The sequence below is a fragment of the Rhipicephalus sanguineus genome, chromosome 9 (assembly GCF_013339695.2).
Source record: "Rhipicephalus sanguineus isolate Rsan-2018 chromosome 9, BIME_Rsan_1.4, whole genome shotgun sequence".
Lineage (NCBI taxonomy): Eukaryota > Metazoa > Arthropoda > Arachnida > Ixodida > Ixodidae > Rhipicephalus > Rhipicephalus sanguineus.
In genome coordinates, this window is record NC_051184.2 from 118,192,424 (window position 1) to 118,264,512 (window position 72,089).

At 46.4% G+C, this 72,089-nt stretch overlaps 1 protein-coding gene across 1 annotated transcript; it reads right to left on the minus strand.

Annotated features, from left to right (window-relative positions):
* Positions 1-16,199: 16,199 nt before the first annotated feature.
* LOC119406065 (E3 ubiquitin-protein ligase RNF170) lies at positions 16,200-44,619 on the minus strand. The gene is made up of 5 exons (XM_037672915.2): positions 44,406-44,619; positions 41,692-41,879; positions 34,224-34,297; positions 27,519-27,650; positions 16,200-17,698 (listed from the first exon to the last, which is right to left on the minus strand). Exons 1-5 carry the CDS (start codon positions 44,510-44,512, stop codon positions 17,420-17,422), a joined length of 780 nt encoding a protein of 259 aa, XP_037528843.1. The 5' UTR covers positions 44,513-44,619; the 3' UTR covers positions 16,200-17,419.
* Positions 44,620-72,089: the final 27,470 nt, after the last annotated feature.

Below are 72,089 nucleotides of genomic sequence, written 5' to 3' on the forward strand. Positions count from 1 at the left end.
TGATCACAGAGACCGTCATCAAGGGAAAGGACGTATTCACTAAAAAAAAGTAATAACATCCGCGACCTGGAGATCACCTACAGACACACGCACACACACACACACACGAGCGCAGACATACACGAGCCTTTTAACGCGGTAGCGTTAAGGCCCGAACACACGTACGCGTTGCAGCGCGTCAACGCGTGACTTTTTGACGCGGCGCCGCGCCCTCTCCCTATGGAGAGGGAGAGCGCGCAGCTTCGCGTAGCCGCGCGCCCTCTCTCCCCATAGGGTGAGGGCGCGGCGCCGCGTCAAAAAGTCACGCGTTGACGCGCTGCAACGCGTACGTGTGTTCGGGCCTTTAGAGAGCTCGTGTCGCAGAAATTCCGCTGTCGGCGTCGGCACCGTTGGTTGTGAGCGAAAAATCATCCGTGAGCGAAAAATCGAGAAAGTAGCAAATAAAATAAACGATCAAACCTTCGGTCCCAATGAGGATCGAACCCAGGCCGTTCGCGTGGCAAGCAGGTGTCTTACCACAAAGCCGCGATGTTGCTTGCGGCTACTTCGGACAAAAACACTACATAAATGCCATGTAGTAGAAGGAGTCTCCTTAACGCATTTTGTTCGGCAGGTGTCACGACGAAAACGAGCCCATACGGTAGGCGCATTCGCGAGGCCATCAAACTACGTCGAAAAACGCCGGGATAGTGCAGCCATCGCCGCTAAATACACACACGAACTTTCAAACAGCTCTAAAAATGGACAACTATGTCCACCTAGAGGAAAACATATCAAGCCAACGCAGCAAACGCTAGATAATGTGCTGCCATCTGTGAGGCATTGTGAGAAATATGTCTCGACTTTTCATGGCATCCGAGAGGGCCGGCGCGTGGCGTATATCTTGGAGGCCATGCGACTCTTGCTTTAGATCGAAAGCCTGTAAAATTCGCGCGCGTGCGTGCGTGTGTGAGTGTAACAATACACATTAATAAGTATGCACTTAGTGGTTGAAGTGCGCACTAGGGGCCGGATTTCGCTATCGCGTTCAACTCTTAAAGGCGAAGCTTAAGGGTCCCCCAATTTTTTTCTTAAGATGCCGCAACTCGCCGAACAACTTTTTCTAAACTGTATTCAGTAAAGCCACAATTTACAAAGAGCAGATGAATTGCAGTACTCGAAGAACCATGTACAGAATAGGTTAAATCACTGTTTGTCCTCAATCATGCTCTAGCATAACGCCTCAGATAACGCTAGCGTTTCTATGAGCCTTAGTGCCTGCCTGACGTCGTTCCCACTTAATACTAGGCAGAATAAAATCACCGACAAGAAAACTTTCTTATGCTCTAAAAGAGGCATGCATTCTTTTAGCTTCATCTTGTAGTCTAGTGTTGCATCTGGTGGTCTGAAACATGCAAATAATACAAACAAGTGCCCCCCACATGCAACGTAATGCCTAGGCACTCGACGTCAGCATTTGTATGAAATAGCCTTCATTCTTTCGGTTCCTTTGTAAGAACAGCGGCACTTCTGAACGTATGGCCTTTCTGTGCCTGAACGTGTGTCATGCTGTGTCCTGCTTCTTTGCGCCACCATAGCAATCAAAAGTATGCCATACCAACAAGCCCGCTTTGTAACTTTTATCGACTGTGCCCTTTATCCCTTCGGGAAGTTTCATAACAGGGTGGGAATACTAGGTGATTTGGTAACTGCTCATGTAACCATGTGTCTCCTTAAAGGCCAACTCCGGCGATTTTTTGGCCATGTCAAAGTAATGGTGCTTTTATGTTCCTGAGACGCTCCTGTTACGGGCCCGATAGCAGAAATACTCAGCAAATTGGAGAATAATTTTAAATAAGCAAAAAAGCGCAATACCGAAACCGAAACCCAATCGAGTGTACTGTCTACGTGTGACGTAGACGTTGTTACGAACGAACCGGAAGTCGTGCAAGGCATGCCGGTGACGCCGGCGCGGAGTATGAAAACATTGACAGCCGGGACGACCAGCGAAGTGCCGGCCAAACCAACGCTGTCTGTCGCCTTGTGCACAGCAGACGCTCGCTGTAGCGGCCGAAGCGCCGAAGTTAGTGGTGCCCACTGACCTCCATTAAAAAGGCTGGACGGTGCGAGGCGGGCGCTTGTGAAGCCACCGGAAGGTCCCCTGTTTGTCCCGGAAGCTGGCGTCTTCTAATCGCGCAATTCAAATATTCTCGGGTGACAGCTGTTGTTATGATCATTTTTATTTTTTATCTTTTCAAACTTCGCGATTACGCCTCACTTTAAACGCCGACGAACGCTACACGAAAGATGAGAGACGCCGTGCCGACACCGTCCGAATATGGCGGAGTGCTGCAACGTACAAAATGCGTAAAAAGTAATGCAACTTTGAGGTACTTACGCGTGAAATGTCTTCCCTGACTACTTTTCCGGTCGATTCGTACAGTTTACTGCTCTACAGGCAGGTATTTCTTTAAAAAAAGAAGAGAAAAGCTCTCTTCCGGGACAAAAACGGCGGCTTCCGGTGGCTTCACTCCCGCGTGCTCGATGCGCCATCCAGCTCCTCCTAGTGGAGATCAGTGGTGGTGCCCTCGGCTGCGTCACTTCCACCGCCTTCCTAATACTGACGTCACAGACGCAATGTTGCCAATAATTGTGGGAAGCCAGGAGGGCGTTTGCAGACAATCTTTAAAATTCATTTGCAAACAACCTGCGTATGTCTCAAGCCTGTAATTTGGCATAAATGACGGAAACGTGCAAAGGAACGTACCCAGCGAATTTCATTGAGATCCATCGACCTCGAAAAATCGCCGGAGTTGGCCTTTAAACATGAAGCAATCCAATTTCGATTGAATCTGCCTTATTGTTAAGAATGCGTGCATTTATATGCTGACGACATGCAAGTGCTCTTTTTTTATGGTGAACCCACATTACTATGAGGAAAGCGATTGGCGTTATCTGCGAACGGAAAACTTGGATCGCTACTTTGGAGATTGTGGGCTTGCCAACCTAAACTACCGACAGCGCCGGGTGCTATGGGTACGAATAAAAAATAGTGGTGACTTCTAGCATCGACGCTTTGATCTTAAATGGGCAGATGACGACAGCGTCCGCTAAAGATCCTACTTGTTCCTTATGATCGGAGGCTTTGGACGAACATCTAAGCAGTGCATCTGTGCTAGTAGAGTAGACATCAAGCGGTGCTTGTTTTGAGTCAGGTGGAGAGATGAATACCGGAGTTCCTTGTGGAATAGTAGTGGACAGTATGAATGCCTGAGTTTCTTATTTACCTGAGTTCTTTGCGGAAACATGTAGTTGGTTACAACCTAAGATTAAATACAAGTTCCACCTGCAAAACTTTGGTGCGTTTGTCAATCATCCATATAGAGAGTGTTGCAAGTTTGTTTCCTGTCTAGCCATAACTACATTTTCTATGCTAAGGCAAATACGACGCATATCGAAAACTAAAGGTTCGTCGTTCCTACCTAAAATATATCTGGCTGATGATCACTGATGTCAGAATCTCTGGCGAAATTTAAGAGAACTTTGAAAATTTCGACTTAAGACCAGTGACAAGAACGTGCGTCTGTATGGGTACGCCAAACATATGAAACCCACGAAGATGTGCTCGACGTCACGAAAATGAGCGAATGTGATTGGATGAAACATCTATGAAAATTATTATACCATATGGTGAAGTAGCGCGCCTTTGACGGGGACAAAAGGGACAAGAACACGACACTCGCTACTCCATGAAAATTCTCCCTGGGAGGGGTAGTGACGGCAGCGGGTGGAGCTTGTACTTATTCTTAGGCTGTGACCGGCTGTGGCTGCCCTACTTATTCAGCTCAATTCAAGTGCACATTCTGCCAGCATCTTTCATTTCCTTTGAAAATGTTTTCACTTACGGGTGCTAGTTAGCCCCGGGACGCATCGTGGAAATACACAATAATGATCGATCGGCAAGTGCCCCCTTGGTGTAATTATATCTGCGGAAAACATCGCAAGACAAACCACGGTGGGCAGCAAACCATACGAAAGCAAGCGAACCCGAAAGTTTCCTTGGGCGAGCTTACGACGCAGGCGCAATGTTGCCAGTTTGGCGTGAGAAGTCGAAACTTGCTCGGGAGAACTTTATTACCGATCCAGTTGGTGTGTAATTGTTAGCTTTTGCCGTAGTTTTCATAAACTGCGTCCGACGTTTATAGCGCCGCATCTTCCGGCACCATATGTACTATTGGCTACACATAGGATGCAAACCAAGATGTTCAGTTACATGTAGACGTTCAGCGCCTGGTACTGTAATTTTGTGGTATATCGTGTCACATACAGCTCTTCATGTTGAGATGGGTTCGAGCCCCGTCAAGCTGGTATAATGGCTTTATCTACCACCCATTATGTTTAAAAGTAAGAATGAAATAACTTGCTTTGTAAAATAGTCATTTGCTAATTACTTTCTGTTTGTTCATTTCAGTATTCTGGACCCAGATAATCATGATATATTGCTGGATCACTGAGCAGCATCTAATAAACATTTGTTCCAGGACGCCTTCTAGTGTTGCATTGTTTCAAAGTTAAAATAAAGTTTGCTTAATTATTTCAAACAAAATTTATATATTTCTTTTATCGTCTCCCTGGACGGCAGTAAATTGTGCAGATGCCATGCGACGCAAGCGAATTTAGGTGAGCTCGCAGTCAGAGCATGGCGACATAAAAAATTTTCGGAGTGGGGCTGTGTGCTAGAAGGCGGCAGACGGAGCTTGCGGCCCATTGAGTCGCAGAGTCGGGCTTCCCTGCGGAGCAGTGATCTGCGTTCTCTGAGATCGAAACGGTGGTTTTTCTGTGCGCGTCAACTTATGGCCAAAGAGTACGACGACGTCTTGTTCTAAATGGCGATGTGCGGTCCATCGATAGGAAGATGAGTTGCGAATGCTAGAAGTGACGTGGCAATGTGATTATCAAATAATAGGTGCAGTTCACGGTTTAAAATATCGATAAGATCGCTCCGCGTATCGATAAGATTACTCCGAGACAAATCGATATGATTGCTCCGCGTATCGTATATGTTCTACCCGCGAGTAAAAGCTGGCGAGCGCTGGCCAGGAACACGGTTGAAGCAGAGATGAAACAAGCTGGCCATCTCCATCGCACGGAGGGCACATGCGAAAACATCAGTCCGCGCGCGAGGCCTGCTGTCGATTGCTTTTCAAGCAGAAACGCCCCGGCGCCCGTCTTTCGCTGGGCGAAGGAGCATGAAGGGACGCTAGGGGAGGGGGGGATGCGTGGCTGGAGTAGCAACTGTGAACATTCACTAAAAGGGCGCGGTCGGGATCGCTGGCGCGCGAGCTATCTCGGCAGACATCAGCAAACCGTTCGTATACCCTTCTAGGCGCTGTGATTTCACCGCTTCGTGCTCTGGCCACTGATACGACAAACTGCACAAAAAACCACTTCTTGGGAACGGCCATATTCCAATACACTAGCGTTTTGTAGGGTTACGCGAGATCGAAACAAAATTTAGCTGCTAGCCATAGCTCGTATAACATTACGACACGTTGCCATCGCATTCACAGATTCGCTTTTTCGTTGAAAGAGATGTTTTTTCGCAATTCGAGGGACAAATTTCTCTCCTCACCAAATCTCGAATCCACTCCCCTCCTTCCTCGCGCCACGCCGCTGCCGATCCGATGAACCCCGCGCCGTTCACGCGCCGCTGGCGGAGGTGGAAACACCGGTGCGCCGCCGCCGGTGATTTTGGGTTCGGCGCATAGGTCTAGCGGAATGACAGTGATAGTCAACCCAATGGACAACGAATATCCTGACGACGTCCGAAGAAGAGCCTAACGTCCGCGTCCCAGAACGGCGGTTCACGGGGCGTGCAGCGGACGTCGCGTTTTGGATGTCCAAAAAAGGTCTTCCGACAGACGCCCAAGAATATATAGCACGTGGACGTTTTCAATAATCCAGGCGTGGATATCAAGAGGACGTCGACAGGAGATGGCCGTGCGGACATTTCAAAGCTGTTTGGATGCAAACCGCTACACGCTAGTTCATCTGACAATGCGTGAAACTGATTTTGGAACATATGGAAACCGCCGTTAATTTTTATCTTTCGGAAAATATGTGATTGAGGAAATAATTCATGGATAATTGTGCGAGCATGTATGCATTGCATTCGTGGCATTTCTCGCGATTATTTACGTGCTTAGGAGAAAGGTGAATGGGTGACGCACATACGTAAACGTGACTGCAGTTTCTTCCCACGAAACACAAAACCTCTAAAAAACGTCTTAGTTTACGAGAAGACCAAAAATATATGCATTTTTTTAATATATAGCATTAATTCGCCCCTCAAATGTGCTTGCATACTCTTTATTAGCATTTTCAACAGCTACGGCATACCCAGAGTCTATTTTGCCAAAGAAGTTCATAACGCCTAGTTCGAGACATTTTTCAGACATTTTGTCTGAAAGTACGAGTGCACAACGACTATCTCAATGATTCTTCGAATGTTTTCTCGAGAAGGGCCAATATACAAAAACGGCATGTCAAAAGAGCGGTTACCGTCGGTTTTACTCAAACAAATGACGCAGACAACCACACCCCCAAAATAATTTGTTTCACAACGATGCCTCTAACAGCACGCTCGCACAGCAGCGACTGACAACAGTAGTAAAACCGGCAAAACGCAGGCACGCACGCAGCGCACCCGGCGCACCATGCGGCGCACCGTGCAATCAGCTTCGGCGGCACTCATGTTGAAACGTGTCCTTCGCGATCGTGCTGTGCACCGGCGACTGCGGAGACGCCGTTGGCGTCGTCGCGTCGTTTTGCGTTGGCAGCAGCTCGGCTGTCATCGTTTCGCATTTTGTGTAGCGTGCCAGCTTTTCTGTACGGTTCACTGGCTGTTATCTGGCATGAAGTAACTGTGCTCATGCCATTTGCCGCATATTTTCCATCAGTGATTCGTGAAACCAGCTCTACTGTGTGTTTTCGCCGACGGTCCGTTACAACAATGGCCTGATCTGCTCGCCACCTTCGTTGCAGCTAGCAAGCAGCTATTCGGATAACCTACTTCTTTTGACAGTTCTTTGCTGGTGGTTGAACCTTGGTTGAACGCGAAACTATATACGGAGGACGCGCCGTTGCGAATCGTAAGCCAGACTTACTGGCCCTATTCCAGGTCGGTCATCTTGTTCTTCTGCGGGTTACAGCTCGTGTGTGGGTGGGTGTATGCGTGCGAGCGAGCGAGCGTTTGCTTGCTTACAACCATGCCGGCCTGTCGCTGACAAATAGTGCAACGATTCTACAACAGGTGCCTCGATCGGTTTGTGAGTAGTTATGATTGTCGTTAATAAATACATGACAGCATTTGTGCACATCTGTAATTGGAAATCTGGGCAGGGTTCTATTTGGTGTCGCAGAAGTCTGTTGCCAGACTCGGGGGTCAATGTTGCCAGACTGCCGCCAGATTTGGCGGATAAATTTGCCCCTGCAGTTTCAGCTTTTCCGTAAGGCTTCTGTGTCATCCGCGGTGCATTTCGAAAGTGCCTGTGCGACATCGGCCGTTTTAACGAGCGGAACGAACGGACCCCGCGTGCTGCAGAAGTCGGGACGCGTTTTTTCGCTGCGTGCACCGTACAATTAAGATATCTGACTCGAAGTAGGGAATCCAGGGAGAGCGCGACCAGGCGCTGGCGCGTCTGACGCTTGCGCGACGCCACGTGACCTGAAGCGCGTGACGTCGAAGCTCTATAGCGTCGACGTCACGTGGCGTCGCGCCAGCGCCTGGTCGCGCTCTCCCTCAAGTCGCCCGCTCCAAATATGGGCATTTCAGCGCGAGAAATGACCAAATATGGGCACTGCGATTTGAAGGGGAGCGCGAAGCTCTATAGCGTGCCTAGTGCGCGTCACGCGTCGACGGAACGCGCGTCGAAATGCTCATATTTGGGCAATTCACCCGTCGAAATGCCCTTATTTGGTGCGTTCTGTCTCGGCCGCCCTCCCCCGCCTTTCACATAGCGAGCCTTATAAAATGCCGTAACGTTAGCAATGCAATTAACATTGTCCCCAGTCAGGAAGCGGTTCGTCATGGCCACGCCACGTATGGACCCCAGCATTCTCGAGATCGCCGACATCATCAGATACCCTGCCGCAGAAGAGGCCTTTCTTCGTGAATTTGGACTGGTGCCGACGCCATCTGCTCGACCCCAGGCAACCGGCCACCGGCTTCCGAGTACTGGGGGATATGCAAGGACCTCGGCTTTAATCCAGGCGAGCCAGGATGCGACGGAGAAGTCGTCACTTACAATCGCCGATGCAAGAAAGGGATCAGGCCGAGCTTCAAGTGCAATCGGTGCAAAAAGCAGCTGTCTCAGCTCCGCGGGACGGACGCCCTGCACGGTAGGCAGGGGCAAGGCTCCTTTTTTGCTTGTCGAGACGTACTTGGACGTCCGAACGTAAAAATCGCTCGAAGAGAGGTGATATGGCTGACCTACGCAATGATTAAAGGGTTCTCGTCGAGGAACACGAAGGAACTCATAGAGAAGGAGTTCAAGATGAGTAACACCACGCGGACCGACTGGAGAAATTATGTCAGAGAAGTGGCTCTCGCAGAGCTTCTCGAACAGCCGCCGATGGGAGGAGTAGGACAGGTGGTCCAAATAGACGAGTGCCTGATGAGGGGACGACGCAAGGCGAACCGAGGCCGCCTTCTGACTGGCGACAATGTTCCCCCCAGGCGCCGCAACAACTACGGTGGTGTGTCAGATAAGGGCCCGTGGATTTTCGGCATGCTGTGCGTGTCCACGAAGGAGCTAAGGCTGTTCGAGGTCGACAAAGAGACGCGGCCACCCTTGGTCCTCTGATCGCAAAGAACGTTTCTTCCCGGCACGACGGTGTTCAGTGACGAGTGGGCCGCATACCGGTGCATACCCGGCCCTCGTGAATGCCAACGGGACGCCGCTAAACCTCGACAGGCACACCGTGAACCACAGCGTCAACTTCATCGACCCTGCAACAGGCGCCAACACGCAACGCATCGAAAGCGAGTGGCAGAAAGCAAAACGACGACTCGTTCGCAACGGCAACAAAACGACTCCCGCTCTGATGCGTTCTCACCTCGCCTGGCTGTGGTGGAGGTCCGTGAACGCACGTCCCAACGTGAAGGACAAGTTCCTTCGGCTCATCGAGGCCATCGCACGCCGGTATCCCCTTTGAAGACGATAGTGCGACAAATGCAGATTGATCAACCTGCTGTGTGCGTTTTTTTTGTTTTGTTTTCATTCGTTTTTGTTACTTTTTGATAGCGCTCTTTCAAGCCCGGAGAAAATAAACATGCATTAATTGGAATTTTGGTTATTTGTGGTTATTGTGGGTGGAACCCCTCTTCCATGTAGGGCCCCCCATTTACAGTTCCACGAGTCGCGTGCCTCCCACCACAAGCTCAGACCTAGCAGTGTCGTCCAGCAGCGGCGATAAAGCCGCCTACGGGCGTAGCGAGCACTGATATATGCGACGTGCATCAATTCTCCAGCCGTGGTATGTATGTTTCATACTCGTCGAGCGATGCGATCGGAAGTGTGAGCGTCGTTGGGCATGGTCGACACGGCACGCACAGTTACGGAGATAATCTGTACTTCGGGGACACGAGTCCGATGTATTGCAACACGGCGCACACGCGTGTCCGGGCTTCGGCGATTAATTCAGTTTCCCCTACGCGTACGTGGACTCAAACGAGTCGTTGCGCCTGGATTCCCTACTTCGAGTCAGATATCTTAATTGTACGGCGCACGCAGCGAAAAAACGCGTCCCGACTTCTGCAGCACGCGGGGTCCGTTCGTTCCGCTCGTTAAAACGGCCGATGTCGCACAGGCACTTTCGAAATGCACCGCGGATGACACAGAAGCCTTACGGGAAAGCTGAAACCGCAGGGGCAAATTTATCCGCCAGATCTGGCGGCAGTCTGGCAACATTGACCCCCGAGTCTGGCAACAGACTTCTGCGACACCAAATAGAACCCTGCCGAAATCTGTCTTTAGAATGACTTGATGCTCGATTATTTGTTGTAAATTATACCTAGCTTACTTGCTTCTTCTTGTATGCAGCTTTTCTTCACCGCTGTTTGTACAAGACATGAGGCCCGAGACCACGCCAGCTTGTGTGAAAGCCAGCGCAGTTTCTTTGACGGGACCTGGAGTGCATTCATGCAGAACTTGAATTTATGTTGCTGCTGCGTCAATCAGCTTCACCTTGTGCAGTCACCTTCTGTCGTATTTTGTGCCACATTCGGTGCGCTTTATTCATTAATAAAGCCGCTTTTACAAGATCATTGGATAATTTATTGTTTCTGATAAGCATGATTATTTGTGCGCCATACACTAAACGTCATTTATGAAGTACGTGTTCATCCTTTGCATGTTCAGATTTATTATTTGTTCAGTAGTAAACCGATGTGAATTATACATGGAAATTGGATATAAGTGGTGTGTAGAAGAAAAGTAAGGACACAAAGAAGCGCTGTTTGTGTCCTTACTTTATTGTCTGCGTCTCGATTTTGGAGCTGTATTTACAATCAGCCCATTGGTGCCCCGCTGGATATAGTGAGGCTTTTGGTCATTATCACGTCCAGAGCTGTACTTTCTGTGGATTTTTGGGCACCTTCAGGATATCATATCCTGAAGGTGCCCAAAAATCCACAGAAAGTACAGCTCTGCACGTGATAATGACCAAAAGCCTCACTGTGTCCAGCATATGGGTCATTCCACGGACGTTTTCTGGACGTCGGGTAAGATTTTTACTGAATTTGCATACGTCCAAGCACGTCCGAATATCCGGTTTTGACGCCCGGTGGGATTAACTCGGGATGTTCAATTCCTTTGCGCCATATAGTCCTGCGGACGTCCCGTTGAACGTCCCACGGTATTTGTCGTGCATCCGCCGGATGTACGTAATGTCCAGTAAAGTGGTCCGATAGACGTCCCAAAGTTATTGGTTGCCCATTGGGAACCGGTATGCCAGCGCACAATCACGGTGGTACAAAATGAAGGCCTTCTCGGTTATCACTGAGCGGGATCCCCATAAGTGAGAAAAAATTGGAGGACGCTTGAGCTTCGCCTTCAAGAGCAGAGCGCGACAGCGTAATAATAGGGCCCCGTGCGCATCGCTTTCAACCATGGGCGTCAGCAGGGGGGTGCAAAAGGGGCACTCGCCCCCCACCCAAGCTACACCAGCACTCTCCCCCTACCCCAGCCGCGATGCAACACGGGCTTGCACCCACCCAAGACAAAGTGCTGCCGACACTCATGCCTTCCACCGTGCCGCAAAGAATGGAAAGTTTGTGCGCCTACGTAACATAGGCTGTTATAAACAATCCTAGAATGCCTACTGCAAGTACATTTGCGAAGTGCCCACGGCGCCATAATTCTTCCTTTTGCGAATCGGCGAAGTACCGCGACGCGTCAGTATGGTGCCACGCTCACCTGCATACTTTGTAATGGGTGGGCAGCTTTAAGAGCACGCACTCATTGCGCAATTCACACGTTGTGACGCCTGGTGCGATTCTAAGATTCTGCCAGGCCACATTACATGCGTTCAGAAGACTCCTCCACTGCATGGCATTCTTATAGCGTTTTTTTTTTTTTCACCGAAGCAGTTTTAAGCAGTGGCGTCGCTCCGTGGTAGAACACTTGCCTGCCACGCACAAGGCCAGGGTTCGATTCTCACGCGGAACGAAAAATTTATTATTTAGTTATTTGCATCTATCTCTAATTTTTGTTCACGAACAATGCCAATTTCGCTCACAACCAACGACGCCGATACCAACACCGGAACGTCGGCGAAACGAGCTCTTTAACGCTGTCGCGTTAATACGCTGTGGCCACTTGTTTTTGGGATGCCACAGAATAGAAAAAAGCTATCCTCCACATGCTAAAGAAAAGGGCTAATTTGACGCGGTTTTTATCACGAACTGTTTTAGTGTGTGCAGTGCTTGCTACTAGCACAATTTTTGGATTTAAACTGCTGAATGATTTTTCAGAGCTCCTCCCACTTACCTCCGGCACTATTTTACTCCATAAAGTCATGCGGGTGCTCTATGATATAACCAGCTCGCAAGACTTCGATTTATAGATAATGCACGGTGACGGCTGCTGCTAAATGCTTGGGACATGATGCATGCAAGATGTCCCAATGCAAGATGTCCCAAAACAGAAATTGTGGCAGTCATGAAGAAAGCTGCCACAATGATGGTTGTTCTTCCACTTCCACAGGGGCCATACCAGTGGGCCAAGTGCATACTGTACTTTCAGAGCCATATGTAGTAACTCTGCGAGTACGAAATTTTCCAAGCACATACAATTATGCACGACGCGCCGACCCATCTCCACAATAAATTATGCACGAGTGAACACCGGATGTGATTATCTGAGAGCTTTGAGAGAAGGGGAGGAGACGTGACGGCACTCCATACACGTGTTGACTGCCACTATTTAGCATAGACTGCAACTTATCTTGGTTGTAGCCTCCGAGGTTGTTCAAGGCTGCTTCTACTGTTCCACGACTCTTCAAGGCCACGTTTTGGAGCAGCTTTTCTCATTTGTAGCATGGTTGTAGCAGCTTTAACGGAATGTTGTAGATTGGAGCAATTATATCAGCATTCCCATCACCGCGGTAGCCATTTCATGCTTACATCTACACTTGATTGAGGGAGAAGCAGCCATTCTAACAGCAAAGCTGTTTAAGCTGGCCGTAAAAAATGTGGTGTATAAATTTGTACAAAAGACTATCATAATCATGAACGGATATGTGCCACAGAAATTGGGCAAATCACACTATTCACCGCTGGTCCACTAAAAATGAAGAAGGCAACAGGCGGGCAGCAAACACCAATAAAGATTTCTAGACAGACGTAACCAGTACTTGAGAAAAGCTTCAATAAACTGTCGGGATTAATCCAGTAGTAAATACCGTGGCCGCACCGTTTTAGCTTTGCTGAAGCATCTGTAGGGAGTGCTTGAGCGGTATGTACGAGAGAATACTAGGGAACGGGAAAGGCAACAACGCCCGCGAGAAGACCCCGAAGCAATGGAAGTCCCATGTGAATGACGACGCACCCGTGGATCTATGGGAGGTGCGAACACTCGGTTTCAACACGAGCTTCTGTCTCTGGTGTTTGGACATCCGTGTCGTGTCTGTAACTGCATGTGGTTTAACTCTAACCTCTCTGCACTGAGAAGCAACCTAGAAACACCCTAGTATATCACTTAGCTAAAGCCAACAACATCCCATAAGCAGGGTGTGCGAATATTCGAAATTTCGAATATTTTTCGAATAGTGTTTGCTATTCGATTCGATTCGCACTGAAATTTTACTATTCGAACTTCCCAAAAACAAATACAGTCAACGTCCGATTGAAAGTGACCCCTACAGATTTTCAATATGCTTCACCTCATCACACCCCCGTACTTCGGCAAAGCTGCCTTTCAAGCTCCGTTACGGTCTAACAGCCAAAACGCAGTCGTCGTCAGATTCGAAGTGACCCCTACAAATTTTCAATGTGCTTCACCTCATTACATTCTCGTATAACGGCAAAGCTGCCTTTCAAGCTCCGTTACGGTCGAACTTGGCCAAGACGCAGTCAACGTCCGATTCGAAGTGGTCCCTAGATTTTCAATATGCTTCACCTCATCACACCTCCGTACTGCGGCAAAGCTGCCTTTCAAGCTCCGCTATGGTCGCAAATGGATTAACTCAAGAAAACGCTGGTTCCAACATGGAGATAAAAGATGTGGCAGAGGTGGGGGCTCAATTAGTGCTGTTTTGGACCTGAAATTTGGGCAGGAAGTTCGAAAAATCAAACGCCGAAGCTTTTTAGCATCCGAAATTTCAGATGTTCTTATATATCGACGTCTACGAGGCAGATTTGGAACTCCGGACTTGAAGGGAGCACACCCTTGTCCGCCACATCAGTTGGACTTACACAGAAGTTGAAGGAGGAGGAGAGGCTGAGGAAATGGCATCTTTGCCTATCACGTGTAAAGTGTTGTCGGCAACACTTTGGTTGTATCAAATCATGTACATAAATAGAATTCGGCCTCTACATTGCCTCATTCTTGATAAGACAACTATGAAACACCACCCTGTGCCAGCGCTTCATCAATCTAGCAAAAAGAAACACTTTTATGTTGCTATCCCATAAGAACATACTTAGGGATTCTCTGCAACATCTTTCTGTAATTTCACTTCAAGTATTGAAAAAATGTTTGAGAAATATTTGAAAATTATTCGATTCAATTCGCACTGAACCTTTATTATTCGTATTCGCTTTGCACCCAAAATTTTGCTATTCGCACAGCTCTACCCATAAGCCACCAGATTAGACTTCTGAATTGCCCAGTTTCGCTGTTTCAAGCCTTGCGCGACTTGAAGAGATCATTTTGTCACCCAGCGTTCACTTTCACCATGACTTGCGCAATTAAAGTGAATGCTGGGTGACAGATATTCACGAAAGAAAGAAGGCCGCGCCTAGGGTACTTTGGAGTCACATAAAAGCGGTAGGTAGGAAGTCTGTCACAGTGCAACAACATATCGTAGCTGAAAGAGGAAATCAATTGGAAGAGTATGAAGCACTAAGTTACATCCTAAAGGTAACAGCCGATTCATCCAAACAGGTCGTCCAGGGGACTTCCCTGGTGAGTAAAGGCATGAAGGAGAGTGCAACCGAGGAAGAGCTAGTACTTGAGAATTTCAACTGGAAGAAGGCGGAAGGAAAAATTCCATAGAGCACTGCCCTGGGTTTTAGATGGGGTTCCCGACAGCCTCATTAATGAACTAGGCCATAACACTAAAGAAGCACTGTTGAAAGCCGTAGAAATATGCTTACAGGACAGGCAAATACCGGACAGTTGGCAAAAAAGTAGAATGAACTTAATCTATAAAGGCAAGGGAAAAAGGATAATATTCGCTCATATAGACTGCTAACCATTACATCGGTACTATACAGGTTGGCGATGCAGGCACTAAACATAAAAATAGAAACGTGGGCAGAACATAACGATATTCTGCGAGAACTTCAGAGTGGATTTAGAATTGGCAGGTGGTTAGAGAATAACCTATTTGTTCTTACTCAGTGTACAGAAATATGTAAAACAGAGAACAGGCCTTGTACGTGGCTTTTCTTAGACATCACTCGGCCTTATGACAACGTTAATCTGGAAATTTTGTGGAATATACTGAAAGAAGTGGGCACAGGCGGCGACTCTGAACAGCTTTTGAGGGAGATATACCAAGAAAATACAGTTTGCATAGAATGGGAAGGAATATGTAGCAAAGAGAACGTTGATATTAGCAAGGAGCTGAGACAGGAATGTTCTTTGTCCCCGCTGTTATTCATGCTGTACATGGCGAGTATGGAAAAAGCTCTAGAAGGTAGCAACATTGGTTTTAATCTGTCACACAAACAGGGCGGCGTGATGATTGAACAGCAGCTTCCAGTTTATTTTATGCTGACGATATCTTATTTGCGGACAGTCGAGATGATATACAGCAGCTGGCGGATATATGCGGAAGGGAAGGGGAAGCTCTTGAACTAGGATTTAATGTAACAAAATGTGGATTGATGGTATTCAATGATCCTTGTGATCAGGTGGTGTTAATACAGGGCCAAGAAATACCGAGGGTGAGTGAATACAAGTACCTCGGAGTATGGATAAGTGAGGGTGACAGGTACATGGAGGTACAGGAAAAAGCCTCAGCAGCAAAAGGAAAGAGGAATGCTGCAATAATGAAGCACAGAGCGTTGTGGGGATTCAATAGGCACGAGGTGCTTCGAGGTCTGTGGAAAGGTGTAATGGTTCGGGGGCTTACTTTTGGGAACTCAGTGGTGTGCATGAGGGCAGAGGTGCAATCGGGAATGGATGTAAATCAAAGGACTGTGGGACGCCTCGCGTTGGGTGCTCACGGGAAGACTACAAATGAGGCTGTAAAGGGCGATATGGGATGTGCAGGTATTGAGGCGAGCGAAGCTCAGAGCAAAATAAGGTTTGAAGAGAGGCTAAGAAATAGGAAGGAGAGTAGACGGGCAGAGAAGGTGTTCCGATATTTGTATAGAAAGAGCGTTGACTCACAGTGGAGAAAAAGAACTAGGAAACTCACCAGCAAGTATATGGCTGGCAGTGCAGGGGATATGGCAACAAAGAGTGAAAAGTCATAGAGTGGGAGGAAAGTCAGGCAGGCGAAGAGGATTTATTGGATAGCAGCGATGAAAAAAGAAAAAACGGCTCTGAGTAACTACCAAAAAGGCAAAAACGAAATAAGGAGGGAGGCATTTTATGGTCATTCGAGGGGAGCTACTTTACTGTTCGAAGCAAGGTCGGGTTGCCCTAGAACGCGTAGTTATAAAGAGAGATTCAGTAAAGAAGAACAATGTACATGCTGCGGGGAAGCTAAGGAAACGATGGAGCATGTTCTGATTGAATGTGGCGATATCCACCCAGGCATATGTTTGGGCATGAACCCACATGAAGCCTTGGTCTTTAGGGACAATAAATGGAAAGCTGAACACATCCGTGATAGAAATGAGTAAGAGACAGAGTATTGGTGGCACAAAAGAGAGAAAGGGTAAAAATAAGGTCATTTTGCTTTAAGGGGCTGGGCTGTAAATTTGTTTTTGTTTTCTATAATAAGATTGATTTAATCGAAGTAGACAATGCATTAGGCCAACTTAAAAAAAGAAGTTCAGTTTCTTCTTTTTCTTTTTGTCGAGCCTGGTGGCGCACATGTCATCACCCCCGTTATAGAAGGGGCACTCATAGCATCCATCCATCCAGTTAGAAGTACAAGGTGTCTATACTTGACACAGGAATGTTATGAACATGGGCAGGTAGCACACAGGCAATAATTCTGGTGCCAAGGTTTCCACAGCAGCTCACATTTTGCAGTCTGCAATGCAGTGAAGCACAACGACCTGCTGCACACCATTATGAGGATGCTCAATTTATCCTGAATAACAAACAGTAGTTTATTTCGTAACAAACAGCAGGTGCCATGTTAATTAAGTGTACCTTTGCAGAATGCGGAGCCTATCACCGCTGTAAGACAGAATGCCCTACTTGATCAACGATACCCTGTCCCAGCTAACCTGGATCGCACAAAGCCTTTCTAGTGGTCGTGACTGGCACCACTCAAATGCCAGTGTACGCTGCTCAATGCTGCCTAACAGGAGAGCCGGGCGCGGTGCGCAAATACCGAGCAGTCTCCTGCAGCATTGCGTAACTTAAAATGTGTGCAGCATCATTTTCGATTATAACAAGTGAGATCCCTGCAAACGTTAGGGTGCGCCATACATGGTTGATAAAAGATGTCCAGGATGGTTTGATTGGAAAGTAAAGCACGCATAGTCACGTGCACACAGAGAACGCATCACAGTACGCCTCCGCGGTCCGATTCAAGTAGTGTCCTCTTGCCACCGAGCAGCCAGGAACCGCCGATAGATGACAGTCACATAGATGGCAAGAAGCAGCACCACAAACAGGTCGTCCAGCAGACCGAGGATGCCAAAGATGGCCTCCGGAATCATGTCCAGCGGCGAGATGAGGTACATGACGGCGGCCACAAAGCAGAGCACAATGCGCAATCGAAACATGTACATAATGCCACCCACGGAGAAGAACTCGGAGCCCGCATGGCGCAGCAGCGTCGGTAGGTCCCGGAGGTGGTCCAGCCACTGGGGAGAAAGCAACGACAAGCTCACTTTGGCAACTGCTCTATTTTAGACATGCTTGGTAGAGCTCAATGTGGGGTTCAAAATGACACCCCCCCCCTCCAGCAAACAGAACTGAAAGCCGGGCTGTCGTAAAATCCTGAGCAAGCTCCCCCACTCCCTGTGGTGAAGAATAATATTAACTGGACAAGATTTGGAGGAGGGGCCCTTGCTTGGTCGCGGACCAAGATTAAAAAATTCAAGATGGCAGCTGAAGAGCCTTAGAAGAATGCACACTTGTGTTTCTACTGAATTGCTTTATTGAATATGCATGCATTTTTTACTGTTTTTATTGAACCGGAGGGAATCCTCTTGCAAAATTTCATGTGCTATGACAAGGGCTGAAGGCATTCTTCAATTGTACTGACAATTTGTGACAACTCAGAATGCAACCTCGAGGCACCACACTGTAAAAGCACTATGAAAGCATGCACATATCTAAAGAGTCTCAGAATTTGGGTTCCTAGGAACCACTGCTGCAGGATTCTGGAGCAGAGAAGAGGTTGACAAAAAAATGACAAGAGGGGATGGGGGGCACTTGCTCAGCCAAATGCGCATATTTCAAGTCTCCCAAAAAGGGGAAGAGGGCACCTGCTTAGGTAAGGGCGCTTGCTCGGGATTTTATGGTAGTTGGCCTTGATTGATCATCTAATAATGTAACCAGGCCAAGAAACTACATGTAGACAAAGAAGCACATGCGCATGACACTGACAAACACCGTACTGAGTGAGCATGTAAATGTGGACTGAAAAAAACAGAACAGGCTAGTCCATCTTCCTACTGATTGTGTCTGAAGATGTCAGCATTTTAGCTTGGCAAGATGAATGGCTCTGTGATTCAATTCACACTGTACTGCTAATGTGATGTGCTTCTATCGTCAAGTTTTTCTTGTCATGGTGGCCTTGAAGGTTATCGTGACGGGAAATAGCAAGCGCTGGCCAGTCATTGGTTGTGACCAAAGCTGGCGCGCCTTGCAGCAATTGGTCGGTGCTAGTTATTTCCTGCCATGGATTTTTCCGACCAGACAAGTATTGGTCTAACCCAGGATAAAATTACTGTGTTACTAGACACTGGCTTACATATATACTTGAATATATTTCGTTATATTGATGAATACCTGGTCTTGAGGGAAGCGTGTAACAAGAACAACACAGTGGCATACACCTTGAAGGTGCTACGAGAGGACACATTCTCAGTTTTACAATTCAGCTACCAAAGCATAAAAACCTTCAGTTTTAAAACGAAAGTGTTTTATGCCGGGGTCCACCAAGACTTCAGTGATGTATTTCCGTCATTTCCATGACGGAAATACGTCATTTCAAAAACGTCATTTTGACGTCATTTCAAAATACGTCAAATACGAAAAAATGCTAATGATCAGATGGCAAAGAAAAAAACGTTCCATTAGCGGGAGTCCAACCCATGACCTCCCGGTCCGCGACAACAGATGCCGGGCGTGCTACCCACTGCGCCACGGTCACATACTTCGGAGGCTCTACAAACATGCCTTTTATATCTCACACTTTCCTCTCACAGTGGTCTTGCTCGGCGGATTGGTGTCGCCGTCTGGGAGCAGTAAAGTGAAGTAATGCATTATGGCCATGGCCCCGGCAATTAGCTCCTGCAACTCGTTGTTGCTGCATGTCCATCCCATTCGGCGCGTTTCTAATAGGAGAAAGTGCAATTTTGTCAATGCTTTAACACACTGCGAGGTGGTGACCTTAGCCCAAACCTCGGCTGCGCTCATAGCATCCATCCATATTAAAAATAGCTCAGCGACGTGCGCCTGCATCGCGTACTTGCTTACGCTCGCCCCGAGAAAAATCGCGGCCGCGCTAGAGGGGAGACACGACGCGCGTTGCGTTTCCTTCTAGTCCTGCCGTAGTGTTCAATAACTCTTTTACATGCGGCGGGACGCCGCATGCTCAAGTTCTGCGTCCAGTCATCAACACTCTTCTGGCTGCCGAACCGCTTTCTCTGATTACACTCTCACTGTTAACTACTAAAGCTACCACAAAGGTTTGTTTATTCATTGATCATGGACGTTAGTCGTCAGGATGATGTGCCACCAAGCATCAATGTGGGGTGCTATAGCTGCCAAACACCAATAGAAAGCTCTCTTACATCAATGTACAATAAACATTCAACTACTTCTGTAAAGACACGTTTTACTTTCGAGTTATACCGATTCCTATGAAGGAAGGATCAACTATGTTTTTTTTTTTCACATGGGACTAGCGTTGCACTGTCAACAGATGAGCTGGCAATATGCACCTAGGTCACAAAAGTCACTCGAACTTTAGCTCTTGGCTTATCCTAAGATATAGAATAATTGTTGGGATTTAACGTTCTAAAAGCACATTATGATTATGAGGGATGCCGTAGTGGAGGGCTGCGGAAATTTTAACCATCTGCGGTTCTTTAAGATGCACCCAAATCTAAGTACACGGGCCTCAAGCATTCTCGCCTCCATGGAAAATGCGGCTGCCGAGGCTGGCATTTGATGCCGAGGCAGGCAAGACACCCGTGTCTTAAGCCAAGACATGCTCCATTATTACCTTCCCTTATTAGCCATCCCTTATTATGTACCGCTACCACTAACACCACCACGCGCACGTGAAAATAGTTTTTTTTTTTGCCGTGAAAATCCGGCGAACATTCTTCCATGGACTTCCATTTTACGTAAAAAGCCCTACAAAGCGAGTTTATGTTCGTTTTAGTACATGGCCGAGACACTTGGTGTACACTGGTGGGAGATTGCCATCATTCCTGTTCAGCGTTTTTTCCATAGTCTGAATAACAAGAGATTCCCGATATTGACAGGAACACCAGTTTCTTTCCTTTGCGATTATGCTTGCCTTGGCCCAGTCAACGTCGTGATTGAAAGTAGCCATGTGTTCCGTAAGTGCATTTGACGTGATGTTTTTCGTTCTGACATCGTTCATGTGGTCTTTCAAAATTTCCACTCTCCCCGATATACACTTAGTCACAGTCTGCACAGGTAATTCTGTAAACAACACCTGGGAACTTTTTTTCTTGAGAGGGTCCCTCAAATGCACCAGCTCATGTTTCAATTTATGGGCAGGACACCTGGCACATACAGGACGGCTGCGTGAGCTTGAGGCTGCACTGTGTGCAATAAGGCATTGTTGCGTGTGTGCTTCTCTACGGAACAAACAAAACTAACAGGGTACCTGTAGCCCAAACGTTTTCTGCACACACTGGACTGCTCAGAGGCATGGTCGCCCTCACTGGAACAAATCCTATGTGCTCTGCCTGATAGATCAGTGAAGCCGCAACTGAACGCTTGTGGCAGGCCGGGTGAATTGACTCGTAATGCAAGCAACGACGGGTGTGCGTCACCTTCCTGAAGACACCAAAAGAAATTTAAGGTAGGCGTTTTTCCTCTCTACAAACACGCCCAGAAAAGGACGATGACCCGAGACCTCCGTTTCAGTTGTGAACTGAATGGATGTCTTTATGCTGCTTAAATGCGCCGCGAATGCCCGCAAAGCTTCTTTTTTGATGACGCAAAAGCAGCCGTCAATATACTGCTGCATGGAAATCTTCGGAGGGAGGTTGAAGGACATCAAAGCCCATGTCTCCACTGACTCCACTGCAAGATTCTGATCATGCCTCTTCCCGACCAGTTGGCAAAGTGGTGGTCGCTGGCAGTGGGCGGGATTTATAGCCATGGACTCCTGGGGTATTTTGCACGGAAATATTCCTTTATATTCCATTTTTCACATATGGATAGCCACAATAGACCCACTACTACTATTTTTCGCTGAAAAGTGCAAATTGCTGGGTGACCATGTTATGACCCCTTTATGGAGATGACCATGAGAGCATCCAGACGTAGGTGGCAAGGAGAGAGAGAGAGAGAGAGAGAGAGAGAGAGAGAGAGAGAGAGAGAGAGAGAGAGAGAGAGATGGATAGATGGATAGATAGATAGATAGTAGATAGATAGATAGAAACAGTCGAAGTGCTTTTGGTTCGCTAAGAAATGCTTCGTATTTAGAAATAGATATTGAAAACTATATAAGACACTGCATGAATTAAACAAGAGAAAGACATATTTTGTTGTAGTTGATGATTTCAATGTGGGACACAGTCTCTTTGATATGCACACCTATAACATAGCAAGCTATATTCTAGCGTTGCTCATACCCGCAGCAATGCACCAATGAGTGCTGCTTACTCTTCGTTTTGATTAAAGTGGCGTTTGTGCTGCAACGTGAGTGCCGGTGTAAAACATGTCGATCCACCTCATATAAGACTTGGCTAAAAATGCAGCAAAGCAGCGACTCGCTGAATGCTTTGCAAGAAATCGATTCCCACAATGCAAGGGATCTGCTTTATTTTTTTAGTATGGTTTACAAATAGAACAATTTTTAAAGAACGGAATCTGCGAGGATCAAGCACAATGTGTGGGATGTTTCACATGGAACAACCCAGTATATGGACTACATGTTGACTTTTTAGGCCAGTGTTTTTGTCGATGCCGTGGCTGCTGATGATAATTTTTTAGGCCAACATCTTCGTTGATGCTGTGGATGACAATGATGATGATTTTTTTACATCAGCATCTGTGGTTCATCAGTGTTGCAGAGTTGCCACTCCGGAACTGGAATGACTCCGGAATCATACCACATTTTCGCGACCCCGGAATGGAATGGGAATGGAATTAAGCGCCTTTTGCACAGAATGGAATGGGAATGGAATTACATCTTTTTCCAAAAATAGAGCACATTTTCGTTCATGCTCTGTTTTTCAAACTTCAAACATTAGTAAGTCAGAGCCTCGAATTCAACAATAAAGCAGTATTTTTAAGGGAGCACTGACATCAAATTTCAAAGTCGAGATGTGCCCATCATTCGATTGCTCGGTATGCATAGGTCTCCTTGGCCAAATTTGAATGGCGTCCATCGCGTGGAAGTAATTTTATTTCGAGGGCAAACAGCGTACGAAAGCTCAACGGAAGATTGAACATGCTACGACATCGACACTAGTGCTACGTAACAGGTGTGATACATTCCGATCATACCATCCTGAGTGACGATACGCTAGTAACAATGACGTCGACGAACTGAGTGTATTTATTGTGCCGCCGACGACAGGCGATGCTCTCACCGGCTCTCACTCCCAGCCAGTGGCTCTCCTCGCTGTCCCGATCCATGCCTGCGATTCATCGTGCGTGTCGTATCGACTGATTTGTCGTGTGTTCCTCAGCGCGAGTGCGATCAATCGGAGCGACTACGTGCCAGCATGTCGGGGAGCCGCTGCGTAGTACGTACCTGCTCGTCGAGGCACGGAAAAAGCGGAGAGTGCGTGGCGTTTCATTACACGTACGGTACACGCCAACACGACCACAAGCTGTCGAAGTGGAGCAGCCTATACATAAATATCATCGCTAACAAGTAACACGTATGTAGCGTTATTAGTGAATGTTAGTTCGTCCGTGGACTTCCTTGCGCTAGCGTAATACCGGGTTACTGCAGCCGTAACCGTGAGAGGCCGGATAGGTGGGGCCATCTGGCGGTGGAAAGAAGAACCTGGCAAGCACAGAATTGTTATTGTAGAAACCTATCGTATTCTATTTCTCCGCTGGTGTGCATTCGCTATGCCGATATTCCATAGACCCCTTTGCGTATACCGGAATGCTATGCACGCTAAAATTCTCTGATATAGCTAATTGAGACACACCAGCGAGTATGGCCCAAGCGTGCGTCCCCGGGCACCTCCTCATTGCTGCTTGGAACAGCTTCCATTTTTGAATCGCTGTTTTGCAAAGGGTCGAAGCGAAAATGATTCACGACGTCGCGTATCGCGGTGATTCTAAATTCCAGAATGCCGTCTTCAGCACTAGTCGATACTTTTGACAGCGATGACGGCGATGCTGGTGACAAGGCATGACTGAACGTGCGCGCCTAGCAGACGAAATGTTAGCTGAGCAGCTGATCCTCACGTCACTCCTTTCTGTGGACAAGTGGTAAACTGGGCGCTGTCTGGAATTGACCGCGAGGGAGCGCTGCCAGCGCTAAGAAATGGTGGGCTTGCCGGCCGTTTTGAATCGTGCTAGATACCGGTCATATAAATCAATAAAACAGACAGTTATTCGTCCCTCAGTTGCATTTTCGGTCGCAAATCGCTACTAAGGGGTAGATAACTACTCGTGTTTGCAAAAATCTTGACATGCATAAATTTGATGTCAGTGCTCCGTTAAAATGGCTTGGCCCTGGTTACACGCAAGGTACATTTATAACCAATGCGCCTACTACAATTCTGTCCTTATATAAACTGTGCTGCTCCGAAGTTAGTCTCTATTCTTTGCGTAAACGCGGCTCTCTATGCCGTTGATATCCGTTGTGTGGAACTACGGCGGCAGAAGACATTGCATACCTGCGCACAGGCGAACCCAGAAAGTTCTCACCCCATCCATGCCTGCAAGGTGCGCTTGACAAGCGTGAGTGCTGACGAGCAGTGCGGCCTAGCGTTCCATATTCGATGCAAAGGCACAAAATGCTTGAGCGGTGCACTGTTCCAAATAATACCAGCAGATCTAGAGGGTTTTGTTCCCTCTTAACTAAATCTTAGTTTTCTCGATATTCACGACCGCTCCAGACATGTGGAAAAACTGCTTAGTCTTCTTGAACACTAGTTTTGTCAGCATAAAAATACGCTATGCACAGTAAAACCTCATTAATTTGAACTCGGTTATTTCGAAATCCCGCTTAATTCGAAGGGTTTCTGCGGTCCCGTATTTTGCAATGTAAATCTGAGTGGATATTTTGAAGCGGCGGTCAGCGCCAGCCCAGTTAATTCGAAAACTTTGGGTGCCATGTGCCAATTCCCGATCCCGATTTCACCGCAACTCCGCGGAAGCGACGGCCATTAGGAGCCACAGGGCAATGCAGTGTAGCGATATTAATGAGCGACAGTTGAAGCAACCCAGCCTCGCTGGTGCTAGCGCAAAAAAAGTAATAAAGAAAAAAAAAAACGCCGTCTCGTAGTCATCTACAACGTGCGCCTGCCGAAAATAAGACGTGCTTCACTGCAACACAGCGGTGACACGCGGGCAGCATGTCGCATGCTTCTCACAACGTCAGCGCGTCATGATTTCCCCCCATTCTTTTTGGGAAAAGAAAAGATAATAAAGGAGGACCTGACGGAATTCATGATGTATGCAAGCCTCCGAGTGGTGGTTGCTCTGGCAATTTGCGCACTTGCACTGCTGGCAGAGTTCTTGCCTGTAACGCCTACTTCGAAAACTCAGTTCGAAAACTTCAATGATCATGTTTTCCAGCCAGAACAGATCGCGGATTCCGTCACACTGGCCATTATGATATTTTTCCTAGAAATAATGGGCGAATGATCGCATCATGACGCGCTGACGCTGCGAGGAGCAGGTGACATGCTGCCTGCGCGTCACTACTGTGCTGCAGTGAAGCATGCCGTTTTTTCCGCAGGCACGCATTTCAGCTGACCACGAGACTTCTTTTCTTTCTTTATTTTTGCGCTGACAGCAGCGAGGCCCGCCGTTTTCCCGGGTTTGCGGCAAAAATGGGACCGGGTATTGCTGGAAAACAACCCTTGGAGCCGCAAACTAGAAGGCCAAACGACCACCTCTGATTACTTTCAGTAATTCAAAGTTCCTTGCATCCTGCTTTTTGTATGTTTCGTTAATTCGAAAACCCGCTTAATTCGAAAGTTTTTCACAGTCCCGGTGACTTTGAATTAACGAGGTTTTACTGTAGTCATTTTAGCATTAACACATTTAAGCTTAAACAATATTCAAGCTTTGGTAAAAATATAAAACAGAGCTTTGTGTGTCTCTTCTTTCCTTCGTCTTGTGTTTAAAAAAGTGCTGTTTTATATTTTTACCATGGAACCTCACGAACTCGCCCAATTTGCGTGTCTTCTTCAATATTAAAACATCACCACTCGTTCAAACACGCTGACCATGCAAATACTATAGATAGCGGGAGAACTATCCCTATGGGAATTAGTAGGGTGGCTGTACTGCATGAGATATGTCACCAAGCTACTATCCCTCGACCTTGGTAACGTGTTTTACGTACTTTTGCAGTTCTCAATGCATCTGATGACATCAGCTTTATGGGGCGTTGATTCTTAACTCAATAAAACTATCAAGGTGCCTTTCCTACGTTGAGGAATTACAAGAATGGAACTGCCCGGCCATTCCCGAAGTGGGAATGGGCTAAGTTTTTTCATTTGAAGAATTGAAAGGAATGGAATTCCGGCAAGTTCTAATTCCCCGGAATGGAACTGGAATGGAATGGAGGCACCCATTCTGAAACACTGCTGCTGATTCTGTGGCTGATGCCAATGATTTTTTTGTGTCACATGTGTTGTCGATGATGCCGGACGGCCATATTCACTGTCTCGCGAGGAACTTAAGGCTTTTACCTTAATAAAACTGTTGAACCCCTTCATAAGGGACACTGACGTAAAAGACAATTGGGTATAAGAAACATCAGTGCATGCCTCTTATAAAGGGCTTCGACTGTCAATAAGTAGAAGCATGTGAGAGCACCAGACATGAAAGGACAAAGGCTTTTTGCTAGGGGTGTGCGAATAGTGAAATTTAAAACCGAATTGCATATGAATCGAATAGTGATACTAATACCAAATCAAATATCAATACAAATAAAAAGTTTTCAAATAGTAAAGCAACCATTTTCAATGCTGGCCTAGAATTCTACAACTTTTTATTCCAAAATAATATACACAAACATTAACACAGTTATGTTTAACCGACAAAAGATGCCACAATTATGTAAACGATACTAAGCTCGGTTAAAGTGGTGACTAGAGCCTTGAAGGGATCTTTTAACTGTCAGATGAATACAGCAGTTACTTCAGCAGCTTTTAAATAAGACTAACACCTAAAAGTTAAATAATATTTCATGAATGAACATCGTGAATGTCACGATAAGGATACTGAATTGAGGACACATTCGCTTTAGCGACACTCGACAAAGATTCCTTCATCCGTTGATAAGTAAAGCTTCGATAGTCCCATAAAAGTTTGACTGCATGCAGCTTGGCAATTCACTCATTAAAACAAGAAAAATTATCCTTCACTCTTCCAGTCTTTTGTTTCTTTGGGATTTTCCTGTCGGTGCTGATTATTCGAAAAGTATTTGAAAAATATTCGACACATGGGATTTGCACCATTCAATTCGAGTACCAAATCCAATAGAATGCGATTCGATTCGTTATTCAAATCGTGTCAACAGCAAGCGTGTCAACAGCTTGATACGTGTGAGTGAATTTCTACGCATGAGAAAATTTTTTCGAAGTATCGATGAACCCTCTGCGTGTGTGTAAGAAAATGCGCGCACAAATGTGTGTGGCCTTTGTTATGGGTAACTAGCGATTCCGCACGGCGTGGTCACGCGATCTTTCAGAAACAGCAGAGAAACCGCGGCGCACCATCGCAATGCCCCCAAGTGTGCCCGTCTCCCTCGGAGGTGGCAGCAACAGGAGTAGAATGTGATAGTATAATCGGACCACGTTTGTATCGCCTTTCCAATCACTAGCCTGCCTTCGCATCTCGGTGGAGACTTAAACCGTGCCGCAAGGAAAGACAAAGTGCAGACGCGCTCTGGCTCATATCTTTATTTGCGTCTATCTCGACTATTTGCTCGCTGACAATGCTGCTTTTCTGCTCACAACCAAAGACGGCACCTACGCCGACCAGGGCACCACAATTACTGAGAAACAAGCTCTTTAACACTATCGCAATAATATCACTCACTGGCCTGGGCTCCCCCGAGTATCGGCGGTTGTAGTCATTGATGTCTCGAAGGAGGCGGGCCCGTTCCTCGCGTTGTGCATCCGTTTCATCTGGCAAGTGTTGGTCCTGGAAGCAGCGCAGCATCACAGACACCTGCGCAAGCACAGACCACAGTATGAGCACTCAAACACGCACAAACTGTGGCAAATGAAATCGAGCACATCCCGTGCCCTGTGGGACGGTTTGGCAAGGCTTGAGGGACGAAACAGGTCTTAAAGCTTTTCTTAGACATTCTTGAACGAACTTTGATAAAGGTTGGCATGTGTGTTGAGTTTCTTCTCCCAATTCTAAAGAATTCGATTACTTTCCTGTGCATGTTCAATAAGTTGTTGTACAATTATGAAAACAATCTTTTTTGTTTTTACAACAACAAACAAATAACTGCCTCGCAGAATTGCACGGATGGCATGTGTATCAATAGCAGGAAGCACTATTTTTTGAAAATCAATCTTTTTAATTACTCTTTGCATAAAAACCCACGTCCCCTCTTAGCCGGTCGAGTGCAGTTTATCGTCAAAGGAAGTTAACACCCTTCAACAACCAAAGTAACATTCAGTGTGCCACAAGGCTCCCTACTTGGTCCACTCCTTTTCTTAAGTTTTGTCAATGACATATCCAATGGTGTTTTCTTACTTAAAATATTGCAGCGCGACTTTTTCGACGAGGACAAGACAGAGAAGTGCATGACCGGACAGGTGCCGACTCCAATGATTTTTATTGAAACCACACGCATTGCACTTTATAGCAAATGAAGGCAACAAACGCATGCACAATCATAAGGAAGCAGTAGATTAGGGTGGGCATTGTGCAAAACTATGAACTTTTATTTAGTATTCTATATTCACTAGCATGCAAGGATACCGACGTGTTCCTGATGCAGGTGTCGCCTTTGCGTGTGATAAAATATGCTTCTGATAGTTCGCGAGCTAGTCTGTCCTTACTTCTTAGGATTTTGATTTCCTCGAGCCGTGGCTCACAGTTTTCGCATGTGCTGCAATGGGCAGGTAGGTTCTGGAACGATGCAGACTCCTCTCCTAACAACCGTTCATGTTCCTTGGCACGCTGGTTGATGCAGCGCCTAGTTTGAGCAACGTAAACTTTGCCACATGAAATGGGCGATCTCGTAAACCACTCCCGTGGCACACTGCACATACGGCTTCACGTGTTTCATTCCACAGCCGGGAATCACCTGGTCGCTACTGCAGACCTTAGGGCACATCCTGGCTAATTTATGTGGGGCAGAGAGGACGATCGGGACACCGTACTTGTTGCCAACCCTTTCTTTTTCCAATGGTATTGAATGGCATCTTGCTTAGGGGAGTGCAGAAGCAGTTTGGAAGAAAGTGGACAAGACAGGAAAGACACTCCCTGCGACGCAACAGGTGGCATGACTTGCTAGCCACCACCACTATCATCATCATCCTCTAATTTTATTGCGATAGCAATTATATGGACAGTCTCGGCTGGAAAATGTCCATCCCCGTCGCCGTCATTCACCGTACAGTAAAACCTCGGTAATTTGTACTCGGTTAATTGGGAATCCCGGATAATTTGTATTATTTACGCGGTCCCAAATTTTTACATGTAAATTTAACCGGATAATTGGTGCGGCCAGTCTGCGACTTCCCGGTTAATTGGCACACTTGGCCGCGACTTCCAAGATATGCAAAGGGTGTTGCGAATCTCGGAGGCTGTAACTAAAACATGCATTTTTTTTTTTTTTGATGTACGGATCTCGAAGGCCATGTTTTTTTTTACCGGAAATACGTCGTAGACGACATGTTTTAGCAATTGCCAGGCGGCGATGCGTGCGGTTGCGATCATGATCATCATCATCTCAACAGCGATGTTAGCCACTCTAGCGAAGTGAATGTTTTGTGGAGTCTTTGTGCCATTTGGATGTCGGCTGGCGAGCATTGTGCGATTCGGTGCGACTGCTCCATTTGTCTCCTGTCTCCGCTTGAGTGTCTTCCCTGTGAATTAGTTGATTGAGGTGTGCTTGGAAGGAAGATGCCGAAGTACAAGAGCTTGTCCCTGCACGAAAAGGTGTGCTTAATTGAAGAGGCCAGCAAGTCGACGGCGTCGAAAACGGCTCTTGCCGAAAAGCACCACGTGCCTCTGTCAACGCTGTGCAACATCATCAAGAATAAGGAGAAAATTCTCTATGCTTACAGCAAGACGCACTCGTCAAAGCGTACACGAGTACGCCCGCCTACGTACGCCGACGTTGAAGCAGCTCTGATCGACTGGCTGCAGAAAGCCAACGCAGCACACCTTCCTGTGAATGGGACCATATTGCGTGAGAAGGCCAACCAGCTGGCACTGCAACTTGGACATTCTGAGTTTAAATGCAGCAATGGATGGTTTTGCCGATTTGGACGGTTTGCGCAACAACCTGACATTCGTGACTGTTTGTGGCGAGAGTGGCAGCGCGGATCAGTCTGTTGTCGACGGCTGGAAGCAGCACACCTTGGCTCCACTACTCGCCAAGTACGAAGCAGTAGATGTTTACAACCTTGATGAAGCTGCTCTGTTCTACAAAATGTTGCCTACGAAGACGTTCGCTTTGAAGGAGGCAGACATTAAGGGGCGGAAAGAGAACAAAGATAGAATCACTGTTTTGTTTGGTGCAAGCATGTGCGGTGAGCACAAGCTGCCACTGCTTGTTATTGGGAAGACAGAGAAGCCTCGTTGTTTCAAAAATGCACGACTGCCATCCAAGGATGACCTGATCTATAAAAACAACAAGAAAGCTTGGATGACGGCTGCACTCTTTGAAGAATACGTGCGGCACCTTGACCGCAAGTTTGCGGCCGCAGGGCGCAGCGTTTTGTTCGTCGTCGATAATTGCCCAGCTCACGGCGACATTCAGAACCTGCAGGCAATCAGGCTGGTCTTTCTACCCCCGAACACGACGTCGCTATCGCAGCCGATGGACCAGGGCGTCATACACCATACCAGGAAAATATATCGCTACAATCTGTTGAAGCGAATGCTCCTTTGCTATGACAACGTAAAGGAGTATAACATTGACCTCCTCGGTGGCATTTGCCTCATTGTTCACGCATGGAGGCAGGTGGAGGCCACCGTTATTCGACGGTGTTTTGAGCACGCCGGTTTTGTGAAAGAAGAGGCAACCTCCGCTGAGTTTGCTGTCACCGCTGTCACTTGCCCGTTTGATGAAGAAGGGGAGACTCTCTGCGCTCGATATGAGGCTTTGCACGCGGACGAGGAGTGCACTCCAATCGGATTCTCCGAGTACGCAAATGTCGAGTGCACAGTGCAGACGTGTTACGCCGACATCGACAGCGAGATAGCTGCGAGATCGACCGATTCGGCCTCTAATGTTGACAGCGATGACGAGCCCTCCCGAGCACCCCCTTTGGCGGATGTCATCGATGCCTTGAGTGTTGTGCGCAGCTTCGTCGAGTGCAACGGCGGCGAGGCTGAGATGCTATGCCTCATTGACAGGCTGGAAAATATGACTTTCAGTGCTGGGAACTACCGAACGCGTCAGTCACGCATGGAGGAATTTTTCTCCAAGTAGGCTGACTTGCCACAATAAAGGTGTGACTTCCGTACATCACGTTTTCTGGCTGATTTCTTTGATTTCGCGTTGTTTCGAATAATTGGGAATCCTGCTTAATTGGGATATTTTTCTCGGTCCCGAGGCCTTCGAATTAACGAGGTTTTACTGTATATGTATAAGTGTATATATATATATAGAAAGGCCACAAAGAAAAATAATTAAGAAATTCTGTCCGACGCGCGGAATCGAACGGGCGACCTCTCGCTTTGCAGCCCGCCGCGTTAGACGTTAGGCCACGACAGCACCGTCTCTCAGCCTGCTAACGGCGAGCTATTTATATACACCATGTATTTATATACCAGCATGCTTTCTTAGTGGACACATAGATGGCGCGACGTGCGGGCGTGTTGTGCGCTTTAAAGATCGTCGCCCCGCCCCTGCGAATGCCGTTGCTGTTCGCTCTACAGGACGTCGTCACTTTCGTGCGCTTATCTGCGGCCGCGTTTGCGAAAGGAGCGCGCTGTTCAAACAGAAATAAGTAACAACTGTGACAATTAGTTCGCGCTCGTCTTGTGTGTACCTGTTCGTTTGTTTCGTGCGTCCTGCTTTATGTTTGAGCAGTGCGCTTCAAGTGTCGAGCTGTGACGCATTAGTTCGCGCTCGTCCTGTGTGCGTTCTTTTCGTGCGTCCTTTAGGCTCGAGCGATGCGCTGGCAATTTCGAGCTGCTTTCCGTTCTTCGCGTTACATTACAATTTATTGCTCTCGCAATCATTGCTTCGCCGTTTTTACTGTTGACAGCTAAGTGACAGCAATGTCAAAACTTAAAGGCACCGACAGCTGGCCAGAACGAGCGATTATATCCTGGTGGAGATGAAAAGACTGCGAATTATAGCGACAGGTTCGAGCATCCTCTTGGCGATTTGAGTAGAATTATATTATTAAGTTGCATTTAAAAGACAAAAATATCGATATGTCGTGCAGTCTAGCGGAAGAAGCTTGATGCTACACTATGGAGTTGTACCATTTGCTGGATGCATTCTGATGCTTTTATGTGCACCATAATTAGTGCTCAACATTAGTGTATGTATATTATTAAGCATCCTCACTCTCTTCTGTGCTGCTTAGGAGGTAAAAGGAGCCGATGCTGAGAAGCAAATCTGCCTTCGCAGCAACTAGTGCAACATGATCATAAAACAGCACAATGAAAAGACACAAAACACCAACGATAAAAAAGACATGAAGACAAGAACCAGATAAATTACGTTGTTCACGACACGAAAGGCCAATACACAAGAATTCACTGTAGGAGTGCACCCATGGGCTGGTTGGTACATGATTCGGATGGGAACAAACAGCGCTGAACACCGGACGGTGAAAAAACGACAGACAGGGCACCGTCTGTGAGGCTAGGTGGGCACATGGAGAACGGGAATGACTCTTTTGAGGCTTGGCATGGCCTTGGAAAGTTGGCTCGCAGAGGAGGTCCGTGGGAACGATAACAGGGCTCATTCACATTGATTCCTGTGGTGACTGCTTTCATGGAACACTGTATGTGTTATTTTTTTGTACCAGTTTTATTGGCATTATATTGGGTTATTGGTCATCTCACTGTAGCTATTTGTAGGATTTGGCTGGCGAGCTCACTGTTACGTAAATTCTATTATAAAATGTCTATGCGTTCATTGTACAATGCTGTATTGTATCCGTTTGCTCAGTGTCGCGCGGTTAGTGCTGTGGTACCACGGCCACGGAGAGATGGACCAAAAGGCAAAAGTACCCCCGCTCTTTATTGGGCCCGAACATATACAGGCACACCAACATCCACACACCCAAACACACACAAGTTACAGGGGGCACCACTATGGTGGCAGCCTAATAAAAGGGCTGAACTGTGGCAACCTCTACATCTTCCCCCTTGAATCATTGATCGGAGGACTGACCTCCAAAGCTCTTTCGAGACCCCACATGTGAATGCGGTTTCCACGGGCAATTTAAGTGCTGCTACTGCCACTGCCTCATAGAAATTCTCTAGGAAGTTCACTTTGAATGGCAGACAAAGATTGACCAAGCGACCGAGATGTTTCCTGGCAAGAAGTTAAAGCCGAAACAGTTTCCAATTGCTTGATGTAAGCCTGGAAGTCTACCAGGCTTATTACATCCTGGTAGACATACAGAATGTAAGCTGAATTCGACAAAGAGGAACCTTCAAAGCCATCTGATGTCACCAAGGCGTGGAATGCACTACGCGCAAATGGTGGAGCGCCCAACAACATCGGATTTGCGAGACCTTCTGTACACGGACAATAATTTTGCATCCAGGGAAGAGGTGTCGAATGCGGCCCTTGTAGGAATGCTTCAAGACCACGGTGATCGTTTGTCAGAAGAAGTTCTACTGCGAGAAGCGCTGCCTACCGTGAGAAAGGTTATGGAGGCGTTGGACATTTTGCGTCATCATGGTGGCTCACAGGACGGTGAGACAACTATGGACGAATTAGCTTCACTACAGAGGCGCATTAGATTTAAATAAATATTTGAGGTACGGGATCCATAGTGCTTTAGTTTGTCTTCTGCATAATCAATACTAGTTTTCATCCACAAACTTTATGTAACAAAAGCCTGGACATAATAAATATTGTGAACCTTCTTCAGTTTTGTTACATCCAGGTTTAACTGTCCACCGTTCAGATATGACGGTGTCTGAGAGTACTACGCGACTTGCCGTCAGAAATTGGGTGTGAATGCTCTTCTCCTTCATTCAACTGCAGGCCAGTGCTAAGTATCACAACAATGTATTCACCATTGCCCCGACGTTTTGTGATGGTCCATGACATGCAGCACAGATACAAAAGCCAGCTATGCTCATCAGTCCATGGGCACACTCCCTAGGTGACAAATAGTTCAGATAATTGGTATTCTATTACAACAGCACACAAAGAATGGCTGGGTGGTGTTGTACAAGAATGGATGAAACAGATAACGACGATGAACTCTTGATGACTTTGAAGGCATTAGCAGCATTTCCCTTGAGTTCCGCTGAAATTCATAGCACACACGGAAAGGCTCCAAGATTCACAAATGTGACCAATCAGAACACTTCTTCTCAACAACTCTCTCTAAACAAATAAGTAGAACTCACCTGTTGCCGGCATACGGGACACCTGACTGCTCCTCTCCAGTTGCCATGATGCCAGTAGGAGACGAGACAACTAGCTGCAAGCACAACACCCTGTGAGTATGCGCAACAACTTCCCTTTTGGTGAACGCCTATTAGTACGAGGACCAACATTACATTTGCAGGACCCTCTTTTTTTTTTTACTTTGAAACAATTACCACAACCAATTTGGCAGAGTGGGGGAGAGAACACTTGTGTCAGGTATGTTGTGCCATCAACTTGCAATAAAGTTCGGCAGCATGTTACAGTATGCATTCATGTTTGGTTGATGCATCGCTCACGGGACAAGGACGAAAAAATTAAGCAGCACAGGTCAGGCGCTGACTTGCAACTAAATTTTATTAGGAAATATAAACATATGTAGGTGAAGTACACCATGGCAAAAAGAAAGGCCCCAAGATAGGAAATAAAGATAAACTGATATCATATTCTGCATGCGCTGCTTAAATTAATAAATTCTGCATCACTAGGTGAAACTCACAACAAGTAGGCAGACGTATCATCTCTCCTTCAAATGTGGAAGGCCTCAATGACTGCTCTTGATATCTGTTGTGTATGGTGTGAAAGTATAACAGCATCACTAAAGAAGAATGCACAGCCGCATTCCTGACAAGGGAGGGCAATGGAAAATGGCTTTGTCCGTGAAAATCAACATTTGTGTTCTGTAAGACGAACTTTCACACATCTACCATTCTGGCCTATGCAAGTTTTTCCGCATGATATTGGTATCTGATCAACAATGGCCTCCTTGCAATCTGTATAGAGGTAAGAATGGTTTTTCCCACAGTTAACAGGAGCACTTTCAATACCTTTGGTTTGCTTATTAATGCTTTTCTGCACTTCTTTTATTTATTTATTTGAAATACCTTACAGGCCCGTTGGGCATTGTGTAAGGGGGCTCTAAAATCACATGATTCAACACAACACAAAAAAGGTATCAAAGAACAGAAAGAAATGATTGTACATCATAGAAAATTTGAACACTTCATACATAATAAGCACATAATGCATAATACACACAGAATAAATACATGATACATAATACAGACATACATAATACTGACACTGCACATGTGCTAGCAGGCATTGCTTTTCCATATATTGCTTTGCTGCAATAAAATTGTTGTTAGTCAATGCATCGTGTGTTGTTCTTTCTCTGTTCTCGTCGTATGAGTGCAGTTTTCCTTTTTGTCATGCAACACCAACTGGCCCAACGTCGTTTGCTTCTGCTCTGCGAGTATACGGTATGACCGTCTACTTATTTGTTCTGGTAGCCTGTTCGTCATCCCCAGCCTGATTTCCATTTGTCGTCAAACGTTTTTCTCACAAGGATCTCAAGATGGTAAGGCTACTATGACATTCTACAGGGATGTGAACATCCAGCTTGATGCCAAGATTGAGGCAGCGAAAGCAGAAGCCAATGCCATGATGACGAGCACAACGGACACAAGCACATCACTGTTCTGAGAGTACGTGCAGTTCGCACCCTTCAAGATCAAAAATAGTTGAAGCAATAATTAACAATTCTCACGTACACACAATTTTTAGGGCATTTTGGTTCGACTTTTTCTTTCTAATTGTGAGCACACATGCACTGTGTTGGAGAGGGCACATTTGCGTCCATTGCTCAATGGCCAACAAGTTTTGACAGAGCTGCAGGGTGCTCTGTTGGCTTGGTAGAATATTGACTCAGCGGCGTTCGAAACTGTCTTTGAAACCACAGAGCATGCAAGCAACCTCTACAACAATGGAAGATTGGTGTGCTTCGGTGGAGAAAGAATATATCTTTCGCAGGTGAGCTTTTGTGTGGGAGCATTGCGGGCAAGTGGCAAAAAGACATTGTCGAGAAAAGGTAACAAAATGCACTCCTGTGCTTTTCCGAATAATATTGCAAATTTTGAAAGCAAGACATTTTGCCATGGCTGCTGCAAACATGCAGCATTTCATCACTCGCACCATAAGGCAGTGTTGAAATGGTAATAATAATATTATATGGGGTTTAACGTCCCAAAACCACGATATGATTATGAGAGACGCCGTAGTGGAGGGCTCCGGAAATTTTAACCACCTGGGGTTCTTTAAGGTGCACCTAAATTTAAGTACATGGGCCTCAACCATTTTCGCCTCCATCGAAAATGCAGCCCCCACGGCCGGGATTAGTGTTGAATGGCATCACTAATGCGTGCATTATAGAAACTAAAAATAGTGACTTGATCGTGGTTACACTATAAACTCCATCCGGTTTCCAGTGCAAGTATACCATATCTACTTGCGATATCAATATATGCCCATAATGAGCATACCCCGAACTTTAGACCTCGAAATCTGCAGTAAACAAGCGCCACTGAAAATAAGGGACCAGACGAAGAGTAGCGACATGTACACAGGGCACACTGGCAACTGAAAGTTTATTCAGTGGTTGTGCGGAATACGTACTGGCCGTGCATGAATAAACAAAGATAGGACCATACAAGAGATATGACATAATATTCTGTCATATCTCTTGTAGGTATTTTCCTATCTTCTGTTTATATAATTATCCATATAACTGCTATCATAATAAAGGCTGTTTACAAATACTGTATGTGTAATACTGCACAAGGTGAGTGATATAAAGGATTTTTTTTTTTGCAATAGTGCATTTTCTGAGCTTCCCGAAAACATTTCTGCAAAATTTACCTAACATAAATAACGCAGCCTATGGCTTCGCTTCGGCTTTTCCGAGCAAACGTGCAATGCAGGTGAATACGGTATTGCACGCGTCACTTTCATTGGCACAAACATAGCGTTCAATGTGTTCTTTTATAGCTTGCACATCCTTTTTCATTGCTCAGTGCACTACCGTAAAAACCGGAATATAGGTCGAATTTTTTTTCAAAAAAACGCGATGAAAAGTCGACCCTCGTCTTATATACCGGTCATTGGCAGAAAACCTATGGAAGTCTTGCAACAATGGGTTGATGAAGTCGGTAGCCCTATTGCCATCGTGAGCATCAGCAACAGCACCGTTGGGCGACGCCATTTTGCGTTTTCTTTGTGCCGACTGCGAAGCAAGGGTGGCTGCGTTGGTTTTGCGCTGTTTAATTATCCTTATCTGAGGCTATCTCCTTCAATATGAGTGGCAGCCGACGGCAGTTTACAATGTGCTTCAAGAAAAAAGTCATCGAGTATGCAGAAGCCCACGGCAACCTGGCGGCACAATGAGAATTTGGTACGACGGAGAAGAGCATCCGATACTGGAGGAGCCAGAAACAGCGCATCATAAGTTGCAGCAACCAGAAGAAAACGTCGTTTCGTGGACGGACTGCAGTTCACCCCGAACTGGAAACGGTACTCGCCGAGTTCGTCCGGGAGCTGCGCGCAAGGTCGCTACCTGTGACAACGGAGTGCATCCGCGTGAAAGCGCTCGAGATTGCGCGCGACTCGGGGCTCACGAGGGCGCAATTCAAGGGCTCGCCATCGTGGGTGCGCCGATTCATGAAGCGGAAGGGCCTTGTTCTGCGGCGGCGTACTTCAGTGTGTCAAAAACTACCAGCAGAGTTCGAGCACAAGCTCGTGGAGTATCAGCGCTTCGTCATCGAGCTTCGTCGACAGCGTTGCTACATGATGGGCCACATGGGCAATGCTGACGAAACTCCGGTCTGGTTCGATATGCCATCGAACACGACTGTGACCGAGAAAGGAGCGAAGCAAGTCAAGCTATTGACAACAGCCAACGAGCATTCGCGGTTTACTGTGATGCTCGCGTGTACAGCAGACGGAAAGAAGCTGCCCCCTTATATTATTTTTAAAAGGAAAACGCTACCAAAGGAGGACTTTCCTCGGGATGTAATCGTGAGGGCAAGCGAGAAGGGGTTCATGAACGAATCCCTCATGCTGGAATGGATCCGGCTCGTATGGAACCGGCGACCGGGTGCCCTTTTTCAACGACCGAGCATGCTGGTGCTCGACTCTTTTCGAGGTCACCTCACGGCCGATGTCAAGCGATCGCTGTCCGATGGCAAGATTGATCTTGTTGTCATCCCCGGGGGACTGACCTCTATACTCCAGCCACTGGATGTTGTGCTAAACAAGCCGTTTAAAGATCGCGTGCGCGAGCTCTACAGTGAGTGGATGCTGGGAGACAATCCCAAGACCCCCGCTGGCCGCCTACGGCGTCCACCGCTCGCAACCGTTTGTGGCTGGGTGTCCTCAGCCTGGAAATCCCTCCCGGAAGAGATGGTTCGCAAATCCTTCCGCAAATGTTGCATCAGCAACGCGTTAGATGGCTCAGAGGACGATGCACTATGGGACGTCGCTAGTGAAAAACAAACATCATCCGACTCGAGTTCGGATGAGTCCGAGTAACTTCGTGACCACCTAGCATTGAACAGTGTGTAAATAAAAATAAATGTCACCACAGTGCAGCTAGTTGCGTTGTGTTTTTATTCCTTTTTTTACGATTCGAAGTTTGGGGGTCGTCCTATATTGCGGTCCGACCTATAGTCCGGTTTTTACGGTATGTGCCAGAATATTTGCACTTGATGATGACGTGCGGTTTTCAGTGACGCAAGGATTAGGCATGGCCAAAGAGCACCGCACATGCACCTTTACTGGCGGGCTTTAGCGCTGAATAAAAGCAGTTAACATTCATACAACACACCGGCACTTCAAATGTGCCGACTCAAATATGACACTACGCTAAGGTGTTGCAGGCAACAGCCCATTTGAAGAATTGACAACTTGTGCTCACGCTGGCATAAGCAACAAAACTGAGCTCAAGTAAAATACGCATTGAAATGTTTGAATTAGTATTAACACTTCCATGAGAGAAGACTGCCCAAATCCGGATGTAATTACGGCCACATGCAAGTTTTTGGTGTGATTAAAGCACCACTCACTGTTGCAACTGCCAGTTGAAGAACGAAGCCTGTTCTTTAAACAACTGCACTAAGATTTAGCAGCATGCTTGGCAAAGCCAAATTATGAATGTTTTCTTGCTCTGTTTAATTTGTACAGTAAAAGCTCGTTAATTCGACTCTCGTTAATTCGGAAAATCGGTTAATTCGGACACGTCATCTGGTCCCTGTAAATATACGCATCACTCTATGAGACTGGGCGCTCGTTATTTCGGACAGATTTGACCGCAAATCGAATAATTCGGCGACTTTCGGGCCGCTGGCGAGGCTCGAAAATGAAAAAAGAACAATTCAGAACAAAAGTGAAGCTCAAACGCAGCATCGCCATGGACATCAATTATCGACTTGGCTTGGATCGAGACTGGTTGAACGGCTTTTTTTCGCGAGTGGGTTTTGTTGCTTTGTTCCCGTTGGTGTGCTGCATCGTTGATCGCCGATTTATCGAGGAACGTTTCAGTACGGCTCCTTTAGCTTGATCGTTGCTGGTGCTTTTGTGCTGACTTCTCGTGCGACCGCACTCTCCGCCGATGGCAACGCCGGCGAAGCGGCCCAAGTACGAGGCCAAGGACTTCACCACCAAAGTAGAAATTTTGCGTGCTCTGAATAACGGGCTCTCCCGACAAGAAGTGATGAAGAGTGATGAAAGGGGATCTTTCAATCGGCGGCAACAAGCAAAGAACGAGTAACCGTACTTTTATCCCCCAACGTGACGGTAACAGAGCGCTTGCCCATCAACAATCTTCCCGTGGATTACTGTGCCAACCGAAAAGCGTGGATGGCGGGTGAAACTTTTGCGGTACTGCAGACATCATGCGAGCTGCTGAGCACCTTGAAGGGCTCAGAAAAATTGTGTCCGCGCGAATTTCCGCTCGAAAACAGACAAGCATCTGCGATTACTTTGTTAAGTAAAGGTATGTTGAAAAAACTCGTGCATTTATTGTGTTTATTTCGACCATTCGATAATTCCGACATTCGGTTAATTCGGACATTTCTTCCGGTCCCTAGAAATCCGAATTAACGAGCTTTTACTGTACCACATTATGGGCGTGCGAACTTCCTCACAGTGGCCATTTTTGATCTGAACAGCCCCAGAAAACCATCTTGACAAAGGGCAAGTGCCAACACAGGAAGTCAGACAACCATTACCCGGATGCAAGAAGTTGCTCAGAATTATCAGTGCACTGTGGATGAGGTGCTGCCAACTGTCACATGCCATAAAGTGGTTTGGCATGAAAAACTCGACATTCCTTCAACTGGGTTAAAATATTCTTCCCCTGTTGTACTTTCTTTTTCCTACTCAGCAGCATCATTGCTTTATATCCCAGAGCTGTAATAGTTTACACTGGCTAAGTTTCAGAGCTTTATCTAAATACCCGCTAACTTAGGCATGTGCACAGGGGGGAGCCCGCCCCGCCCCGTCACGGTGGTCTAGTGGTTATGGCGCTCGACTGCTGACCCGAAGGTCGCGGGATCGAATCCCAGCCACGGCAGCTGCATTTTCGATGGAGGAGAAAATGTTTGAGGCCCGTGTGCTTAGATTTAGGTGCACGTTAAAGAACCCCAGGTAGTCGAAATTTCCGGAGCCCTCCACTACGGCGTCCCTCCTAATCATATCGTGGTTTTGGGACGTTAAACCCCAGATATCATCATTATCATCAACAGGGGGCGACTTCTGCCAATTCTGTCCCACACCTTTACAGAGTCAGACCTGTCCCATCATTGTATAAAGTATAGTGTTATGGCCACGCAGGTTTTTGGTGATAATGGCAACCAGAGACTCCAGATGTTGCATTCCAAGAACTGCTTACTTCCCCCTAAAGTCCCTTGATTTTTCCCTGTTCTTTCTTAAGTACTGACAACCATTGAAGCGCCGTCAATGAATCTTATTGGCTAACGCTCGTTTTCGGTAGCCATGTTCTTCCTAACGCTTTTCCAGCACCAGGTGAAATGCGATCCCCCATTCACTAATGACAGGGGGTTGACGGGAGGAGAAAGGCGCGTTGCGTTAGCATATTGCCCGCTGAAAGATGCGTGGCTGATGTACTTAGACGCGCATGGCTTTGTAAATCTTCCAAGTTAGGAAGAAAATGGCGTCGGACGCCAGCTGCGGGTGAGAGAGGGCTGGGAAAGGAGGCAGTTGTCGGTACTTAACCACACTGAGCTACATATGACTGCAGCTGATCACTTTGGTGAAAGCACTACAATGTTCAACGGATCACTCGGCGTACCACGTTACAGAGGCAACATCACAAGTGTAAGTTGTCTTGGCTCAAAATGAATACAGGTTATGCAAACATTTTAAGACTACAATTTCATTATTGTTATGTAAAATGGAATATGACTGACTGCAGAATAAATAGATATTTAATTACATGCTAATTACAATTAAATTTTGAAACTAGCACGAAACAACATATCACCTTGTTTTCTTCCTCGAATTATAATATATTGAAATAACGGTGTGTAAATTTGACGCACTTGCAGACAGTGCATCATAATTCACACCTGACACCACACTTTGCAAAGCACCCACCGCAGAAGAGGTGTCCACAGTTGGTCTCCACGGGGTGCCGGGGCTCACCCAGGCAGATGGGGCACTGCGCGTCTGATCCGTAGTGTGCTGCCATGCTGCCACGTGCAGGCAACGCAGCACCATTGTCGAGCCTCGCACTGGTCGGTGTGGCTGGCGGTGTACTTGACAGCTGCCTCAATTGCTGCCACCTGTGAGTGACACAGGCATTAGGACTGCAAGCTGGTCTCCTAGGTGTGTGGTAGTCAGTCAAGCTGCCCTAACACGAGGCTTGTCAATTTTCAACCCCCGTGCTAGCAGTGTTGGCAATTGAGAAAGGCAACACTGGCGTAAATCCGGGGGGAGGGGGTTCCATGGGAGCTCTTGAATCCATTCAACATGGTGACATATCGAATGGATTCACAGCAAAATAGGACGCACAGCTGCACGGGTGCATAGTATGACTGTTTAAATGCGCCTTAGAGCTACAAAGTATTACAAGAGGTTAGGAAGTCTTTTACTCTCTTATTGAACCACAACGAAAACCAGTGAGAATTAAGCCCTTCTAGGAATTTTTAACCTTGCTTATCCCCGTGAAATTGAGGTGAGGTCAGAAATCAGGGGAGTTGGCATGTATGCATACAATTTCCAAGATGGCAGAGAAGAGTTGGTAAGGTTGATTGTGCTGGAAAATGTAAAAAAGAGTGATTTGGCACCTTACCAACTAACTGTGCAAGTCTGGTAGCATCTGGCACATAGTCGTAACAGTTGGAACATGAGCTCAATGCACTACTGATGTAAGAGGGTATGTCGACTTAGGGCAGGCAGTGACTGCAGATCCCATGCACGAGACTGAAGTAAAATAAAAGAATAAGAATGGGGTGGAGTGGAGTGCGTTTGGCAGGTATTATCAGATCATGAAAGGTAGTTTACCACTATTACTGGAGAGGAAGGTATATAACAGCTGCAGCTTAGTTATGGGGCAGAAACCTGGATGCTTACGAACAGTGTTCAACTTAAATTGAGGACGACGCCATGGAAAGGAAAATGATAGGGTTCACCTTAAGGGACAAGAAGAGGGCTCAGTGGATAAGGGAACAGACGGGTGTTAAGGACATCTTATTCGAAATGAAGAAGAGGAAATGGGCATGGGCAGGGCCTGTAGCACGTAGGCGACATAACCGCTGCTTATTAAGATTAACTGACTGGATTCAAAGAGAAGGCAAGTGCATGAGGGGAGGCAGAAAGTTTTTATGACTCTGAGTAAGTAATATTTTCATGAGTCTGAGTGAGTCCGGGTGAGTTATACTTTAGTGAGTCCGAGTCTGAGTGAGTCCTGATGAGGAAAACTCTGGTGAGTTTGAGTCCAAGTGAGCCCTAAGCGCAAAATATATTTATTGAGAGAGTCTGAGTGAGCTCTACGTTTTTTGGTCGACCTACGGTCCTATCTACTCAACTTCAGCACTGCTATCAGCCTCATGTAGACTCATGTCGACTCACGCATACTTCAAAGCACTAGCGTTCATACACCACCTCAAAATCTATTGATCAAAGGCATGGGTTATTAAGGAGGGGGGGGAGGTTTCGACCTTTTTCCGGCAAAATTTTTCACAGGAAGTTCTTGATAAAAATACCTTGGGATAGTCATCGCTTTCAATAAAAGTGTCCTTACCTGATTGTAACCATTGATAACTCTTATTTGAAATTATGAGATCGAAACGCGTAAAGTAGAACACCAGTTATGTGATATATTGGTGTTAAAGAGCATTGACACACCGGGTCCAGAACGTTAATTATACGCTAATGCAATCACTCAGACTCAAATCGAGCCGTGAGTCAGTCTGAGTGAGTAATATTGTGGTGAGTTTGAGTCCGAGCCAGTACGGTTAAGAAAAATTTTAGTGAGTCTATGAGTCCCAGTGAGTTCGGATGAGGATAATTTTGGTGAGTTTGAGTCCGAGTGTGCCCTAAGGGCAAAATATGTTTCATGAGTGAGTCTAAGTCAGCTCCACATTTTTTGCCGACCTATGCTCGCGGGTATAACGTGGTAGCAGCAAGAACACGACCGGGTTGAATGGCGGAACATGGGAGAAGCCTTTGCCCTGCTGTGGGCGCAGTCGGGCTGATGATGAACATCGCAAGCATAACATATTTTCGACACCTTGATGACATTTACGAGTTTCTTCGTCCACTGCAGAATAGGACGCACGGCGGCACTGGCGCATAGTACGGCTGTTTAAATGCGCCTTAGAAGTATTACAAGAGGTTAGGAAGTCTTTGACTCTCTTATTGAAACAAATTTTACTGCTCGCTTCTCTTGAAAACGCGGTTGAATAGCTGCTTTTAATTACCTTCGCGTGTCAGATTGATTGCATTCGTAAATAAACTAGCGGCTTGTAATCGTTGATACACATGCCAAACCGCCCAGCGTCTAAAATTCTGCGTCGTCCTTCATTTACTGCTGAGAGTAATTCTATTCTCCACGAAGTTTAAAGCAGACATATTCTGCATGCGATGTAAGCAGTTTTGCCACACTTCAAGCGCGAGTCAGTTGCTTGCGCCGATTACGCCCTCAGTTAACTTCGGCCCCAAATTCAAAGTTTGCCCCTGATAAAGGCGCCCAAGCATATTATCGTAGATATGCCACCCCACAATTTTCGCCTGCGTCCGAGATGAAATTAAGAGGACCGAGCACGCGAAGTAGATACCTCGTAACGAAAGCAAAACACGCGACGTACCCGGCAAAACAGAGCAGCCCGAAGACGACGGCCGCGACGACAGGGACCGTGAAGAGGACCTCGTTTCCGACGCCTTCGATCAGGCCCTCAGCGTCGTCTCCGCACATGTCCACGCTAACACAATCATTACAGGGCCTTCGAGTACAGCCGACCGAAAAATGCGTGCGCTTACGCCTCAGCAGCCATATTACACGCAGATAGAGAGAACATGCCCCTTTGACAAGTACACGTAGCGGTGGCGCCGTAAACTAAAGTAAACAATCGATAGATAGCGCAACTAATGCGATCATCATCATCATCGTTATTTTTATATGCCTAGAATATACTCACTAGCGTGCCGACCGCGGGCGTCGCAATAAACTTGTGCGCTGTGGGCCGTGCAGAATGTACTGTAGCTCAAGCAGCCCACCTCTCTTGACGACGGTTTCTGCGCACCAGACCTCGCTGTAGCCCAAACAGCCCACCTCTCTTGACAGTTTTCTGTCACAAATTGGGAGGGTTTATTCTGTGGTCTGGTCCACAGAATAGGCACTGCTCCCTCCTCCCTTGACGACAGCTTCTCTCGCGAATCGCAATATTTTTTGCTCGCCGTTTGGCAAATGCGAAGCTTTGGCATACTTTGCTGTTATGACATATGCGATTACTGATATCAGCCGCACACATACTTGAAGCAGCAAAAGGAAGGCATAATGATAACAAATGACAGCGGTTCTAAAATTTCGTGGACCTGATCTATCGCGTGCGGAACACGGAAATCACTTTCACCACAGAACGCTTGTGTAATGCGAAAAAGTGCACTAACATTTGCACGGGGGACTCGAATTTTGAGCAATCCTTCTGAATGGGCGCGGCCATAAATCCTCCTCAAAAGAACGCTAACGCCACCGCGAAAAGAAAACAATAATAACAAATGACAGCGTGTACAAAATTTGATGGCCTTGATCCATCGTGTAAGCGATGCTTAAGCCACTTTCGCCGCAGTACACATGTGTCAAGCAAAAAAAGCGCAATAAGATTGACGAGAACCTACTAGTTGACACTGAACACAACACACTTGGTCACTTAAGTACATACGCTTGCACGCGCCGTATAACTACGAGTACTTGTATGACCGTCAACGCCTGAAAACTTTACTGAAACAGCTAAAGTAGCCCCTTGCCAATCTCAGTGCACTTTTTTTTTTTGCATGACACTATTGCACTGCAGTGAAAGTAACTGAACTGTGTCCGGACGCGATAAACCAGGTCCAGATAATTTTAGTAGCGTCGTCCTTTGTCGCTATGGTTCCTTGACGTTGTTTTTCGGGAGATCTGTGGCCGTGTTCGCACAATCGGGAGGATCGCTCAAAAATTGAGTCTCCCGTGCAGACCTTAGTGCATATTTTTTTATTATTTTTTTTTTGCACGATGAAAATGTACTGTGGTGAAAGTGACTTAAGTGTTTCGCATGCGATAGATCGGGTCAAGAAATCTTTAGAATTGCTGTCATTTGTTATTATATGCCTTAATTTTGCTGCTTCAATTCGCAACAAGTTTACCTGCTTTGACATATCAGACCAGCAAGCGTGCCAAAGGTGGGCTTCGCCTTCGCGTTTCGAACCTTTCACACATAACCTCCTTCGTCCGGACTTATTCACAAAACTGCGAGCGAATATTGCGATTCGTGAAAGAAGCTGGCGTCAAGGGAGGAGGGAGCAATGCATGCCTATTCTGTGGACCAGACCACGGAATAAACCCAAGCAAATTTGTGAGAGAAAACCGTCGTCAAGAGAGGTGGGCTGTTTAGGCTACAGCGATTTCTGGTGCGCACGGTCCACCCCGGAAAGCCCGGAATGCATTGGTGTGGTCCACAGAATAAATCTGCGTTTTACTTTATGGTCTGGTCCACAGAATAAAGCTGGAGTTTATCCTGTGGCCTGGACCACAGAATAGGCACTGCGCGTTCATAACGCGTCGCTGGAGCAAAGACTTTCGCTTCGAAGAAAAAAATCACAGCATATCCACGTGGTGACTGATGATGAGTGGGGCGAAGCGAACTCGCGCTGCAGCACGGCGATGGCATTGGCGTGAGCGTGGTCCTTCTTGATGGAAGATATTGTGACTAGATTGTTTGAGAACCACAATCTGTTGCACACACCGCAACTATGGGCGAAACTGTTATCAAGGAAGTCCCGCTGGAAGCGCGCGTCGGCGCCTTCGGGCAGAGCCCGCCTGATGCGTTTTGCAGCCACTTCACGTGCTCGCACAGCCTCGGGCTGTGCCTGCCGGTACCCGCGCTTTCTCGCCGCTTCACAGTCCTTCACATTTTGAAGATCCGATTCGCGCCGCTGCCGTGCAGCTTGTCGAGCAGCTTCGGCCTCGCGGGCTCAAACGGCGGGGTCTTCGCGCCGCAGCCGTGCAGCTTGTCGAGCAGCTTCGGCCTCGCGGGCTCGAACGGCGGGGTCTTCTCGCCGCAGCCGTGCAGCTTGTCGAGCAGCTTCGGCCTCGCGGGCTCGAACGGCAGGGTCTTCTCGCCGCAGCCGTGCAGCTTGCCGAGCAGCTTCGGCCTCGCGGGCTCGAACGGCGGGGTCTTCTCGACGCAGCCGTGCAGCTTGTCGAGCAGCTTCGGCCTCGCGGGCTCGAACGGCACGGTCTTCTCGCCGCAGCCGTGCAGCTTGTCGAGCAGCTTCGGCCTCGCGGGCTCGAACGGCGGGGTCTTCTCGCCGCAGCCGTGCAGCTTGTCGAGCAGCTTCGGCTTCGCCGGCTCGAACGGCGGAATCTGCTTCGCGGCGTCGACGTGCAGCTTCGGCCTCGCGGGCTCTCACCTCAGGATCCTGTCTGCGAGCGCGCGCTGCCGCCGCCTTCCGTGCCCTCCGTTCCGCAGCCTTGTCTTCCATCTGGCGACTCCGAGCTAAAGAGAAAGCGTGCCAAGAGGGAGCCTCATGGCGCGGTACTTCTGAAGTGTTGTCTTCGGGTGTCGTTGAAAACACGAGACGTAGTAAAGAAGAAAGAACGCCACACAGGCGAACACGCAAACGAGAGTATCACTCGTCAACGTCTTCTTCTTCTACTGCATACCAGAACGCGCGGTTCTCACGAGCTAGAGGTGGCTACTACAACGCTACTAACTAGGGTGCCTTGATGCGCATTTTGTTGCGCGTTTTGTCCATCGAGGCACACTACTACAAACAAACGGAGGATGGACAGACCCACGGCATAAGGAGCTTCGCCCCTAAAAAAAGGAAAACTCGAAAAAATAATTGTCACAAGCGATAGCAGACGACGCTCGCGCTTTTGCGCGAAGAAAACTAAGAAGATCGACGCCGAGCTCGCGCGCGCTCCGGCAGCTTCGAAGAATAAAGAAAAGGGTCTGGCAGTCCCTTCCTGGTCTCCAATGTCTTCGGTCGTCTTTCTTACGCCGCCTCGGAACCCATATTATCCGACGGCCACAACGGCACGTCACAATAATGAATTTAGACGAAACGGGTGCTCAAGTTTGGATGGATGGATGGATGGATGCTATGAGCGTCCCATTTATAACGGGGCCGTGACAAGTGTGCCACCAGGCTCGGCAAAAAAAAAAAAAAAAAAAAAAACTTCACTCTTCTTTTTCCTAGTGTTGGCCTAGTTTCTTTACTTCAATTAAAACTATCTTACTCCAGAAAAAATACTTAAATTTTCAGCTCTGTTCTCTGCCCTTTAAAGCAGAATGTCTTTTTTTCCAATATTTATTTTTGTCCGTTCTCTCTAATTTTCTGCCACCAATACTCTAACCGTCTCTTACAAGCTTATTTCAATCGCGGATGTGTTCAGCTTTCCATTGTCTCTAAAACCCAAGGCTTCATGTAGGCTCGTGCCCAAACGTACACCTGGGTGCATGTCTCCACATTCAACCAGAACATACTCCGCCGTTTCCTTATCTTCCCCGCAGCACGTGCACTGTTCTTCTTTACTGAATCTCGCTTTATAACTACCCGTTCTAAGGCAACCTTAAATTATCGTAAAATGCCTCCCTCCTTATTTCATTTTTGCCCTTTCGGTAGTTACTCAAAACCGATTTTTTTTTTTGTCCATAGCTGCCGTCCAGTAAATCCTCTCCGCCTCTCTGACTTTTCGCTTAACGCTCTTTGTTGAAATACTGCTTACACTACCAGCCGTACATTAACTAGCGAGCCTCCTAGTTCTTTTTCTCCACTGTGTGTCCACGCTCTTCCTATACAAATAACGGAACACCTCCTCTGCCCATCTACTCTCCTTCATATTCCTTAGCCTTTCTGCAAACCTTATTTTTCTCTGAGCCTCCCTCGCCTCAAAATCTGCCCATCCCATATCACCATTTACAGCCTCATTTGTCGTCTTTCCGTGAGCACCCAACGCGAGGCGTCCCACAGTCCTTTGATTTATATCCATTTCCGATTGCACCTCTGCCCTCATTCACACCGCTGAGTTCCCAAAAGTAAGCCCCGGAATCATTACACCTTTCCGCAGACCTCGAAGCACGTCGTACCTATTTTATCCCCACAACGCTCTGTGCTTCATTATTGCAGCATTCCTTCCTTTTGATGCCGAGGCTTTTTCGTGTACCTCCATGTATCTATCACTCTCATTTACCCATACTCCAAGGTACTTGCATTCGCTTACCCACGGTATTTCTTGGCCTTGTATTTACACCGTCAGACCACAGCGATCATTGAATACCATCAATCCACATTTTGTTACACTAAATCCTAGTCTAAGAGCTTCACCTTCCCTTGCGGATATATCCGCCAGCTGCTGTATTTCCTCTCGACTGTCAGCAAATAAGACAATATCGTCAGCATAAAATAATCCTCGAAGCTTCTGCCCAATAATCACGCCGCCCTGTTTGTGTGACAGATTAAAACCAAAGTTGCTTCCTTCCAGCGCTTTTTCCATACCCGCCATGTACAGCATGAATAACAGCGGGGACAAAGGACATCCCTGTCTCAGCCCCTTGCTAATCTCAACGTTCTCTTTGCTACTCATTCCTTCCCATTATATGTAAACTGTATTTTCTCGGTATATCACCCTCAAAAGCTGTGTACAGTCGTCGCCTATGCCCATTCCTTTCAATATATCCCACAAAATTTCCTGATTAACGTTGTCGTACGCCCCAGTGATGTCTAGAAAATCCCTGTACAAGGGCCTATTTTCTATTTTAGATATTTCTGTACTCTGAGTGAGAACAAACAGGTTATCGTTTAACCGGCTGTCGACTCGAAATCCATTCTGGAGTTCTCCAAAAATATCGTTGTGTTCTGCCCACTTTTCTATTTTCATTTTTACTGCTTGCATCGCCAACCTGTATAGTACCGATGTAATGGTTAGTGGTCTATACGAGCGAATGTTATCCTTTTCTCCCTTGCCTTTATAGAATAAGTTGATTCTACTTTTTCGCCAACTATCCGGTATTTGCCTGTCCTTTAAGCATTTTTCTACAGCTTTCAGCAGTGCTTCTTTAGTGCTATTTCCTAGTTCGTTAATGAGTCTAACGGGAATCCCATCTAAACCTACGACAGTGCGCTTTGGAATTTTTCCTTCAGCCTTTTTCCAGTTGAAATTCTCCAGTACTAGCTCTTCCCCGGTTGCTCTCTTCGCCATATTTTTACTCACCGAGGAAATCCCCTGGACGCTCTTTTTAAACGAATCGGCTGTCACCTTTCGGATGTAAGCTAGCGCTTCGTACCGTTCCAATTGATTTCCTCCTTCATCTACAGTATGTTGTTGTGTTGTGACAGACTTCATACCTAGCGCCTTTATATGGCTCCAAAATATCCTAGGTGCGGCCTCCTTTTTTTCGTGAATCTCTGTCACCCAGCGTTCACTTTCTCCTTTAATTTTTGCCTCGACCAATTTCTGTACAATGGATTTTTTTCTAGATATATTTCCCATATTTTGTTGACTTCGTCCTGCGGTCGCTTGTCCTTTTTTGCCCTTCTATGATTCCGTGATGCTTCACGCCGCTTCTCGATCGCTTCCCGGATTTCCTTGTTCCAACAACTTTTTGGCTTCCTTTTTCCATTCCAGCAAATAGTTTTCTTCTGTCTCCCTACCTTTTTCTTCATTAGATCTAACAGCTCACTGTACTCCCAGTCCTTGCCTGGTATTTTGCCTACTTTTTCCTCGACTCTTGCGGCTATATTTATTATTTGTTTGTCATTTAAATACGAGGTGCCAGACTTTAATTCTATGCTCTCATTTCCAGTTTTATATCCCATTTGTGATGTTATTCGTTTATGATCACTACCCAAGCTTTTAATCCCTTCCTGGTCTATTCTCATTTCTCTCAGTTTGTGATAAATTCCTTCAGACATGAGACAATAATCAATACTTGACTGTTTGTTTCCGACTTCCCACGTGATCTGCCCCTCACACTTAGGCCCCACGTTAACTATCTCCAGACTATGTTGGTCGCAGAGATCTAGCAATAACTTACCATTGGTGTCTGAATATCCGTCAAGGTCATGTATGTGGGCATTCGTCCCCTAGAAGGATGATGTCGGCCCCATTACCAAATTCCTTAATATCCGCACTCATGCAATCCACTACCTCCTGATTCTTTTCTCTGCAGTTATTTCCCGTCCACAAGTAGGCAACCCCTAGCCACGTTTTCTTTCCACCTACTGTACCCAAAACCCAGAGGTGCTCTGAACGCGTCTGTTTCACTCTAACCCATTTGGCGCCGCGGTGAATTAGCATTCCTACACCCCCACCTTTCCTTTCTGATATGATCCTGTTGCACCCTTCCCAAACATTTTTTCAATATGTGGTGGCTCTTCCGAGTCTCCAAGGTGTGTTTCTGTAATCGCATAAACGCCTATCTGTTCGTTGTTTAACTGCTCCTCAATCTCTAACCATTTTGCCTTTTTTCTGCCACCCTGCATGTTTATGTAACTAATTGCAACACGCGCCTTATCCCTTTTTCTTTTACATTTTTTTCTGGTGTTTCGCAATACTACCTGTCAAAGAGTCCTGGTTGTTTTCCCTGTTACTAGCTACCCCGGACTCCGAAGTGCCCGCGTGCCCCTCAAAAAAGCTACTGCACGTCCTGCGAGTCGCCAGCCCACCTCATGACCAAGCCTCTTATCCAAGTGGATTCTGTCTCTTTGGAAACCACCCCACCTGTGCACCTCCCTGTTTATATCCACTACCTCGAAACCCTTCTCTCGACTAATTCGCCATATCTCTTTGTTTGCGGCAACAACCGCTCTTTGCAAGTTGATATTGCGCACTAGTACTTCCGGTATTGTGCATACTACAATTTGCACCTGGGGGGACACGGTGCGCATGTCATCGACCCCTTTCACCAAGGTCGTCGCTATTCCTCACATATCTTCATTCAACACGTCATTTAGCCCTCCCGCAATTACCACGAGGTTAGGTCTGTGAGCTTTAGCTGCGAGCTTTTCACTCGCTTGCCTCATGACTGTCCCCAGCGTATGTCCTGGGAATGTCCCTGTCGAGACTCTCTTATCTCCTTTCACTCTTGCTTTGATTGCCTCTGCGCATCGGACTAAATTTGAGTAACCGGCAATGATGACCTGCTCAGACGTTCTTTCTGTAACCTGCATCTGGCTGCTGTCTGGTTGACTAGCGTGAGTCACGGCTGCGGCTTTGTCCCCTCCCTCTCTCAAAACTACTTCTCGGAAGCTGGGCCCTGTGACCACTGAACCTGCCTTTGTCATGCCCGATGTTCCCTTCGCCTCTCCCCAACGGGGGCACCGTCACCTGTGTCTTCTTTGTTCCCTTTGACGACCTTCGATAGGCCCTCCTCGGCTGACCGGAGCCTTTCTTCCATGGCCTTCGTCCTCTCTCGCTCTGTCGCCAACGCGTTCTCCAGCTCTGAGATTCTCGTCATGAGCCCACTCTGGACAGCCATCATGTTTTTCATTTTCTCCTCGAATTCGCATTGTCTACACTTGGCGTCAGCTTCTTCTACCTTCTCGTCCGCACAAACTTCCATCTTTCAACCTACTTCGCACCCTGAACACTTTACGGTCTTTTTGACCATGGCTAGATCTGTTCACCGATGCCCACGTATTAGAAAACTGTGACAAATAATGACGGCGTATTAAATACACTGCCCTAAGTCAAAAGGAACCACAAAATCAGTGAACGCGCTACACTTCAAGGCATCTGTGCATGCACGTGCTCAGTCTACGCGCGGACCTCAGCCACGTCGTGGCGGAAAAAAAAACTGCAGTAGAAAGCAATACACAAAATACAGTACAAAGTAATAAACCCAATCAGGCTTTACGCTGACGCCTTATAGATATAGAAAGCTACAGACAGAGGCAAGCTCAAATCATGCAAATACATTTATCTGTCGCTGTCGTTCCGGAGCTCTCGAAAAACACGTCCATCCTGCCTGACAGCGGGCTACAGTTTAGATAGATAGATAGATAATGTGACCAAGTACCCTTTGCAACGGGTGGACTCAATGAAGTGTCCTAGCCACATATAAAAAAAAAACCACGAATGAAAAGAAAACATGAGTTAAAAAGCACACAGACACGTCAGAATTCAGAGGTCACACACTTCCAGCGCCGTGAGTGTCCGCCGTGAGTGTCCGCCTTGTGTCCCTCCACCACACTTCCAGGCGAGCTTTCGTGGCGCGCACACTTTTGCCACAGCGGTTGCATCGAGAAATCCGAGGGCTTGCGGCAGGGTGGTGCCCTCTGCCGTAGGGGGAGTGAACTTCGAACAGCGTAGGAGCAAGTGCTCGATAGTCTCCCGCTCGCCACCGCAGGACCTGCACACCGCCGCGCGCGTCTCGGGGGCGCAATCAAAACGGCTTCGACAGTCGAGAGTGCGCAGCGCGCCCGCCCGAGCCTCGAAGAGGAGGGCACCACCACAGCTGTTGTCGTACAGCGCTGGCTCCGTTGCAATATCTTTCTTGCTTTCCCGGTAGAGGTTGAGGGTAGTCTTGGGGAGCATCCCATGAAACACATAACCTCTATAAAATGTCTTTAAAACGTTTAAAACCTCTATAAACCTCTATAAAACGTTTTATAGAGGCTTCGTGTTTCGTGGGATGGCTGAACGCCACATTTCTCCCTCTGCCTCGCGAACCCGGTCACGAATGCCTTTAGCAGTCTCTCGCTCAGGTCAAGATTCGACATAGTCGAGGAGGCCGTATTTCCGGCTCAAGAACATCACTCTGGACTTCCATTGAGTGCGGATGCCCTTGATGTAAATGTAACGAAAGAGCCTGCGTGCCCACCTGTTGTCATATGGTCCGTAGCCGACATTCAAACGAGATTATGCTGCTGGCCTCTCGAGCCTCGAACGAAGACCACCCGACATCCCCCTGGATAGCCTCCACGGCGACACGGCCATGGCATCCCAAGTCTATGCGGCCCACCTCTCGTTGCCCACGTTCCAGCCAATCCCGTGTTGGGGCTGACAGACATATGGCCCAGTTAGCGTAGGTAAGTCCAGGCACATGCACGGCTTTCCACAGGTCGCGCACCATGTGGTATCGGCTGCAGCCCCACAGGCATTTTCGACGCAGTATGCGGTTGGCTCGCTGTGCCACTTGTCTCAAGTGGGTTTCATGCCCCGCTATGAGCTATGGATGGATGCTATGAGCGTCCCCTTTACAACGGGGCGGTGACATGTCTGCCACCAGGCTAGAAGAAAAAAAAAAACTTTCATGTTGGCCTAATACCTTATCTACATTGATTAAATCTATGTCATTGTACCAAAAAACATATAAATTCACGGTCCATCTTTCTGCCTCTTAAGGCAGAATGACCTTATTTTTCCCCATTATTTATTTTTGTACTTTATCTATACTTTTCTGCCACCAATACTCTAACCGCCTCTTACTTATTTCTATCGCGGACGTGTTCAGCTTTCCATTGTTGTCCCTAAAACCCAAGGCTTCATGTAGACTCGTGCCCACACGTATACGTGGGCGAATATCGCCACTTTCAATCAGTACATGTTCCATTGTTTCCTTAGTTCCCCCGCAGCATGTACATTGTTTTTCTTCGTTACTGAATCTCGCTTTATAACTACGCGTTCTAAGGCGGCCCGACCTTGCTTCAAACAGTAAAGCGCTTCCCCTTGAATTCTCATAAAACCTTTCCCTCCTTATTTCGTTTTTTCCCTTTCGGTAGCTACTCAGAGCCGGCTTCTTTTCCATCGCTGCCATCCAATAAGTCCTCACCGCCTCTCTGACCTTCCGCTTAATGCGCCCGCACTGCTAGCCGTATATTTACTGGTGAGCCTCCTAGTTCTTTTTCTCCACTGCGTGTCAACGCTTTTTCTATACAAATACCTGAAAACCTTCTCTGCCCATCTACTCTTCTTCATTTTCCTCAGCCTCTCTTCGAATCTCATTTTGCTCTGAGCTTCCCTCACTTCAAAGCCTGTCCATCCCATATCACCCTTTACAGCCTCATTTGTCGTCTTCCCGTGAGCGCCCAACGGGAGGCGGCCCACCGTCCTTTGATTTACATCCATTCCTGATTGTACCTCTGACTTCATGCACACCACTGAGTTCCCAAATGTAAGCCCTGGGACCATCACACCCTTCCACAGCCCTCGAAGCACCTCGTACCTATTGTATCCCCATAAAGCACTCTGCTTCATAATTGCAGCATTCCTCTTTCCCTTTGCTACCGATGCTTTCTCTTGTACCGCCATATATCTATCCCCCTCCTTTACCCATACTCCGAGGTACTTGTACTCGCTTACCCTCGGTATTTTTTGGCCCTGTATTAAGACCGCATGGTCTTCGTGATCATTGAATACCATCAATCCACATTTTGTTGCACAAGATCCTACTCCTAGAGCCTCACATTCCCTTCCGCATATATCTGCCAGTCGCTGTATATCATCTTGACTGTCCGCAAATAAGACAATATCATCAGCATAAAATAGACCTGGAAGCTTCTGCTCAACCATCGTGCCGACCTGTTTGTGCGACAAATTAAATCCAATTTTGCTACCTCCTAGCGCTTTTTCCATCCTCACCATGTACAGCATGAATAACAGCGGGGACAAAGGACATCCCTGTCTCAGCCCCTTGCTAATTTCAACGCTGTCCTTGCTACTTATTCCTTCCCATTCTATACAAACTGTATTTTCTCGGTATATTTCCCTCAAAAGCTATATACAGTCGTCACCTATGCCCACTTCTTTCAATATATCCCACAAAATTTCCTGATTAACGTTGTTATACGCCCCGGTGATATCTAGATAAGCTACGTATAAGGGCCTGTTTTCTATTTTCGATATTTCTATACACTGGGTAAGAACAAACAGATTATCGTCTAACCGCCTGTCGATTCGAAATCCATTCTGAAGTTCTCCCAAAATATCATTTTGTTCTACCCACGCTTCTATTTTTAATTTTACTGCCTGCATCGCCAACCTGTATAGCACCGATGTAATGGTTAGCGGTCTATACAGGCGAATGTTATCCTTTTCTCCCCTGCCTTTATAGATTAAGTTCATTCTACTTTTTCGCCAACTGTCTGGTATTTTCCTCTCATGTAAGCACTTTTCTACGGCTTTCAGCAGTGCTTCTTTAGTGTTATGTCCGAGTTCGTTAATGAGGCTGACGGGAACCCCATCTAAGCCCGGAGTAGAGCGCTCAGGAATTTTTAGGGGCGAAGCTCCTTAAAGCGGCACCCGTTCGTCCCTCGTAGTTGTCGTAGTCGTAGTGCGTAACCAGTCGTAACGCTAGTACCAGATCTTGACCTCCAAGGTGGTGCCGGTGGGAGATTTTTCCTGTGCGTTGTTGAACAATAAAAAATTCGCAGCGTGCGCGTTAACTAAAAGCCGAATTCTTCTGTCTCTCATTCCCCATTAGCAGCCATTGGCATGTTCCAGTAGGAAACGTTAGTAGAAGTAGAAGTGTAAGTGTTAGCTAAAAGCCGACTTCTGTCTCTCATTCCCATTAGCAGCCATTGTTTACCTCCAAGGTAGTGCCTGGTGAGATTTCTCCTGTGCGTGATTAAACAATAAAAATTTTGTTCAAAACGCCGTTGATTGATGAAATAAACCAACGAAAGACGCCAGATGTTTTCTAAAAGCAAAACGAAAGAACGCCAGATGTTTCTAAAGCTGCTCAACGAAAGACGCCAGATGTTTTCTAAAGCAATGGTTTTCTAAACAATGAAAATTCACAGCGTACATGTAAAATTAAAGTGAGCTGCAAGTCGTCATAACTCATCGAACCTTTAGTATAAACGCGCCCGATCTCACGTCGGTGATGATGTACTTTGCAGAATTCATGGAAGATTCACTGTTTACCGACGAACCTCCGCAGCTTCGCCCACTCATCATCATTCACTCCGTGGATATGCTGTGATTTTTTTTCTTCGGCCTTCTTGCAATTGAAATTCTCTAGTACTACGTCTTCGTCGGTTGCGCTCCTTTGCGTACTTTTACTCACCGGGGGAATCCCCTGGGCGACCTTTTTAAACGAATCGGCTGTTATCTTTCGGATGTAACCTAGCGCTTCATGCCCTTCCAATTGATTTCCTCCTTCATCTACCATATGTTGTTGCACTGTGACAGACTTCCTACCCAGCGCTTTTAGGTGGCTCCAAAATATCCTAGGCGCGGCCTTCTTCTTTTCACGAATCTCTGTCATCCAGCGTTCACTTTCACCTTTAATTTTTGCCTCGACTAATTTCTGCACAATGGATTTTTGCTCTAAATATATTTCCCATATTTGGTTGTCTTCGTCCTGTGGCCGCTTCTCCTTTTTTGCCTGTCTGTGCTCCCGTGATGCCTCACGTCGCTTCTTGATCACCTCCCGGATTTCCTTGTTCCACCAACTTTTTGGCTTTCTCTTTCCTTTCCAACAAATAGTTTTCTTCTCTTTTTCCATTTCTTTCGTGATTACACGTAGCAGCTCACTATACTTCCAATTTTTGCCTGGTAGTTCGTCTACTTTTTCCTCGACTCTTGCGGCTATATTTGTTATTTGTTTGTCATTTAGATACAAGCTGCCAAACTTTGATTCTATGTTCTTCTTTTCAGTTTTATATCCCATTTGTAATATTATGCGTTTATGATCACTACCCAAGCTGTTAATGCCTTCCTCGTCTATTCTCATCTCTCTAAGTTTGTCATATATTCCTTCTGTCATGAGACAATAATCACTGCTCGATTGCCTGTTTCCGACTTCCCACGTGATCTGCCCCTCACACTTAGGCCCGACGTTAACTATCTCAAGACTATGTTGCTCGCAGAGATCTAGCAATAACTTGCCATTGGTGTCTGAATATCCGTCAAGGTCATGAATGTGAGCGTTCATGTCCCTAGAAGGATTATTTCAGCATCATGACCAAATTCTTTAATATCGGTGCTTATGCATTTCACTACCTCCAGATTCTTTTCTCTGCAGTTATTCCCCGTCCACAAGTAAACACAAGTATGCGGCGCGATGACAGCGCCGCACTGCGGCTCTGGAGAGAAGCTCTGGCGCAACTGGGGGCAAGCGCAGCCGACTCAACATCGGGAACACGTGTGAGCTCGCGTTGCTCAGTCGGTGCGGAGAACTGGGGCGCCGTGCCGACAACTTGGTACGCTGTACCGAGAGGTTTGCTGTACGAAGCTGCATTTCCACGTTGGCAGAAGCCAACCCGCGGAAGCGGAAGCGAGGTCCGAAATATTGCTGTGTCGTGGACTGCCACAACATTGCAGACAACACCAAGGCACGCGATTCACGTGTGAAACTGTCTCGGTTGCCGGGCATGTCGCACGAGAAATAAAGGCGACAAGCGTGGATCACCGCAGTAAGCAAAATCAAGTATGTCCTAGCTGACAGCGCCGTCTCACCTTCTGTTTTCGCTGTCTGAGTTCATCGCTTTCGTTCGTTTCCACTACCTGAATTAGTACGTAACGCGGCGCATGCACGCAGCGACTACATTTCCTTGTTTACTTGTTGTCTTCTCGCATTGTGAAAATCCAGCTGCGGTTGTAGGCGAAACAATTTTGTGTTTTGATTCGCCGTGTTCGTGAGACCTACCCGTCGTTGTTGAACGTTCACACTCGCGTTATACCGTTAGCGTTGCGCGGTTGGTTGAATTCAACTGAACTTGGCACATTAATTGTCAGAAGTTCGTCGCCTGCAATTTACGCGTCGGGAAGGCTGCTTTGTCACGCCAGAACGGACGTCTGTGCACTTTCAGCAAACTTTGACATCGTTCTGCAGGTTTGCTTCGTTTTTGTCACTTTATTCGGGTGATATATATTTAAGCCGCTAAATATAACTGGCACTTAATACATGCTTTGCAATTGCAACCTTGAAGTAACCACCTTCTGACTTTGTGCGATTTTCTAGGCGCGTTCGCGCAGCAGGTTTTATGCGCCTGTCAAGTCGATATCCTCATAAAAAGAGAGTGCAAGCATGAAGCGAGAGCCGAAAAAACGAGGCGAGCAGTTCATCTTGCTTCACAGTGGTTAAAGCTGCGATTGTAAACTGCGGTTGTATTGTCGCGTTACAAATCATGTTTGAAATATATGTAGAATCATATTAAAAAGAACATTCCTTGTGTATACCTGCCGTTAAGGAAAGAGGATTTGCCGTGCTTTCGCATGGTCCATTTAATCGAAAAGCTGAGGAAGCGGCGACGCAGTATTTTGAGCATGCGAGTACTTCTCTGAAGTAGGTGAATATCGAGTGCCTTTGAATAATTATGCTGTCCGAATTTGTTAAAAGTTGAGGGGATGATGGAAGCTTGAAGTGTTCAAAAATTCGTTGAACGCGGGGGCCAACGTTCCCACAAGCGGTTTTTTCTTGAACGCAGCAAGGCAGTTGCTGCCTTGAATAAGACAAGGCCGCTTGTCGAAACGTCGCCTCCAGTGACATCCCACGTTTGTTATACACAATATTAATGAGCACTAACACACAGTAGTGCCAAGGAAAGTATAGGGGATGTTATTAGTTATTAACATCCCCTATATGGTATAGGGGATGCTATTATTAACATCCCCTGTACTTTCCTTGGTATTATTTTCTGTTAGTGCTCATTAATATTGTGTATCACAAAGAAAAACGAGCCCTTAAAATTAACACTTCTTTCCTTCATCCCACGTTTGAGGGATTTTTCATCGCTGTCCGAATTTGACACATTTACACACAGTGCCACATCATTCACACCGACAGGGATATGTGATTTTAACTGAGTGGTGACTAGTAAAATATCTCTTAAGTAGCGTTACCCACTTCACCCTTGAGTTAGAAGAGCCCGTTAGAATTGGGGTGGTGCGCCATCTTTTTGCATAACCATCCAAGGCCAGATACAACTATTTAACTTTTGTTGCGTGGTCCTAATTTTTAAGCCAGGCTACATGTTCGTAGAAAACTAGCAACTCTGAGATAGACTACTCCGGCGTAGCTCTAATGACATGGTGGTCAGTGAAAAGTTCAGCCTTGGGAGCGTACATGTCATGGTAAGAGAGTAGGTGGTTCGCTCATAGTTTAGCCGTCCGAAGAAGGTAGATATACTGGTTTAGATGGGCATAATTCTAGAGCAGGAATTTCAATACCGAGCAACTTCCACCACTTTGTAGTGAAGACTCGAAAAAGTTTAGACGTTTCGAAGTACAAGGAAGACGAAATGTTCGTTAGGAACTCCGCAGAAGCAAGTGATAGTCGTCGCCAAGATTCTGGAGATGATTCATGGAAGGCTTTACTTGAAATTAGGAATTACACTGGGTGTGACATCATCTTGCTAGGCTTTGTGTTGCATAGAAAACCCAGCAAGATGACCTCAAAGCGCGTTTCGGTTTGGCCAACTGGCCTCGTCTTCCGTGGGGAGGTGAGCCCTGGGTGTCGGCTTCTTCGCTCCCCAGAAAGAGGCTCGAGCCGCTGCTTAAATTCGTTCTTCCGCAATCAGGGGGTACGCCAAACTCCGAGAGAACCACAGTTTCAGCGAAATAGGCAACAGTCTTACCGTACCAATCAGGCAAGCCGAACGCAACCTCTCCAAACAAGAGTTTGCGAGGTGCCTTGAATCTTGCTTCAGAACAAAACTACCGTAGCTTCTGAAAAGGGCGCATTCCCGTAAGCGACTGCGACGCATACATACGTTTCTATTTCTCGTTATTCGGCTGCCCCGTACCCCGCTGTGGTGTGCCCACTCGTTTGGGCATGGGCTCAAAGGGGTCGACGGAATGTATCTGTATTTTGTCGGCTCGGGTTCTTCCGAGCTCGAAGGGTGTCGCCATGGGTCGCTGACGAAGAAAACCCTACTGCGTAGCATTTGCTACGCGAAACCTGACACAAAATGTTTTCGTAATAACTTGTGACGCACGGGATAGCTCAGATGAGCGTCTCGCAACATGTGTGGGTATAGTGTTGAGAACATTCAGAAAGCTATATATTGGATGTAGCCTCGTTTGGAATTCATTTGTAGGTGATCGGTTTTTTGAAAGTAAATGGGCGACGGCCACAGGTTATAGAAGGGCTTGGTCATGAAAAAACGTTAGAAGTTAGTTACTACATACGAGATTCTTAAAGGAACACAAAAGAGCAAAACGATTTTTCTCGCATTAGTAAAGTATCTTCCACGATACCAAAAACACCACGCTTGCTGCGAGAAGACGCTTAGTAAGCGAGAAAACGCGCAAAAAGAAAATACAGGTGGCGACGCCACCTTGGAATTCCCGCACCATTTGCCGTGACGTCACATATTTTTGACGGCGCCTGCTTGGGCCTACGTAGTTCCTAATCGGTTAAATCGAAGTACATTGTCCTCTGAGGCGGCCAGAGACTTGACATAACGAGTTTGTAGAAATTTCGTCGAGCCAGTGGCGCCGAAATACGTTAAATGCTCTTTGAAACCTTTTACTTCACGAATGACAAAGTTCGGCGCGAAATTTAAAAATGAAACTTTGAACTTGGTTTTCTCCTCTGATAATAAAGATTGTGGTGAAATAAACTACACAAGAGTTCTCCGAGCACACTTTATCAATCTAAACCAATTCATTGTTTCTCTTTAGTGTCCCTTTAAAAAATTCACCGACGCATTGCCAACATTTTAATTTATTGCATTAGCACTTTTTCACTTGTGATGATGGAATGTCAATATTTAATAGGCCATACTTTGGTCCCATAATCAATCTGCAACACATGATACGGGCGATGCGAAATGCTGATATATTGGCGAAGGCATGTGAGCGCTATATATGACATGATGCAAACAAACTATCGCATCCAAGTAAAGTGCGTTGCGGGGCTAGTTGCTTTGACATTAGAACGGTAAGGAACTGCGCGACTGACGGAACACAAGAAGAAGTAGTACACAGGACTGCGCTTGTCCTGTGTTCTACTTCTCCTTGTGTTCCGTCAGTCGCTCAGTTCCTTACCGTTCTAATACCGCATCCACCTGCATCTGTGTCCTCGTCAACCCCACCGACGAAAGCACTCTAACGACCATCATGCACCGCACGCATGTGCCTCGCCAGCTCCTCTTTTTTCTCGAAGCACTTATGGCATATTTCGCATGTGTAAGGCCGTGCGTCGTGGGCGCACATACAGTGCAGCCACAGTTTATCTTTTGACACAAAACGGAGGCCGCAGGTTAAGCATCGCTGCAGTGATGGAGTCTGATTCCAAGCGCTTACGGCTTCAACATTCTGCATATCTCCAAGAGTATGCGGAAACTTTCTGTGTGCAATGTCTGCAGCAATGCTCTGGGATTGCCAGAAGCTCGCGAAAGTGCTGTGTCTTTGAGCACCTTTTCCTCGAGTAAGTAGCTCCCAGGTTCTCACACACCCCGTTTTCTGCACGTAGCGCAACCGCCTTTTTCGGTGATGGTTCACGAATTTCACAACCATTTCACCCGTTTTCTTAACACTCGTTGCAAAAGCTGAGCGGTGCTGTACTGTAGAGTGACACTGGACATCAAGTCTGGGAAAAGAAGGCAGCGATTGTTTCTTAGGGATGTCGTCGTGCGTGAGAACGCCACTGACATCGACAAAACCACTTGATTGCCACTTGTCATGCGTGGTCATGTGGAAACTCAGTCCGTTCAGGATTGCAAACTGTCGACCACACACAACGCAGAGATGCCCCATTTTCGGGCATTCAACGGCAAGATGAGGTGCCATACCTTGGGTAAATGCCTCTGGGCACATCTGGCAGAGGAAAGTGTCCGTGCAGAGCAGTTCGGTGTTAGCACTCGGAGGTGATGATTGAGGTGGAGAAATTTCCCGAGAAAAAATCATGGTTCACCCTTCAAGGACTTCGTGTACTGACTGCCCACTGTTGGTAGCTCGATCGGCCTCTGATGTAAAGATTATAATGGTTGGTGACACCAACTCTACTTTTATGCATGCACAATGGCGAAGCTGCGCCATGGATGTTTCTATTACGAAAGGTTGTACATTCTGGTCGAGGTAAATCCTTGCGTTGTAGTAGATGTACGTGGATGAGCTCAGACCAGTGCAGTGACGTTCCTATGTCTTACTAGCACTGATAACAACGTGTGCGCCAATTCGTAGCCCAATTTCATCAGTGCCCTTTGTCGAGTGGAACGTCAGTAATCTTCTTAAAATACCGACTGTGAGCTCCGGCGCAAACCACAAAAAAGGGCGCACTATCTGCCACTATTGTAGCAGTTTGAGAATAGGAAATACGCTTATTCCGGAGGCACGGTGCGGCGTGGTTGGTGCGAGTTGAAGTGAAAAAACAGCTTCAGTAAGAGGGGCCAGGTTCTTGAGATATGATAACCCACACCAACGAGCCCGAGCGCCAGGCCGGGGTCTCCTCGTTAAAACAGATTGGAAAGCGTTGTCGTGCCTAAATGCTTCTCCTCCCTCAATGTATGATTCATATAAGTGGTTAATAAGGTGAGGAAAAAGCGCTATTCTCTGCCGCCCATGTGGTGTCACGGCTCAGCACCTTTGGGGGTGAGTACACAGGGGTGTAAAAAAGATGCGCAAAAAGGTACAGAGGGATAACATATAAATAAACATGTAGTCGGAAGGAAAGGTCTAGCGCCGCATCGTCATGTCGTTGGCGCGGGCGCAGCCAGGGTCCACGTTTCCGGCTAGAGGGAGATAAGACCAGCCGCGACTGCAAGCTCGAGGAAGGCCTTGAGGCTCAGGACTGGCGGCGGCTGTGGGGAGAGCACCTCCTTGGACGTAGTCGTTAGGTCTTTCCTGCAAGTATATTTGCCAATAGAAAACTGAATGACAGAATGTGTCAAATCATTCACGGAATGCATCAACTCTACAAGTTCAAACGAGGCTGCACGACCACCGCGGATAATTTTCACGCCTGGTAGCAAGGGCTAAAGTGAGAGACATAATCGCTAGATCGTATTTTGCTCTGAAGCCCGTTGTGCCCGCTTCCATGCATGTATAGGGTTATATCATGAAGCGGAGACAAGGCGCTTCCAACTGTACATGTACACATTCTAATAATACTCTTTTAAAGATAGTAGCAGCTTAGATGAAAAAGTTGTCCTTCGCATCTCAATGAGACTCGAGCCGGGCCCAAGTATTCGTGCAATTACGTATGCACGAGAGGAGGCATCGACCTCGGTCAACGGCACTCCCACTGAACTCGCTGCTTCTCTAAGCTAGATGACACACAATCATTTTCTCGTGAAGGTGGACTACGCTGGGCTCTGCAAGATTTGGACTATCCACGATCAAGTCACAGCGCCATATAGCGCTGATGTTTATCAACGCCTGACATTAACTTTCTAAGCGCTTGTCAGCAATTATGCAACGCCGGATTTCAGAGTAATTTATGAACATAAACTGATTGCTGTATAATTTTAGTGTCTCACTGTATATAATGTTTGAATTATTAACTAATAATTAAAATTATTATTACTTAAACTTGTTTATACTGCAATCACCTTCTGGTTATTTTGGAAGGGTGTTACTGTATAACTTGAAGAAAATGGCTGTAACATATAGTGGACACATATTCGACAATACGTGAGACAGAATAAAAGAAAAGGAAAAAAAAAACGGGGCAAAAGGTGGGCATGCAAGAAAATGTACAATATTATTATATAATTTATACTTGGAAAACATTGTGAAAAATTGAAACAAGCAGTAGATAGTATGTATGAATTATAAAATAATTAGGCACAAGAATTAAGGACACATAGATGCACTCTGGAAGCTGAAACAATTGCGCTATTTGAACGGGAAAGCACTTGCGATGGTAAGGCTACATTATCAACTAATGAGTGCACCTTCTAAGTGAGTGGAAAACAGTGACAGTGAGGGTGCTGAGACAACTTTGTTAGTTAACTCCAGTCGACTATAGTGCGAGGGAAGGATGAGTACTTGAAGCAGTTGTTATGAATTGAAAAAGGTGTTACGGTAAGCGCATGCCGCTTTCTGGTAGAACAGCCAGAAGAGAAAGAAAGAATATAGGCTACGTTAACTTAATAATGCACATTAGTTAGTTTATATAAGAATTTAAGCCTCGACCTACGTTATGTTATAACAAGGAGGAAAGCTCTGTTTAGAAGGTCTGATACTGAAATTCTTCGATAAGTGTTGTATCTAAATCGCACCGCTCTTCTTTGCAGTTTTTCTAACTTGCTAATATTAGGTTTAGTAAAATGGTCCCATATGATCGCGGCATATTCTAACATTGGTAGGACAACTGGTTTAGACGCTAAAAGGCGAACGGACAGAGAAGAAAGCTTGAGAGCACGGCGAAGAAAGAACAGTTTGTGATTTGCATTTGTTGTTACATATTATATGTGCTTGTTCCAGCATAGATCATTCGATACATAAAATCCCAGATACTTGTGATTATTGACTTCTGGTGGAAAATATTTTTAACATTGTACGTGAAATGCAGAGAAATTTTCTTGTGAGTAATCTTCATAAACACAGTTTTATCAAAGTTGAATTACATTTGACATGCCTCGCACCAAGATAGCTACCTTGTGCCTGATTTAACAGTAGTTGATCAGAGGCACTATCAACTTCATAATACATGACACAATCATCCGCATAAAGCTTGATCTTAACGGGAAGTTGTTCCACGATATGATTAATAGACACTAAGAATAAAAAAAGACCAAGGACCGAACCTTGTGGGACTCCAGAAGCTACTTTAACCTAATCTGAGCAATGATCGCGAAATCAGACGAATTGTTATCTTAATTATGAATAGAGCCAACATAACCTTGACTTCTTGTGAAGTACTTTTTTCTAATTTAAAGAGCAGTTTTCTTTATGAAACCTTATTAAAGGCTTTGGAGGAGTCCATAAACATAGCGTCTATTTGTTTGCCTTTAAAATTGATTTCGCGAAATCGTGCACAGTTTCAACGAGCTGAGTACAAGTTGAAAAATCTTTTCTGAAACCATGTTGAGACCTCGTTAAATAATTGTGCTCATCAAAAACTTCTAAGATATGATTACAAAAAAAAAATACTCAGAAAGGGGACGATGGAAGCATGCCATGAAAAAATCCGTAAACAGGGGGTGGGACCTCGAGCCGACGTTTCGACAAGTGGACTTGTCTTCTTCAAGGCTGGAGCTTATTTCTTTAGCGCTTGTGTGTATATGCTTCGTAGCCTCTCCTCCAATCCAAACAAAGAAGGAGGAAAATGCGACTGCGAAAGCGGGGGTGGGGGAGAGGCCACCGTGATGAATTGGGTGAATCGGAAAATAAAGGGGTATTCCATGGGAAAAAAGAAAAAAAAACCGGGGGGGGGGTAGACATTTCGCTTAACTGTGGTTGTCAGAGGAGGCACCACTTAACAATCGTAGGTTAGAAATTCATAGAACGGCTTAACTCTCATTGGTTTTTGTTGTGTATGTACCATATCGGATGGGTTCAAGAGCCCCCTTAGAAACGTTAATACCTGCTGGCTGGAGTGTATTGAACTAGTGAATAAGGTATTACTTTAAGTTTTCTGTCTCTTGGGAAACGGAAGTTTGACTGAAGTATGCAGGGGCGTAGGCAGAAATTTTTTTCGGGGGTGGGGGCACCCCCTTGATCCGAAGTGGGGGCCGGGTGGGCAGATGTGGTTGAGTGACATTTTGTGCTCTGTATGCCATGGCAAAAAAAATTTCGGGGGGGGGGGGCACGGGCCCGGTGTGGCACCCCCTGGCTACGCCACTGGAAGTATGCAAAGTTTCAGATTGTCGAGGTTGTGACCTGCTACATTAAAATGCTGTGACACTGCTTTCGGTAATTTCTTCGCCGTGTCCGCGCGATGCGTGTTTAATCTAACGTTAAGAGACTGTCCCGTTTCGCCAATGTACCGTATGTGACAATATGAACATTCGATCATGTAGATAACGTTTGAACTAGTGCAGGTGAAACTAGATATAATATGATGGACGTAATAGTTCCGGTGCTTTTAACTATAGCGTCATCTTAAAGGTGTTTGCATGTCTTTCATCTTGGACGAGAACAAGGTGTTATGTGGGCAGTAGAATGAGGGTTTACTTTTGCATGCAACAACATGTCCTTAAAATTCCTATTGCGGCGATACACGACCTTTGGTACTCCGGGAAACGCTTCTCTAAGGCGCTCGTTGCTTGCCAGAGTTGGATAATACTTACGGAGGATATTATTTGCATTTGGTAGCGCAATTGAGTGTTTCGTTATAAATGCTGGCGACTGGTTCGGCTGTGCTACGGGGGCCCTTTGAGCTAGTGATGATTTCCTATCTAGTTGACATGCTTCGTTGTAGACCTTGTTGAGAGCGCCTTGCGGTTAATTCCTTTCAACTAATGTTTCCTTTAGGCTGCCTAAGCGGTGAACGTAGTCATCGTCGTCGCTACCGATCCTTCTTATAAGCCTCGCTTGTCCGACAAATATCCCTTGTTTGCAGTGTCGCGGATGATGACTAGTGTAATCTAAGTATTGTTGGCAGTCTGTTAGTTTTCTGTAAAGGGTCATCTTTAATTTTCCTGTTTCAATAATTATTATTGTGTCTAGGAAATTAATTTCACTGGAAGTATATTGCATGTTAAATTTAATACTAGAGTGAATGCGTTTAGTGCACTTACGCCATGTTCCCATTAATAAATATGCCATCTATGTGGCGGAGATAGGTGAAAGGCTTCACTAGGCACGATTTCAACAGCTCCGATTCTAACTGTCCATAAAAATGTTGGCGTATGTTGGTGCAAAAGGGGTTCCCACACTATAGTACCGAAAGTTTGCAGGTAGTAGGACGAATCGAATGGAAGATAATTTAGCGTCAGGATTAATTTCAGTAACGAGAGGTAAACTTCAGCATTATGTGTTCGCTTGCTTTCTATGAGCAACATTGAGACTGCTTCAATCCCTTCAGTGACGGGTATATTCTTATACAAGGAGCAGGCATATAAATGTTACCAGAATGGCCTGATCCTAGAGTGTTTGTGTTTCGTTATTAAAATTTAATATTAGAATGAAATAAAGTGCATCTTCAACAAAAGACAGTAGGTTAGACGGAATGTTAGATAAATGATTATTTAAAGATTTCGGTAGCGACTAAGTAGGTGTATTGTTACTATAGGCCTGGCTGGGATTTTCGCGATAAGTAGATCATCTATGGGAACCTTATGAATATCCGGAAGATGGTAGAAGCCGCCTGCTTGCTTGTTTTTAGGCGTCAAGAGGTAGCACTCAGAATTCCCTGGCTAGAAAAGCCGTTATCGTATGTTGTGTGCTATTACTTTATTCTTGAGTCGGGTCCGAGGCTAATTATCGATAGTGTGTATTGTTGCTGAGTTGTCTGTTAGCTTCGTTTTTATATTTTTCCATAGGCCACATTACCATACTACCACCCTTGTCCGCAGGCTTTATAACAATGTCCTTTCTGTTCCAAGACGCCGTGTTCTGCATAAGTTAATTTCTTCGGCTTTCGACTCTGTTTAGTTGGGCTCGGGATTGTTGGCACCACTAATATGTCGAATGTCAGTAGTGAACTCGGAAATATAGGCAAGCTGACCAATTTCCCGTGTCGTGTGCGAGGAACTGCTGGAAGTAATAACATAAATCAGTGGCTTTTGGTCGGTGAGGATGAAGAACCGGCGTCCTTCGAGGTTGTGACGGAAGTGGTGGTCGACTGCGAGGTAGATTGCCAACAGTTCGCGGCCGAAAGTACTGCAGCGGGTTTCTTGCACGGTGAGCTTCCTTGAGAAGAAAGATAAGGGCTGTCATGCATTGTCAACCAGCTGTTGAAGAACAGCACCAACAGCTATGTCGGTGGCGTCCACCAGAACGGAAATTGGCGCATCTGGTTTCGGGTGCGCCAGAAGAGGGGCGGAAGCGAGAATATTTCTGGCAGTGTTAAAAGCACATTCGGCAGCAGTTGTCTATAGTACAGACGTGTTTTCTTGTGGCTTTCTAGATAGCAGACTGTGCAGCGGCTGCAAGATGGAAGCACAACGAGGAATGAAACGGCGATGGTAATTGATGAAGCCTGGAAATTGCCGCAATTTCTGTGTGGTCGATGGTTGCGGGTAATATCTAATGACTTGAACGCGGAGTGAGACGGGCTGGATGCCGCGCCGGTCAACTCGATGACCGAGGAAATCGAGGGAATCGACACCAAACTCACTCTTCGAGACGTTGATAACGAAGCCGTATTGATGGAGACGTTCGAAGACCTTACGCAGGTCCGATTCATGTTCCGCAGCAGATCGACTGAAAACAAGAATGTCGTCTAAATAGACGAAGCAGCAGGTCAGCTCACGTAGCGATTGATCAATGAACCTCTGAAGTGTTTCAGTAGTATTTCTGAGACCGAAGGGTGTGCAGACGTATTCAAACATGCCGAAAGGTGTAATGATTGCGGTTTTGGGAATGTCGGAAGGCTCCACAGGAATTTGGTGGTAAGCTTTTACTACATCCACTTTGCTGAATGTGCAGCAACCATGAAGCGATGCGGTGAAGTCGTGAATGTGAGGAATAGGATAACTTTCGGGAATTGTCACTCATGCATCAGCCATCTCGTTTATTCGCAATGCACACGGGTTATAGGTGGCGCGCGAGGTTATCCAAGATGGCGGACCGAGAGAGTACGAAACCGTCGATTGCGCTCCCGTGTCTTAGCACGTCGGGCTTTTTTTTCGTCCTCGTAGTACGTCGATTATATTCTTATTTTACAGAGTTATTCAATTCGACTGCGAAATTCTGCTGCCTTTTATGAAGCTGCTATTGGTAGGAAATATAATGGGACACCTTGAAAGTTACGAAATAAAGGATCCGGTGTCTAGTCGAAGGCGAAGAAGTTTTGAACGTTGCGGCCATCTAATTTACTGTGGCGTCAAGGAATGTAGTGTTCACGCTGTTACGATTGAAGAACAGTTCACAGACATCCCATGTTAGAGGGAAGCCTCACGAACTGAAGTTTATTTTTGACGAAAGCAGTATTATCATTTACGCACGGTGAGATTTTTTTTTGTATGCTGCAGCCGCAGTGGCCGCACATGTGTCCACAGCGTGCTTACCTTCACGCCCCGAGTGAATATAAATGCTTAGCGCACACAACCAGAAGTACATGCGTGTTTGTTATTTTACGACGAATGACGCGCTTTACCTTAATCACCTAAAGGATTTTTGCGACGCAAAGCGTATCTAGAACGAACGCTATGGCTTGAGTGCAACGTCCTACGTTTAAGCCACAAAATTACGCTGATGGTGTTTTCAAGTTAGACTTGCTTCGAAAAGGGTCAGCGAAAGCATATATTCTACAGAGCTAGCGATTGGCGCGCAGCTGCGAACTTTGTTACGTTCCGATGCAGTGAGCCTGACGAGTTGAATTCGCGCTTCAGCGCATTGTCGATATCTTTTTTTAATGTTTCACCTGCCACTGATACAAAAACTAATGTAGGTGGGGGGTAGCACGAAATGGTGGCCTGGCCTATCAGACATCGCAGTTCACTGAATTACGCAAAATACGAATTCGAACGCAGTATCATACTGTCTACCTTAGGAAACAGCGCATGCATTATGTGTTGGACATCTGTACTACACAACTTTATTGGATTTGTAATAGGGAATCAACACGTACTCTCAAAATTCCGACACAGTCCTGCTGAATTCATCAGATGCAATCGCAGTGTTGAGAAGTGGAGCTCATTCATCCATCACAGCTCGGTTGATGCACTGGATCACGAAACACATAACGTTGCTTTCAATTACCATTTGACGTGACATAGATAAAAACCTGTCAACAAAACAGAGATGAGGCGAAATACAAGAGACCCACGTAGCGTGCGATCTCAGTGCACGTCGAAGAACCCCAGATGGTATAAATTTTCTGGAGCCCTCCACTACGGCGTGCCTCCTGATCATATCTGGGTTTCGGCACGTAATACCACAGAAATTATTGGTATTAACAAAACTCAAACGCGTCCGTGCATCGCGAGCCACACGACAACACTACGCCTATACTCTCTGATGTACTGCTCTTACCGGCCACTACGCGGCGCCACCGTACGTGTGCATTACGAATACATATACCACGATGACCTGGCACCCATGCCAGCCGCACTGTACACGAGTTTTCAGGGATTAATGACGTAAATGCATTAGAATAGAGAACTCGGAAGGAGACGCTGAAGTGAGAGATCTACATACGGACAGCGAATCAGTAACTATAACAAATGCGGAATCATTTACTGAAGTTTTTCTAAGGGGTAAAAAAATTGCTAAGAGCTCTGCTTCAAATATGGGAGCATAATCTGGGAGACGCAATGAGAATGACCAAGGTAAAACCTCTGAGAAAATGCCTACTACTGCTTTCTCTTCATTCGTAGATGCATCAGTAGCAGTTACGTTAAAAATTCCCAGCTGATGTAAATGGTCCTCTAACAAGCCTATAAGATATCTAGAAGGTAGAAGTTTTCAATTAGATGGGAATATATAATCAAATTAAATTTTTGTTTTGGCCAATGAGTTATTATTTGAAACGATGTCGCGTATGCTAACATTTAACATTTAGGTTCTAGCTGATAAAGCCCAAACGAAACTTGGGGCTTATATACCCGAGACCAAGGCTTATTAAAAAATCTTCTCGATTCAGAAATGAATACAAAATGCAATCGTCTAAGTGAAGATGTGTAAATTTTTAAAAATGTTTTGAAGGTAAGAATGCGGAATCTGCAATAGCGGGCATAAAACACTGTTCGCAGTAAATTTCGGCACCCCTAGACAACTACGAAGAGCTCTCGCTCTAAAAGAGCCAGGAGATTAAATTTGTATGCTGGGCCCGCAGAGAATAAAACGCAACCAAATTCTAGAATCTGACGAACATACATACGGTATATCATAATTAGATTGTACTTGCGTAGGCCAGTGGGGTGTCGATCAAGTTTACTAATAACTGCAACAGCGCGAGTTGCCTTAGATTTAATATGCCCAATGTGATTTCGCCAACTTAGTTTTTATCATAAAACACACCTAAATATTTTGCGCAGTCAGTTTGGGGAATAAATTCCTGACGATACTGAAGTTAAATGCTAATTGGAGAATTCAAAAGAAAAACAATCACTGAACTTCTGTTAACGTTTAGCGTCATCGAGTCTGTTCAAACCATAATTCTAAAGTTTCTAAATATGCTTGTAATGTTGCATGCAGTGAGGGAATATCACATGCAGAAAAGAAGAACGCAATGTCATCTGCATATACATACACTTGAACGTTATTGTGAGGCGGAACTGAGCTCAATAAAACATAAATAAAACAGGAGAGGCAACGGAACCTTGAGGGACCCCTCTGGACTGAT

Bases quoted from the DNA above. Each gene is read 5' to 3' on its own strand.
- LOC119406065 (XM_037672915.2), bottom strand. From the start codon at position 44,512: ATGTGCGGAGACGACGCTGAGGGCCTGATCGAAGGCGTCGGAAACGAG. The intron at 41,880-44,405 runs GTACGTCGCGTG...TGTCACTCACAG, and splicing joins GGGCTGCTCTGTTTTGCCGG to GTGGCAGCAATTGAGGCAGC. The intron at 34,298-41,691 runs GTGGGTGCTTTG...TTGTGCTTGCAG, and splicing joins CTGTGGACACCTCTTCTGCG to CTAGTTGTCTCGTCTCCTAC.